At 35.2% G+C, this 71,140-nt stretch overlaps 1 protein-coding gene across 1 annotated transcript; it reads right to left on the bottom strand.

The window, feature by feature from the left end:
* Positions 1 to 10,486: 10,486 nt before the first annotated feature.
* LOC132548981 (uncharacterized) lies at positions 10,487 to 64,920 on the bottom strand. The gene is given in 26 exon segments (XM_060212886.1): positions 10,487 to 11,380; positions 11,732 to 11,818; positions 12,243 to 12,431; positions 12,981 to 13,101; positions 13,887 to 13,963; positions 14,267 to 14,389; positions 15,279 to 15,310; positions 16,447 to 16,535; positions 18,221 to 18,373; positions 19,453 to 19,583; positions 19,827 to 19,956; positions 21,179 to 21,254; positions 21,807 to 23,084; positions 23,337 to 24,787; positions 25,145 to 25,323; positions 25,420 to 25,500; positions 25,799 to 25,838; positions 27,481 to 27,563; positions 52,402 to 52,439; positions 53,322 to 53,431; positions 59,494 to 59,574; positions 59,940 to 60,003; positions 61,019 to 61,079; positions 62,967 to 63,001; positions 63,239 to 63,309; positions 64,749 to 64,920. Coding segments are annotated over 26 exon segments (5,133 nt in total). The 5' UTR covers positions 64,899 to 64,920; the 3' UTR covers positions 10,487 to 11,177.
* Between the last annotated feature and the right edge of the window lie 6,220 nt (positions 64,921 to 71,140).

The raw sequence follows: 71,140 nt of genomic DNA, 5'->3' as shown, positions 1-71,140 counted from the left end.
ATGCCAAAGGGACAACTTCCGTTTGTGGGACTGACTCTACGGAAGCGTGATAGGGAGCGAGCCTTCTTGTGGACTTCACTGTGCTATATATAAACAACAAGTAGAAAGGAATTTGGACTTGGCTTTTTCTTCGGGAACACAACGCGAACGGGGGCACAGTGGGGTTACACATGATGTTCTGCAATCGGATACTGACGAAGACACAGAGAATAATTAGTCTCCGGTTTTATTTTTCATTTACCTAGCAAAGTCTGTTAAGTTCTTAGTCATATACACATATATTCTGACCATATTACAAACACAAACACAAACAATTTATACACATGTGCATGTTTAATACCTATGCTACTTGACCAGACAACCTGTGAGTTTCTTACAGACTGGCATGGTAACCGTGCTAGTCTGATCTTCATATATCCATCACTAGACCAGACATCTTGTGTAGTAGCTTTCTGTGATTGCCATGGTAACGGTGCTACGTAATTAATTACTGTTAGTTTGTAGAGAATAATAGCTCTATCAACTGTTATGTGACAGGCATGGTAACCGTGCTGGTTAACTGCAGTTGAGTGATTGACCTTTTAAATTGTAAAAGTTTGTTGTCACTTGACCGGCATTGAAACCATGCTAGTACACTGCTAACTGATAGTATTCATTTGTTTTACTGCTAATCAATTTCGATATTAGAATTATGTTATCTTGATACTGATTCCTCCATTATCTACTGTACATATGACTGGCATGGTAACCATGCTAATTCAGATACTATAGTATACTGTGAGAATTGGTCCTAAAGATTGAATCACGATGGCAGATTAGCATACTCGTAAGAAGAAAAAGGCTCCGCCAGATGATGTTTGCTCAAGATGCGATCGGGAACCTGTTTTCAGATTGTCCATAGCATGCAATGGTTGTCATTTGAATTTCTGTCCTGCCTGTGCTAATGTGAATGGAAATATTGTCAATTTACTAGCTGACGGTGAAATGTCGGACTTCAGATGTACATGCCTCTCTTGAACATACATTCTACCCACACTGGAAAACATCAGTAAAACTATCTCCGATGTCAAACATACCCACTATAAAAGACTTGCTAATCTTGAAAAGGAAACAGAGAAGCTGGATGTTAAAGTAGAAAATCTTGAATCAGATCATGATGATAAGTTAGCAAAGCTATCGAAAAACACCAAGGAAGTACATGTAACAGATGTGGAGAAATCAAGGCAGGTATTGAAAAAGTTATAGATGAAAGAGTAAGGGAACTTGATGATCGACGGAGGAGAAACACAAACATTGTCATATTCAACATTCCTGAAAAAATCAATAGTGATGGCAAGCAAAAGAAAATGGAAGATGAAGAGGACATCAGACTTATAACAACTTGATGTACCCAACTTGGATATTCTAACACATTTTAGAATTGGTAGATACGCTGAAGCCAAAATTCGTCCTGTAAAAGTCGTACTAAGCAATAAACAACAAAGGAAACAAAACCTTGAAAATGTGACCAACATTGCTAAGAAATGTCCCACTCGTCTCTAGAAAGTAGATATAAAACGTGACTCAACAAAGCAACAACAAGAAGAGCTCAAAGATAAAAGGAGCAAGAAAAAAACAACTTCCGATATCAGCCAAGCAGCAACCAAGGAACATTACGGAGACTTTGATAATGATTCTGTACACGCAATGAATACAACATCCTCCTTGTCAAGTGCCCCACCATTTAGTCCTATTGGAGCTTCTAGACATCTCGTACACAGGAATCCACATTCAGAATCACAGTACAATGATATGGAAACGCTTGACAATTTTGATCCCGATCAGACAGTATTAAGCGGTGTCCCAAACCTGCAACCCTTTGCTGGGACCCATGGAGATCAATCAGAATAGGACATAAGTTTTACATCTGTAAATAGTGATTCTCTTATCAACCTCCTCATTTTTTATGCAAATGTGGATGTCCTGACCACAAACAATTAGAAGAGCTTAAAACACTTGTGATAGAGAAATCCCCAAGCATGATATTGTTAACTGAAATTCACCCAAAGAACAAATCATTACCACTGGACGTATGCTTTTATAATATACCAGGCTTTAAATTTTCATTAACAAGGATAATGGACGTGGAGTAGCTATTTACACTGTCGAACATCTAACAGTGGAAAAGGTGACATATGCCACAACATTTTATGAGCATCTGTCTGTAGAGCTAAGAATAAATAACGGAAATAAGCTTCTTGTGGCTAACATCTACCGCAGTCCTAATATCACACAAGAAAATTTTATACAACTAGTTAGCCTTTTGAGGGAAATCCGATCTAGGAATGCCAGCTACCTCCTGATTTCAGCTTTCCAGAAATTGATTGGTCTGAATGGACCACAAGCGTTTCTGAAACACACTTTCTTGAATGTATCCGAGACACCTTTCAATATCCAACACGGTACCGGGAAGGTCAGAATCCCACAGTCCTTGACAAAGTTTTCAGTAATGAGGAAGGAATGATTGAAGAAGTGGACTACTTACCTAGCATAGGAAGAAGAGACCATATTTTACTTGGTTTTAAATTGTGTATTTCACATGAAGGGACACCAAACAAGCCAGAAAGGAGAAATTATGACAAAGGTAACTTTGATGCCATTAATGAGGAACTTTAATTCACCTAGTGACAAAATACTCTACAAGAGGTCGACATGACATTAAACCATTCTTGAAGGGTCTTTGCTATAACCTTATCCGAGTTAGTAGATGATAAAATACTCGTGAACAAGGCAACTCAAAATCGTGTACGATGGATATCACATCTTGATATAGAGGCCAAGCAGTCGATTCGCCGCAAGTGGATTCGTTATCTGCATTGCCAAACTGGAAGTAATTTCGGAGCTTACCAGAAAGTTAGAAATGCTGCCACACACTAAATCCGACGTTCCCACTTCACATATGAGAAGAAATTGGCTCATAACATTGAAGAAAACAGTAAACTCTTCTGGAAATATGTTCGAGAAAAAACACGAACAGGTATGTCTGTAACCAACGTGGAAAAAGCTGACGGTAGTAGAACCAATAGAATCTGGGAAACCGCCAATTAACTGAACAACTTCTTTGGAAAAATCTTCAATCCTCCTGACATCGATAAAGAACCAAACTTTCCTCACAGACCGTACCAAACTGAACTTTCAGATATTGAAATCAATCACAGCATAATTTTAAAAGCTATCAAGAAACTAAAGCCAAACAAATCCCCAGGTCCAGACATTTTCCATCCAAAATTCATCGTTGAAACAGCTGACGAAATTCCCAAACCATTAATCTTATTCAGGAAATCATTGGACGAGGGCAAAATCTCCGATGACTGGCGTATTGCCAATATAACACCGATATTTAAAAGTGGAAACCACAACAAAGTTGAAAACTATCGCCCTATCAGTTTTACATCAGTTCCTGGCATATATTACAGAGGATAGTGCGAGACAAAATTGTAGAACACGTGGACAAAAATGAATCATTTTCTGAACACCAACATGGCTTCAGGTCAGGGAAGTCGTGTACCACAAACCTATTGGAAGTTATAGAACATTGGTCAGAAGCCATTGACAATAGAGAAAATATCGATACAATTTATTTGGATTTCAGCAAAACTATTGACAAAGTGCCCCATAAACGCCTCTTGAAAAAAATAGAAGCCTACGGCATCATTGAAAAAGCTTTGAGGTGGATTGAAGACTTTCTTACTAACCTAAAACAACAAGTATCTATCAAAGGCGAGAAGTCTGGTCTAGTTGATGTGACAAGCGGTGTACCCCAAGGCAGTGTCCTTGGTCCTGTTCTATTTCTGATCTATATCAATGACCTCTCTGACGTAACACAACACAGCACTATGAAATTGTTCGCTGACAACTCCAAACTTTTCAAAAGCAACATTAACCTATCTAAATCACAAGAGCTCCAATCAGACATTGACAACATTATCAAGTGGACAATAGACTGGAAAATGTCTTAGAACACAATGAAATACAAACACCTAAACATCGGCAACATTGATCAGAACACAAAATATTATTTTTCATCTAACAAACAAATAGAAAAGGTTTACAAAGGAAAATATTTAGGTGTAGTGTTCGACAACACATTAAAATTTAGTAAACATGTGAGTCAAGCAGTTAACAAAGGGAATCGTGTTGCTGGATTAATCTTTAGAACTTTTGTCTTCATGGACATTGCTATGTTTTTAAACTTGTATAAAAGTTTAATACGTCCCAATCTTGAGTATGCTACTCAGGTATGGTCACCTGTCTTAGTAAAAGATCAGATTGCAATTGAGAATGTTCAGCGCAGGGTCACCAAGAAAGTACACTTCCATAGAGAACTTACCATATCATGCCAGGTTAAAAAAGCTAGGTCTTCCAACTTTAGAGTAGAGACGTAAAAGAAACGATATGGTTGAGGTATATAAAATCCTAAACAACATTGACAAACTTGACAAAGACAAACTATTTACGATGTCCACAGCCTCTACTAGATAATAGGTAATAGTAAAAAACTTTTCAAGAAGCATAGCAGGACAAATGTCATTAAAGGGACTTTTAGTCGACGTGTATTGGATCTTTGGAATTCTCTTCCAAACACTGTAATAGAAGCCGCTACCCCAAACACTTTTAAGAGTCTTTTGAACAAACACTGGCAACAAGTAACGTTCAAGTTTTATCCTAGTGTTTATGTGGCACAACCTGACAACGAGTTGACTCAACAAAATGCACCTCAATTAGCTGAGATAACTTAACAAGTGGTGTCTATGAACAGGTAACAGGTAACAGATAATGTTCCCCTCCTTGTTGGATGGGTCATTAGAAATGATGAAAATTTGTTCATGGCGACTCATTTGGAGAGATTGTCTTCCTTAGTGCCTGTTGCTATATGTTACTTGGATTTATTAGTTGGTCGTTGTCGGTTAATTGAAGATGTTCACTCTCCTGTAACACCTGGTATGATAATAGGTTAGCAAACACGACTTAATTTTTTTCCTCATTTCACAAAATGGTCAAATATTTGCTAACATGGATTTGTCAAAATTTCAATAATGTCCAATTTCAATAAATGTTATATGATGTTTCGCAACATTGTAAGTACAACTACAGCTTTGTTAAAAAAATCCTTCATGCCTACAGTGTAAACAGTTTAGGGACAAATATACCATGGTTAATATACTTTAAATACTGACCATAATTTAACCATATTCAATTAAAGGCGTAGACAAATTAAAGCTTAACTTGAAATGGCATGATTCTTGAGAAGTCTGGCATATGGAGAAAAATCTTGTGATGAACGAGATGATTTGCTACAGCAGGTTTCAGATCAAAAACACCAGATAAGTAAAAATTGACAAAAACTCAACAATGTGTTTAAATATATAGGGAATATTTAATGCTTGAAGGTAATAACAATTTGACTTCACTACACCACAAATCTCATATCTTATAACTCTATAAATCTATAACAACACATTACGTATGGTGGCTGTTCAGACATTTTACAACATAAATCAATGTTTTTCTAACAAAAAAAATAAAATATAGAATTTCTGAAAAAAATAAAAGAGATCCCAGTGGGATCTTAGTGACATCCATCATATGATCTTTATTGAATCTGTATCATCTTCCATGTTATATTTCCACTCTGTCGCTCTAACAGATAAGTAATCACTTTTATTGATAGGTGAGTGATTTATATAATAACAGTTTAAAATAAATATAGTGACATTATTTATTAAACAAAGAAATCCCATCTGTGAGTGAAATTTGAGAAAAATCAAACAAGTATGTGAAAGATCAATTGAATCTTAAATCATTTTCTAAACTGAACTTTAGAATTTCATTGATGCCTCTCCACTATTTTCCTGTCAGTCTCAAAATCAAAGAGGGACAAGGGGAACATAGACCTACGAGAAACGGCCATAGTAATCTTAATTGTCAAAATCCAAGATGGCTGCCTACAATTTCAATGAACTGGCTCAATATCTTGACAAGGGAAACTATATAATGACATAATTATTGGGTTCTAGAGTATCAGATCAAGAACTGAATTCTATTAGAGGGGGTCAAGGGTGAGCGATATAGTTTCACTGGGAATTATTCCAATAGCTGTGCTATTTTTGACCTCTGACCTTAACAATTTCATCCAATGTTAACAATTATTGGTGAAATATTCTAGAAAACAACACATACACAGTAATCTACATATAAACATAGAAATGTATCAAAAAATGTAAAATCTTTACATGTTGGCACAGAACATAACTGTTATCTCAAGATATAAATAAACCATCAGAAAATATTTACCTAAGTTACGATGTTTGCTTCAATGAAGTCTTTATACATACAGATGGTCTATTTTAATTCATATGTATTAGTCTGACAACGCTTTTATCAGTGATGTAGCTGCTCTCTATGTAAATCTGAACTGGCAATATATGGCATACATGGATCGTAACTTTATTAACACATTTAATCCCTTAGTTCAACAGAATATCAATTTCTACATGAAGACACTACATAGCACAATAGAATTGAAATTTGCATGCCTACCATTGGAACTACTGAAATGAGAGCTATTCACAGGTAAAAACATACCTTTAAATTTATTATCTGTTTAATACATGTTAAAAATATTAAGATGTACATTGTATAAAGAGTATGGCAGTATCACGTAAAGAGTGTAGTCTATGATATCACTTCATTTCCATGAGCAGAAAATCAATGGTTTTGGAGGCAGTGAATAGAAATCTCTTGTCTGATTGGTCAGTTGCCTCAAAGGCAGGAAATAGTTAATACTCGCCTGATTGATCAGTTATTCTGGAGGGCCTGATTACCTTAGAAATTGATGACATTAAGCAACAAATAAAGAAAGTGAAAATTATACAGATACTGAGTTCAGCTACATCACTGTTAAATACATTTACCAAATGGGTTCCTTTATATTTAAGGTATAGATAATGAAATATTAAACAATATAGCCTGCAAAAATGAAAAATACTGAGATTTGCTTCCTAAATTATACGAGTCAAATAGGAACTCATGTAAAATTCTTTATATATCTAGTATTTACAGGTATACGTTATGTGTGATCGATGTCCTAATCTGCATACAATGTTATAGAATTTGTCTCAAATGTTACAGTCTTTAAATCATGAGAAAAAGGAACCCTTATGATCAATTTAAACTTATTTACAACCCTGTACCAGTACCTCAACATGGAAGAATAAAATTACAATGATTAATAGAAACATGACTGGGCAATACTTCATGGTGACTTATATATAATATTAATGAGAACATATTTGATTCCATTAGTGGGAACAAACAGCTAACCACAGCTTAAATATAGGTATGATATACTAACATCAACACACAGGATGTAAATGTTTTGGAACAGTGCTTGTGTAAAACTGATGAATGATTACAAGGGAGTTTAGGCTTAATACCATTGGTACAAAAGGGAACTTATTTTACAGTGCCATACACTAAAATGTCTCTATATAATGATAAACAAAAGTGTTGTCAAACACAGAAAATCTGGTATATAAAGATTTTCCTGAAGTTTTATACTGGTTCTACAGTGTAATTAAATACCAATTAACAATTAACAACATAGTAAGTTACTATGTTAACATGATAAACAGAAAAACAACTGGAATGTCCTACTCTATGAACTGTCAAGGGCGTTGATGTAAATCTCACACTATAACTACAATACTACATATGTTCTATGTGATTAGATTCTATAAATTAATGGTTCAAACCTTCTCTCCCTATTAAATGCCTACTTCTAACTTAATTTATAAACCTCCTCTCCCTATCAAATGCCTACCTCTAACTTAATTTATAAACCTCCTCTCCCTATCAAATGCCTACCTCTAACTTAATTTATAAACCTATTCTCCCATCAAATACCTACTTCTAACTTAATTTATAAACTGATGGTAAACATTTTCAAATTTTCTTGAAGTTTGGGTTTCATACCCTACCTATCAGTAACCTTATTGTGACTTAATTCGTAAATTGAAAGTTAAAACATTTCGGCATTTTCAATTTGCAACAGTAGGCAAAGTAACTTATGGTGCAGCTAACAACACTTCACCAATACTTGCAAAATGATAAAGATGTTTAAATGTACTAGTTCACTTCTGTTTGAGAAATCAGTACTACCACATCACACACCTAACTTTACAAAGTAATTCCCAAAGGATGGTAGGGGTGGTGGCTGGTGTTACTAAAACAGATTTCTACCTTATCTGTAATGTATTTGTCCTATATACAGTATTCTATAACATTCTTGTCAATAATCATACTTGCATACACAGCAATGCTAGTTTTAGCATAATCAAATTTGAGCCAAATATTTGTTTTTCACACAATAAAATTTTGATTTCCGCATGTTATACCTTAAACAGCACAGGTGTTTGCTACAAAGTCCAAACCCTCTGTCTGTATGATACAGGCTGTGGAGTTTGGAATATGCACCACACCCATTTCTTTAGCAGCATCACTCTAGTGTAATAATATTTCAACAGCATAATATACTTTTAGCAGAATCAGCATTTTTAACACACACAATGTCATACAATTAAGCAGATTTACATTGTAACACTACATGTCATGTCAGCCGTTATTGGTAGTTATAACATGCTAAATGTTAAGGTTAATGTTAATACACACTCAGCAGAATCAGACATTTTGGCAAATGCGTAAAATTTAGCAGAATCACATGCTAGCATTATAATACATATTAAGCAGAATCATGAATTCTAACACACACAATTTAGCTGAATCACATCCTAGCATTATAATACATATTAAGCAGAATCATGAATTCTAACCCACACAATTTAGCTGAATCACATCCTAGCATTATAATACATATTCAGCAGAATCATGAATTCTAACCCACACAATTTAGCTGAATCACATCCTAGCATTATAATACATATTCAGCAGAATCATGAATTCTAACACACATACACAATTTAGCTGATTCACATGCTAGCAAAATAATAAACATTATACATACAATCAGGCATTTAAGCCAACTCATATGATTTAGCAAAGCCACATTCAAACAATTTGGACATATTGCAGAATTGTGCATGTTAGCACATGCATACAATTACATTCAAGTAACACAATTCACCTTATATTGTTTCAGCACAATAAAGCTTCGCATCCTAGCACTATGATGCATAGCAGAATCCTGTCCATTAGCACACTCTAACAATTTTGTAAGTTTTGCGACCATTCTAGCATAACAACACACATTTAGCTGATTGCATCTTAACCCTAAAGTTGATATGCAGACAGGCTGCCATAGGCGACTAAAGTTGACATGCAGACAGGCTGCCATAGGCGACTAAAGTCGACATGCAGACAGGCAGCCATAGGCGACTTTAGTCGACAATTTTTGCCATTGTTTTCGGATATTTTCCGGAAAATATTTGGCGCTGAACTGTACATCGTGAGAAATATTTGGTGCTGAGCTGTACATCGTGAGAAATGTTTGGCGCCTAAAGGTTTAATGTGATTACAATCTAGTACATTTTTGTACAATAACACTTGCGCACAGATTTTTGGTTGTGAAGACATTTGACTGTAATACAGTTGTAGGAAATTCCTTAAATACAAGCTACAACAAATAAGCTTTAATCACCAAGCAGTTATATCTTTAGAACCTATAATCATAGAACTATTCCTATGGTTACACTTAAGTCAGTGTTCAAATTCAAGATATCAATTTTGTCTCCTTAATCAATCCTTAAATATAGGCTACAAGCCTGTATGTTTTGAAATATTTTTAGGACAATTAGGAATCTAGCACACAGAACAGTATTTTTTGGTATTTTTTTTAATTTTTGTAAATCGGATCCAGCTGGGCTATATCTTTATAGTAAATATGTAGAATTCTCCCTCACCATGGCATGAAATCTACCACTGGTGGGTTCACAGCTGTATTGTATATACCTGTGTAGCAATGGTATCTAGAGAGCTGTAAAATATCTCCTTATAAGTACTGTTAGTAAATATGGGCATTGTTTCTTTTATCTTAAGCCCACTATTTAATAATCAAAACCTCCATGCCGGTATTGAAAATATCTTTGGCCTTTATCCCATTAGATTCTGTAGTCTCCTCCATTTCAAGGTCAATGAATGTATCAAATATGCTGAACAACAATGGCAGACATCTCTCATATAATGTTATGATTTATGCTATTTAATGGCTCATCTGTGGAGTAACAATACTTTTAATATCAAAGTCATTTATCAGGTACTTATGACATTCAATAAATGATTTATCACTACCCCAGAAAGGAGAGAGCTTGTTTAGATTTCTGCCAGTTACTGAACTCCTTTTGAATCTCAATTATTCAACAAAATTTTGCGAATGAAATGATCATTGATGATAAGTATATCATTTCAAAATCTTTTGAAATGTAATGTTACAAGTATCTGTGAAGCATAATATACTTTGTATTGCTTCTCGTGTTTTGTTTTGACAGCCAATACAAAGTCAGAAACATCAGTATATATGACTTTATATATAGATTAAATGACTATTTGTTAACGCCTACAATGTGTCATGACAACACTATTTACAGATGATGGAAGATGATAAAAGCCATGTTAACGTGTAATCTCTAAGATACTGTAAAATGCATGCCACTCTATATCATATCACCATATTCTTGACAAAAAAATAAATGGAGGTGCCATGTTTGATGACAAAAGGAATATATTACCCTGTTGTGTGTAAAGTTAAGGGAACACAATGTCTGATGGAGGATTCTACAACACTGAACAACTCCTTCTCTTACACTGTATTATTTTTATGTTGTTATATCCTCAGACATTAATCATGGCCCTATAGAAGTCTATATAGACCTTGGCAAGGGTCATCAGCTAGCCAGATAAAACCACAAGGTCGGGAGTATTGCATAAATATAAACTCTAGATCTGATCCAATCAATTAAACTCCTTGGAATGTGATATATATAAAACTGCCTTCTTTTTCAAATAGTATCAACTATTTATCTTTCATTTATTCATACTGTTTAAATGAATGATTAATGATGATAAACATATAATTTCTGGGTTCTGTACAAGAAGGAGTTTTGCCACTAAATGAAACAAATCAATTAACTAAAAGGTTGGCACTTGAGTAAAGGGTATTTCTTCAGCATGATTTCCCTTGTCCAGACAAGTTTTGGTCGGAGAGATAGAGGAACTTGAGATCTGTGAGAGTTATACCAGTCCTGAAGGATGTTCAGGGTAACAGTTGGATTGAGGACACAAAGTTCCAGTAATGTTTCTACCACACAGATCTTCACATCCAGATGTACTGTAAAAAAACAAACAGCTATACAATCAAAATGTCACACTTCCAAACTTCTGTCATTCATCAGCAAATTTAAACTTATTCCTGGAATATTTTCTCTTTTTTATGATAAAATGATGAGCAATGTCAAGTTAATATCATGACAGAGCAACTCTTTACCAGTTTTTAGTGCAATTGTGATATTTTCAGGTGCAACAATCACAATATAACATGTTACCATAATAACATAATATATCATTCTTCATTATCTAGTCATATTCTTGTGATCACAGAAATCTACAGAAAATCAAATTTATATTTCATACAAATTAATCATTGCGAAATTCCAATTAATAACAAATATCTTCTCCTCACCTTCCGATTTCAAAACTTTCTGTAAATTCTTTACTGCTTGGTTGATATTTTTCTGCCGGGCGTCACGTTTCTTGGGTAATATACAACCTGTAATGCAGTTCTTTAATCATATTATCTATGACAGTAATTCTAGGTCAGTCATATATCTATTCAGACTTAATCATAAATACTGGTCACAAAATGTATGCCTTCTTTAGAAATTTTAAGTTAGTTACAAAATCTATAGTATCTTCCAAATAGTGTTTATAATGCCATCTAAGTAAGCTCATCTTAAGAAAAAAAAGCTTTAATTATTCAACAATAAACACCTTCTTGATGTTGGAAATTTAATGCTCATAGAAGACACATGTGATCATATTTTAACCATAAATGGTAAAAGTTCAATTAAGGAAACCATATTACCTTGTAACTTTTTTACAAACAAACAAATACAAGTACTACTAGTGTTTTCAACAAGGTTTTTTTATAATAAGAGAACAAAGAGAAACATTTATATAACAAGGAGACTCACCAAGCAATCTGAAAACACATTTGGCATACTCAGGATCAAACGCTTGGTCCAGGGTGTCTCCAGTTTTTACTTTTTTGGGGTTTGTACATTTCTGGCAGACTGAGTTTAAGCCACTATGGATTAGGTAAAACTCTATGGGTTCCAACATAAACAGCAGTTCAAGACTGCGCATCAGTGAGAATATCTTATCTGTAATAAAAATTACATGCTGATCAGGAAAGTTTATCAAGCTATTACATAAACAAGTTTTCATGAATGGGCAAGGAATTCAGTTACATTTATCACCAAGTGTTCTATAGGCTGATTGTGATATTACCACATAAGATACAACATAAACTAGTCAGTTACATGTTTTCCACCTTCTTGACTCTTCCTACCTCTAAACATTGTTTCACAGATGAGTGTCAGTGTTCTGATGGTGTGAAGATACAGGATTGACTAGTTCTATCATTATCACTGCTTATTCACGCGTTTTTTTTTTACAGAAGGATTAAGCTTTATTTTAATGACTATAATAATAATAATAATAATAAACTTTATGTATTGCGGATAAATCATTTTTAGCCAATGGCTAATCTTCCACATGGTCCTCTGACTGACATCAGAATGTCCAAGCGATCAAGCTACTGATTAATATGACGTTGTATTCATCCACATTCATACTATAATATACATAATATTATTTAACGGTAGAATTCTTCAAAGGTAAGGAAAGATATGATTTGTATCGATGTATACCTTGACAAGGTTTTGTCTCTCTAGTTTCCAATGCCATAGCTGAATGGAGCTGCTTGGACAACGCATGACTGTCTAAGGAGACACGACACCAGTTACAGAGACGGTAGTAACACTCCAGCACCTGTAGCACAAATGAGATTTCTTCAGTTACATTAAAACTACTGTGTCAGGCGTGAAGCCTCCAGAAAACAGAAACTTAGGTGAACTTTTCCAGGGGCTTTCTCATTTGTGACAGACCTATGTAATCATGTTAATACAGGCATCAAAAGGGGAAGACGAGGCTCATTAGTAAGCAAAATAAGGCAGCAAGTTCATTGGTAATTTCTAAATCACACTCTGGTATAACTGATTAATGAAAACATCCTGGATCATCTCATCCAAAGGGAGGTAACTTGTCACAACTTGATACAAATAGGCTTTGGGCCAGAATGATTTTCAATACACGGCTTATGCCAATCACATGACCAGTATAGATAATCAAATGATGCAGCACAAAGTCTAACTGATCCAAGATGAAAACATTTTCATCAAATATTATTTGTGAAAATGTATTTTTTGTTTTATGTGTATAAGTAATGATATGGACACTAGATGGAAAATGTTTTCTCTTAAGTTTAACCTTTTTGCCATTGTCCTGATTTTCTCCTGCCCCTCTCATCTATTACTACTGGCATAGTTGGTCATCTACAATCATTTAAGTCACCATTCCACAGATTTTAGAGATGATCATGCGAGAGTATGTTGAGATTGTAAATATTTGTACCAAGTGTGTTGATAGGTGTAACTTGTTCAAAACAACTACATTTAGACATTTAAATCTCTAACAGCCTGTGACACATAATTGTGAATCTATTGATCTATCTGTTGACCATTTAAACATTTTCTTTATAAATAAGGCTGATCTACCTTTTCATCTTCCTGTTTGCCTGTGTTGAGTGTCCGGGTCACTTTTTGTTCTATAACTGCTAACATTGAGTATTCATCTACAACACACAAAAAATCACATTTGAACTGTCAGGTAAATCCATGCTATCTTATCAAATTTTATATATAATGTATTCTTTACTGTCATTATTTCAACATTGGTTTACAATCAGATAGTTATTTTACTATGTGGACAAGATTTATGATCTAACCTTGGTTATTTTAGATACTTTTAGAGTAAATAAACCTGCAATGTATCACTTCACAAGAGACTTGGACTTTAAATGTTCTGTTCAGCAGAAAAAAAGGCCATTAGTGATAAATGGCAAGCAGTAATCACAACTGACAGGAAGCAAACTGACCTTTTTTGGTTTTGTATAGAACCAAGGGCCACACCCCTGCAATGGCAACACCCAAACTATGGAAGGGGAGACGGGTGGACCTAAGTAACTGGAATACCATCACCCTAACACTCTCCACATCACCTGTAAGTACCAAGAGACATATATAAATACAGAATTGATTTGATCAATAGACTTGTCCATTTCACAGTTCCAGGAAACAATAATGACAATATTAGTTTTTTCTGGTTGTAAGTCCATGTCTAGTAATAAACTTGTGTCTGGTAATAAGCTTGTTTCTGATAATAAGCTTGTATCTGATAATAAGCTTGTATCTGATAATAAGCTTGTATCTGATAATAAGCTTGTATCTGATAATAAGCTTGTGTCTGATAATAAGCTTGTATCTGATAATAAGCTTGTATCTGATAATAAGCTTGTATCTGATAATAAGCTTGTGTCTGATAATAAGCTTGTGTCTGATAATAAGCTTGTGTCTGATAATAAGCTTGTATCTGATAATAAGCTTGTGTCTGATAATAAGCTTGTGTCTGATAATAAGCTTGTATCTGATAATAAGCTTGTGTCTAGTAATAAGCTTGTGTCTGATAATAAGCTTGTGTCTGATAATAAGCTTGTGTCTGATAATAAGCTTGTATCCGGTTATAAACCCATGTCTGACAATATGACCAAGTTTGGTATGAAGACCATGTCATGTAATAAGCCCATCTGACTACTAAACATGATCTTCTGATAAGTAAATATATTGTCTTGTAAAAATCCACTTAGTCTGAATATTTGCCTCTGCAGGACTAATAACAGTGTTTGGTTATTGTGTAAAAAATAAACATTTTCATTATTTAATGGGTAAAAAGGTTAATTTAAAAGATATCAAATATACATCACAAGGCAATCTATCAGACTGTCAGTCTTAAACTAGTTATCTATGAGAAGTTCAACAGTGAAATATACTTATAGCCACACTGTAAAAGGGAATGATTGATATTTTATAGAATATGAACAAAAAGCTTACCATCTAATCTACAAACGCCTGTGTACATCCGACTGAAAAATTCAAAAACGTTTCTTGTAAAATTGTTGAAGATATAAAGATAGAACATGCTCATAATCAGGTGATTCTATCAAGAAATGATTAACTAAGTAAATCATTCTGAAGCTTCAATAAAACATAAATATGTCCATCTTAATTTACCCTTTCCCGTTTTGTACTCAATTTCAAAGAATAAAGAATGACGATGATGGTTACTATACAATGTATATGGAATACAGAATGTTTATTAATTTAAAAGAAATCATGTTTATTACTTATACATCAGCCAGGTATACATTGTTTTATGTGAGAAAGAATTGACTGGGAAAACATTGATTCCTGTTGATTGCCTCAAGCAGAAATCAAACCCTAGTCTTAGGTATGAAAATGGACTAGCTCTACCAAATATGCCAAAGAAGTATGCTTTGTCAGCTGAGTATTTAACACTATGTATAAATCATACTGACACTTTTACATTTGTCAGTGGAGTATGTAACACTGTGTACAAACCAAACTGACACTTTTACATTTGTCAGCCGAGAATTTAACACTATGTATAAATCATACTGACACTTTTACATTTGTCAGTGGAGTATTTAACACTATGTACAAACCATACTGACTCTTTTACATTTGTCAGTGGAGTATTTAACACTATGTACAAACCATACTGACACACTTCTTTTACAATCATCAGCCGAGAATTTAACACTATGTACAAACCATACTGACACACTTCTTTTACAATCATCAGCCGAGAATTTAACACTATGTACAAACCATACTGACACATATGAATAACACTTTTAATTGTTTATAAAAAAGAATTACAACACTACTAAAAGCCTTGCTGAAATTTCTGTTAACTTCCCTTAATACACAAGGTTATATAGCTTATAGTTGATTTATCAGTTACTATTTTAACAGTCACAAACACCGCTGTATTAAACAGTCACAAACACCACTGTATTAAACAACAGTCACAAACACCACTGCATTAAGTGACAAGTTTTGATACAAGGCGTTGCTCAATAGCCTAGGCATCACAGACATTTAAAGTTTCTTTCCTCTACTATTAACATACTGGAAAATAGTTCTTTGAGACTAATTCATATTCTTCCTTACAATTATTTCTAATTTCATGACTTACCTCAGGGCTGAAGCAGCCATTACCGGTAAGAGGTTCGACAGACTTAGGGAAGACCATAACGAATCCAAAAGTTTCTGTTTCAAATCATCCTAGGAGAGAAAAATCATCAAACGATAAAAAAATGTACACAGCAACAATGTGTGACCTGTATCTTAGTTACCTCCTGTGTTAACTATACATCAATGTGTGACCTGTATCTTAGTTACCTCCTGTGTTAACTATACATCAATGTGTGACCTGTATCTTAATTACCTCCTGTGTTAACTATACATCAATGTGTGACCTGTATCTTAGTTACCTCCTGTGTTAACTATACATCAATGTGTGACCTGTATCTTAGTTACCTCCTGTGTTAGCTATACATCAATGTGTGACCTGTATCTTAGTTACCTCCTGTGTTAACTATACATCAATGTGTGACCTGTATCTTAGTTACCTCCTGTGTTAACTATACATCAATGTGTGACCTGTAACTTAGTTACCTCCTGTATTAACTATACATCTGTGTACGACCTGTATCTTAGCTACCTCCTGTGTTAACTATACATCAATGTGTGACCTGTATCTTAGTTACCTCCTGTGTTAACTTTACAACAATGTGTGACCTGTATCTTAGTTACCTCCTGTGTTAACTATACATCAATGTGTGACCTGTATCTTAGTTACCTCCTGTGTTAACTATACATCAATGTGTGACCTGTATCTTAGTTACCTCCTGTGTTAACTTTACAACAATGTGTGACCTGTATCTTAGTTACCTCCTGTGTTAACTATACATCAATGTGTGACCTGTATCTTAGTTACCTCCTGTGTTAACTATACATCAATGTGTGACCTGTATCTTAGTTACCTCCTGTGTTAACTTTACAACAATGTGTGACCTGTATCTTAGTTACCTCCTGTGTTAACTATACATCAATGTGTGACCTGTATCTTAGCTACCTCCTGTGTTAACTATACATCAATGTGTGACCTGTATCTTAGTTACCTCCTGTGTTAACTTTACAACAATGTGTGACCTGTATCTTAGTTACCTCCTGTGTTAACTATACATCAATGTGTGACCTGTATCTTAGTTACCTCCTGTGTTAACTATACATCAATGTGTGACCTGTATCTTAGTTACCTCCTGTGTTAACTTTACAACAATGTGTGACCTGTATCTTAGTTACCTCCTGTGTTAACTATACATCAATGTGTGACCTGTATCTTAGCTACCTCCTGTGTTAACTATACATCAATGTGTGACCTGTATCTTAGTTACTTCCTGTGTTAACTATATATATACATTATCTTGTTCAATTTCATTGTCAATTTAAAGGGAAATACAAAATCAGTATAAAATTCCTTACATATTTGAATTGAACATGGCACTGCATAATTTTTACTTTCTAATAGTGATTGTCCTTACCTAATACACAGTGACGATTCTGAATATATGATTTTTTGGTAAAACCAGCCAAATTCTAATAACTACCATGCCTGACTATTTCATCCTTAAATAGACCTAATTCCACATTATTGGTATCCAAAACAAATTTTCAGTCATTTCTTATCTGTCACAACATTTATTCTATAATGGCTACCTTGCACACAAAGTATCTAGTAATAGTTTTGTGTTATCTTTAAGGAGTGAATATTTGATTCCTGAAAACATATTCATCAGATAATGATATGCTCCATTGTTGCAGTGAAATCTGTTTGGAGATTTTGAAGACTGTATCAACAAAGTGTCTTGTTCATGTTTCCAGAATTGATCTTTGAAACATCTTACCAATAAATTTCTCTGCTGTAATTCTGAGTATAACTGCAGCAACTTGACCTCCTGGTCTGCTAGAAATGGACACTGGTCAGAGTTACTATTCTGTCCACCTTCATAGACCGGCTTTAGTAGAGTCAAACTTTCTACATTGGAACACAGCAGGTGCTGAAAAATACATAAATTGTTGATCTTTCTACATTGGAACACAGCAGGTGCTGAAAAATACATAAATTGTTGATCTTTCTACATTGGAACACAGCAGGTGCTGAAAAACACATAAATTGTTAATATCTATAATAAAAAAAGAAATACTTCATTTTTTATCAAATGGCTACAGGAATTCCTAGGTACATAATCAAGAAAATGTCCTAGGAAACAAAGCCCATGTCCAGTAATAAGCCCACCAAGATATACTGCAGTTTCATTAAAATGTTTCTCAATGGTCCATTTACTAGGTCAAATTCCATTATACTGAGTTAGATGTAGCTACAAAATCATAACCTTTCCTTCAGGTTTATTTTTGCCGATTCTTTAGTACTCTTTATCCAAAATAACTGATGTCGGAGTTCCACAGAAATATAAATGATTAAATAGTAGGTCTTGTTTACATTGCCTCATTTCAACCGACATTCATGTCGGTAAGGTTAATTGAATTTGCAGATTTTTATATCTTAGACCTGGCAGTCTGACTGTTTACTGAGAAGAGAAACAAGAAAATACTGATATGTCAACAGAATCTAAATTCAAACTTAAAATCAACAAAACTACATCAAAATGTTGAAAGACTCACACAGTGACCCCTGAAAAATACAATAAGACCAGGTGTTCCAAAAGAGTAAGTGCCTTGTACTTTATCTACAACTCCTGTTATATAAATCTTGGTATGGGATATTGAAACATTACAATGTTATTGCAGGCCTTGAAATTTTGTTTATTATTAAATCTCAGTTATTTTTTTCTATATTAATACAAACACTAAAATTATTGGATGTAAATGAAGATATGTAGTATTTACATGGATATATGCCTTGTTTCTAAAAAAAGTAATTCACACACATCTATGTGTAAATATCAGATGTAAATGAAAATGATGGTAGTGTAGTGGACAGACTTCCTGTTTTTCATAAAAGATAATCATACACAAATATGTACTCCTGAATATTTGTTTATTTTCTAAGAATGATTTGCCTACGATATGAAAGACTATTACAATGAACTACAGTCAATGGTGATGTTAATGTTACCTGTACAAGCCAGTGGATCCAGGTAGATATAACGACAGCCACATCTTTATCTGTAGCTAGGAGAGAGTCTGCTGTCTTTGATGTGGATACCTCTGATGAATCCAGGTATTGTTCCATCAACATCTGTATCACTGTAAACAGACAGCCCGGTTCAGTTAAAAGGTACTCTTAATAGGTTCAACATCTGATATTTATACTACTAGATATCAAATCAGACTCCCTTACAATGTTTAAAATTACAAAACAAATGTCAAATATGTTGTTAACTTGTTCTTGATAATTCAGGGACCTTCCCTGAGATGGGAAGTTCAGTTAAAGTTATATTTTGTGAAATAACAGACATTCCAATAGTGAGAAATGCAGATTATATTCACCATTCAACACCAGAGCATTAATCTTTTGTGTCTCCTGTGATCTCTTGGAGCTTTGTGTCTCCTGTGATCTCTTGGAGCTTTGTGACTGCTGTTTTTCAGTTAGAGGACCATCTGCCCTTGCAGAAATGCACTACAAAGAATGAAAATGTATGACTTGAAATGTAAGAACATGCACAGAGTATACAGCGATGAATCGTTGTGTGACTCCCTAGTCCTGTACTTATTCAATTTTTTTTAACTGATAAGAGTTTCTGAAAATGCTTAAATTTTACACTGTATAAGCCATTGGTTTTAGCAATAAAGCTGACAAGGATCTACGAAAATAATCTTTAAATTGGTCACAGAGTATATAAGTTGGTTGTACACTTTGTATGCAATAACATGTACAATATAATAATATTGGCACAGTGGTAACACACTCGCCTTTCACCTTGCCGTCCGGGGATCGATTCCCGGAATGTATGTATGAAAAGATATGGGGTCACCTGCTCGATCATGTTGGTTTTTCCCCCCGGGTACTCCAGTTTCCTCCCACACTAAGACCCCTCGCTCACTTCCATCCCAGCCAACAAGAGTGATTTATATAAGTTGGAAAAACATGCTCCACAATTGTTGTAAAATTAATAAACTTTATTATTATTATTATTATTACTAATATTCAATCCCGTGTTCACCTTCCTGATAATATCTTTCTTTAATCAGAATGCCTTGAAATTAAACGTGATACTGAGCCTTGAAATTAGACGTGATACTGAATTAGAAATATTATAAAAATACCAATGAATGTCCCTTGTTTTGTTTACCTCATACTACGACACTTTCCACACATCATCTCCCTATATGATTACTTTGTATATCTACCCTAATTAAAGCCCATTATCTGATCACTAAACTGTCTTGCTATGGCATTCATGGTTAATATACTGTAAGTGACAGAGCATGAAGTCAAACCTATTGCAAGCTAAAGCCGGTTTGATGTTTACATTTATATACTCTACAGTACACATCTTGCTCTCTTACACAGCTGATAACAAGATTTAAATTATCTAAATTAAACAACTTATTCGGTATCAACAAAGTAATTTGTCAATAACAACAGCCATTTTAGCAGCAATCTGTCACTGTTTATATGCTAACTTACTGACATCATAATAGTCACACACTGGATTAAATTAATTGCATCCTAAATCCCAAAATTATTTTTCTGATAATGTAAACATAATATCATAATTACACAGAATAAATGGTGACAGTATAATCAAAACAAATTCAATTTTTTAATTGGTTATCAATTACAGGTAATAAAAATTGGAAAAAATCATAAACAATAACATAACTTTGATATTACTTACCAACTTTTTTTCCTGTGATACTGTACATGGTAACTTGTCAATACTCTTTCTCTTTGTTGCTGCCATTTTTTCACCTCTGTTGTATAAAGTATATAAAGATGATGTTATACCAAAACATACAAGTTATTTACAGGACTGGATCGTCATGATTTCTTATAAAACTTTGAGGATTCAATTTTTTCATGAGATGAAGAGACAATTAACTCTTAATCATAAGGACTAATTCACAGAAGGAACAATGTAATAAGTGTTTCTCACATCAAAGAAATGTCACTTCTGAATCAATAGGCAATCTACAGGAATCCAAATTTGAACAATCTTATTCAAACAATAACTCTTTCATTACCTCTCAAAATAGATTTCAATAACTAATTGCACTGAATAAAACCCAAAAATTGTTCATGAATTTCAAAGCTTTCTTTCCTTTGGAAGACTTTCAATGATAGTTAATTCTTATTTCATATGCAAAATGAGAATGCAAGTTACAAGATTATTAAGGATCAACTTAAGATTTTGATGATACATAAAAATTTTTTTTTAATTTTTTAATAATTCAGAGGTGTGAAATCTGATTCTAAAGGATATAAATGTTGATTTCATGAATGTCACCCTTGCAATCTTCCAGTACCTGGGTTTTGCAGTTGTCTGGTCCACTTCTGTCCTAGAAACTTTGCGTTTGGAATGTTGTAGATCATTCCGATCATTGCTACGTTTGTTTGAAACTGTTTTAGGCTTCACATAAATAGCACCTGAAGGGGCTTCTGCATGAAAACTACACAAAGCTTGACCCGCCTTCTCCTTAACAGGATTACACGTTGCAGTAGGCTGAGATTCAGGATCACTTGTAGCAGGAAGCGTCAATTCTGACTTGTTCATGAGCAAGCTTGGCACAGGTGTAACTACAGGTGTGTTATCACTACTATTATCAGAGGAAGGCATATGTGTAAGACTAGAAATAAGGGAAATGGAATCAGATTGCCATGGGGATCCTGGAAGTGGGGACAGAGGATCCTGCTCAGGAATTGGAGAGGGAGGAAGGGGAGACAGGGCAAGAGGAATGATAAAGTCTATAGGAGAAGGAGGTAGAGGAGAGACAGGGGACGCTGCTGCTAATGATGATGACCTATGACCCATCTGAACACATCCTGACATGGTGCTGCCATCTTCTGATATCTCAGGGGAAATAACTCTACTGGATGTAACATTATGTTGTATGCTTTGACTAGAATGGAGTTGAGTTGAGAATGGAATATAAACAGATGATGCGTCTGTAGATGTTGAAGGCTGGCTGAGATAATCATCTGCCAACAAATGATCACAAGATTCAACACTATCTTCCTTAGTTATATAACTATCTTTAACTAAGGAATCATTTTCTACATTTTCACACCTTTTTTCCACACATTTAGACATCACTCTGTTTGTTTGCTTAGCCAGATTCAAAGTTTGCACTTTTTCTTTTTCTAATATTTCTGTATTGCACCTTAAATCACCATTTTCAGCACCTTCTGAAAGTTTTGAGAGGGAAGACGTAGCAAACTTTGATGAATGTTTGTTTGATGTCTGTTCTGCGAGCGTCAAGCTCTCTGGTGACATGGGACCAGGAGACTGAGGAGTGAGACTTTGATCTGTCACACTGTCTGTTGAGGGTGAGGTTTTAAGGATAAAACCTGTACTTGATTGACGGGACATGGTATTCCTTCGTGATTCATCAAGTTCCTCATAATCCTCTTCCCCATCAGCACTAGGTATGCCTAACAGGCTTGAATTTTGTTCTGTACACTGGAGTGCTTTTCCTTTCAAAGATTCTGTTTCTCTACTTAACACTTTATCATTAGGTTCTTTAGTGACAGTCTTATCTGTTTTCTGTTCTGTTTCTACATCTGTTTTATCACATTTTACAAGACTACAAATAACTTGAGGAAGGTCACTATGCCCCTTGATTTCATTACATAGTCTTTCAATTGAATCTTTAGAATCACATTTTTGTCCTCTTTCTCCTTTCAGCTCATTATTTTTACTGCCAGTTCCATTCAATTCACTATTTTGACTGTCAGTTCCTTTCAACTCACTATTTTTACTGTCAGTGCCTTTCAACTCACTATTTTGACTGTCAGTTCCTTTCAACTCACTATTTTGACTGTCAGTTCCTTTCAACTCACTATTTTGACTGTCAGTTCCTTTCAACTCACTATTTTGACTGCCAGTTCCATTCAATTCACTATTTTGACTGCCAGTTCCTTTCAACTCACTATTTTGACTGTCAGTTCCATTCAATTCACTATTTTGACTGTCAGTTCCTTTCAACTCGCTATTTTGACTGCCATTTCCTTTCAACTCACTATTTTGACTGTCAGTTCCTTTCAACTCACTATTTTGACTGTCAGTTCCTTTCAACTCACTATTTTGACTGCCAGTTCCTTTCAACTCACTATTTTGACTGTCAGTTCCTTTCAACTCACTATTATGTTGATTAATGTCCTCCATTTGTCTCTCCTTATGATTTTGTTGCCCAGCCAATTCTGAATCATCTTTTCTTTCTCTGTTAACATCACTATTGGATATATCTAAAATAGTCTCATTTTGTTTACGATTTTCAATTAAGGGGATATTCAAAGGGGGTTTAGTTTCTGTGTCAAAAGAATCGACAGAGGGCAAATTTTTCCTTCCCTTGGTGCCAGATGTTGGCAAAAGGGTTTTAGATTTTGAGCGTGTAAATAAATGGGAATTTACATCATCTTCAACAGTATTTTGTATTTTGTGCGAATACTGCATGGCTTTATAATCCCTTTTTAACTTTTCTAAATCTAATTTTGTTTTACTGGGTCCTTTTTGAGTATTTGGATTAGGATGTGCAACATACAATTTTGTTGAATTTTCCTTGGTTTTAGAATATTCTACTTCACTGCATAATGAAAGTCTTGAACTCTGTCTCCTTTCTGTGTTACTTCCCTTGGGGCTACCCTTTATGGGTGAGCTCATTGACCTTGTCAGTCGTTTACCCAAGGGCACCATGTCTTCACAACGGGGTGACCTCCGAAGGGAATATCTTACCCCAGCTTTTGAACGTATTTTGCTTTGTTCCTGAACTCTATTAAGGTTTCTGTTAGCTGAGGATTCAGTATGCAGCGTATCCTGTGATGTTTTCTGACAAGAATCTGTTTTGGTGAGACAGTCACTTATGTCACTATCACCATCTGATACAATCTGACTAGAAACTCTTCGTCTCCGTGGACTAATGATCTCCTCTTCCTCTGGTGAAGTATGAATGGCAGTGTCTGATGTGCGAACCAAATCATCTTCCTTGCTGAGACTACAGTTTGAATTATCTTTCAAACCTTGAAGTTTTTTAGACTCTGGAACCAGAGATTCATCCACTTGTTCTTCCTCAGATAAATGTGATTCACTTTCAATAGTTGTGGCTGATTGTCGACGGAGTAGCTTCCCTTCAACAGATTTCGTAATGCCGATATCTTTCTTGGCTTTAATTTTATTTTTTAGTGTAGGTTTTTGAAAATTTTTCCTGTGATGTAGTAAGAGTTCATCCTCCAGTTGTTGGGCTAGCTGATCATCATCACTCTGGGATGCTCCATCAACCGGGGAGTCACACTATAACACAAAGGAATGGCATCACATTTATATGATAAGTTAGTATTGATAAATGTTTTCTTGCAAAATATTTATCGATCAACAATGGCAGTTATAGTTCTTTGTTAAGAAGTGGCATTATTAGACAAATTCTGAACTTTATCATTTATCTTGCCAAGAAACAATCTTTTCTTGAATATGAATGTTGAAGGTTTCATAAATATTAAGATAGAGTGGGAGGAACATTGTTTGTTTGATTGGTTTATCAGCCAAGATCATTTTCAGGTGGGGGTCTCCTTCAAGAAGGTATATTCTATAATGTCTTGTCCATTAGACTGGATATGTGAAAGGGGAAATAGATAACAAAGAAGATCTTACCTGTCTGGGTGGGGCTGGAGATGGTGGTAGAGGAGACAGGACGTGGACAATAGGACTGAATGTCCACAGCAGAGATTCCTCGTCACTGTCCTTGCCTTCCTTTTCAGTTCCATCGTTTTCCAGCATGGCATGACAGCTCACAAATGGAGGTGATACATCATCTACAATTTAATACTTTTCTGTTTGTTTAATGATAACTACATCTTTCACACTTTAGAGTGTGCAACATAAACAGTTTGTAAAGCATAAATGGCATGTTTGACAGTACATCATACCTTCTATATCTTCAACATCGGATTCATCAGAATCCAGGTATGTGGCCGTTTTCAGTCGCTTCTCTCCCTTGGGTATCAAATCTGTAGCGATAGATGTTAGCAAAATAAAGACTGGACCTTCATGGTCACTTGTCTATAAAGTAATACATGCCTGTCTGTAAAACTACTAGATTACCTGTCTATAGAAATTATCTGTTTAGTACCTGTCTACTAAGACCAGTCTATTAAAACATCCTGCTATAAACATCATCTGCCTATCACTTCTATTTTCAGTAGATAATATAGCCTGGCTTGAAAGCTGATAATTGTAACTGGTTTTAAAATCAGACTATAAGGATGGTGCTTAGAATTAATTTAAATCGTAAGACAGGTTGCCTACCATGCTCCTTCAGAATTGACCAGTACTTGTCAAACCTCTCCTGCAAAAGCGAAAAATCATCCTCTGAATTTCAAGCACTGAACGAAGATTAATGACTTTTATTGGTATTAGTTGATATGTATAAGAACTAACTTGAGTTTCCGTTCACTAATACATGGTCTTACGAACTGTTTTGTTACCTATTTATATAAAGGATCACACATGAATTATATACGTGATACTTAATTTGATCAGGCATCTGGTAAATAAGTAAGACAAAAAATTCCCTCAATCATATACCTTAGAGCCTTACAAGTAATCATGAAAACAACATCTATTAGACATAAAATTTAAATTGACAAATTTCTCACATAAAATCTCTTTATTAAACAATGACACAAGGCACATGATCCAATGAGCTCATGACATCACTATGAATCATCGGAACCTTCAGTCAATCACAACTAGGTGTTATTATACGAGTCGTTATAACAAAATTGATATCATAAGCATTATAACACTGAGTATAGGGTGGTTACGTGATGCAAACGTATAAAATTATATTTCATGGTAAGACCCATTAGCCAGGGATCATCAGTCTTAATCAAAAGATTATTTTTCATTTTTCTGGAGCTGGATTGTTATAGGATAAACATTATAAAAAAAATTATAAAAAAAAAAAAAGGATAAACACACAAATAAAAATACTCCGTTTTTATATTCCTGCATCAAAGTGCATTGTACACTGGGGTAATGTACAATGCGCTTTGATGCAGGAACAAAAATTCTGAAGTAATCTTCACATATCCACTGACTTTCTTTTCCGAATACCTTACACAAATCATTAGAACATTCACATTTAACTTCAACTGAACAACTATACTTTACTGGAAGCAGTAGGTGGTGTCAATATTTCAAAATACTGGTACAGAGGGAAGAAAATAGGGATCAGGCATCAAAAGACATATACCTGGGATATGTTTGGTCTGATGATTTTCTAATGTTAAAGGTCAAATGAAATTAAATGGAATAATGATGATGCCCACATAGTTCGGGCAAAACTGGTCGACAAGATGAATAAACCTACTACCAACTTATCCTGAGCTTGTTGCAGTTGATACTTGCATTGTTAAATGGAATAATGGTGTACCATGCAGCCCATTACGTTTGCAATGATATTTTTAGCTATTTTAATTATAATTATATTAATCAGACTTGTGTATTAAATGTTCTTCAACATTCAAAAAGCAAAATTTTAATTAATAAAATATAAAATTTTATCATTAAAAAAAAAAATTGTGAAAATTTTGACCTGTTAAAATTACTGGCTATACACTACGGAAAATTGCTGAACATCAACCTGCCAACATCAATTGTTATTCAGGACGGCATCCCTATGTAAGTCAGGTGAGTACAATGTGTTGAGTGTGTACATTTTTAATAGACAAGATAAGCAGTGACACATCTTTTAACAGAAATACAAAAAAATAAAAAGATTCAACTTCTATAATGTTCAACAGTCAGGAAATAACAACAATAAAACTGTAAAAATCTTTAACCTATTAATCTATATTTAGGTTATGTCTAGCTGTTACAATCTAGTTATAAACTAAACAGAAGAAAAAGAAGCAAACGCAGTGACTAGGTATACAATAATATAATACTACATTATCTAAAATCAGCTTGTTGGATTTTCAACATACCAGGGACACCTTTAGTCTTTGATGTAGTTTCCTCTGTTTTTTAACTGTCTCAGCATGTTCTTCCTTTAATGCTTTGTTCTTATCTACAAAATATTAAAAAATACTCATAGAAACATGACAGATTAATAAACCATACTGATAGAAACATGACAGATTAATAAACCATACCCATAGAAACATGACAGATTAATAAACCATACCCATAGAAACATGACAGATTAATAAACCATACCCATAGAAACATGACAGATTAATAAACCATACTCATAGAAACATGACAGATTAATAAACCATACTGATAGAAACATGACAGATTAATAAACCATACTGATAGAAACATGACAGATTAATAAACCATACTGATAGAAACATGACAGATTAATAAACCATACTCATGGAAACATGACAGAATATTAAACCATACTCATAGAAACATGACAGAATATTAAACCATACTTATGGAAACACGAGAGAATATTAAACCATACTCATGGAAACATGACAGAATATTAAACCATACTCATGGAAACATGACAGAATATTCAACCATACTCATGGAAACATGACAGAATATTAAACCATACTCATGGAAACATGACAGAATATTAAACCATACTCATGGAAACATGACAGAATATTAAACCATACTTATGGAAACATGACAGATTATTAAACCATACTCATGGAAACATGACAGAATATTAAACCATACTTATGGAAACACGAGAGAATATTAAACCATACTCATGGAAACATGACAGAATATTAAACCATACTTATGGAAACATGACAGAATATTCAACCATACTCATGGAAACATGACAGAATATTAAACCATACTCATGGAAACATGACAGAATATTAAACCATACTCATGGAAACATGACAGAATATTAAACCATACTTATGGAAACATGACAGATTATTAAACCATACTTATGGAAACATGACAGAATATTAAACCATACTTATGGAAACATGACAGAATATTAAACCATACTTATGGAAACATGATGGAATATTAAACCATACTCCTGGAAACATGACAGAATATCAAAAAATACTCATAGAAACATGACAGATTATTAAACCATACTTATGGAAACATGACAGATTATTAAACCATACCCATAGAAACATGACAGATTAATAAACCATACCCATAGAAACATGACAGATTAATAAACCATACCCATAGAAACATGACAGATTATTAAACCATACCCATAGAAACATGACAGATTAATAAACCATACCCATAGAAACATGACAGATTATTAAACCATACTTATGGAAACATGACAGATTATTAAACCATACTTATGGAAACATGACAGATTATTAAACCATACTTATGGAAACATGACAGATTAATAAACCATACTTATGGAAACATGACAGATTATTAAACCATACTTATGGAAACATGACAGATTATTAAACCATACTTATGGAAACATGACAGATTATTAAACCATACTCATGGAATCATGACAGAATATTAAACCATACTCATGGAAACATGACAGAATATTAAACCATACTCATGGAAACATGACAGATTAATAAACCATACCCATAGAAACATGACAGATTATTAAACCATACCCATAGAAACATGACAGATTAATAAACCATACCCATAGAAACATGACAGATTAATAAACCATACCCATAGAAACATGACAGATTATTAAACCATACCCATAGAAACATGACAGATTAATAAACCATACCCATAGAAACATGACAGATTAATAAACCATACCCATAGAAACATGACAGATTAATAAACCATACCCATAGAAACATGACAGATTAATAAACCATACTCATAGAAACATGACAGATTATTAAACCATACCCATAGAAACATGACAGATTAATAAACCATACCCATAGAAACATGACAGATTAATAAACCATACCCATAGAAACAAGACAGAATATTAAACAATACTTATGGAAACATGACAGAATATTAAACCATACTTATGGAAACATGACAGAATATTAAACCATACTTATGGAAACATGACAGAATATTAAACCATACTTATGGAAACATGACAGATTATTAAACCCTACTGATAGAAACATGACAGAATATTAAACCATACTTATGGAATCATGAAAGAATATCTAACCATACTTTTTGAAACATGACAGAATATATCATACTTATGGAAACATGACAGAATATTAAACCATACTCATGGAATCATGACAGAATATTAAATCATAGATACATTTTAATGAAATTTGATTAAATTTGATGTAAAATTTTCTGGCAGAATACATTGTAGATTTCAAACAATATCTATAAACTATTTTCACTGTCCGTAACCATGTTAAACAGCATGCGACTAGAAAATAAGAAAGTAATGTAAATAATATATCACAGCGAATTAAAACATGATGACAAGATCCTGACTCAATAAACACTCTGTCATGAAAAACAACCGATGAACATAAACTTTTGTCATGTTGTTTGTAATGTAAAAAAGATGAAAAAGAAAATACAAACAAAGTTCTGGAGATGATAGCAAAAATTTATCCGCATGATCCTGATAAAAATAATTGCAACAAAATCAGTTATCAACCCATCCTAAAGTACTATCAATTTGAACCTCAACCATTGAATGTGACTGATAAGATTTTGGACAGGAGGGAGGTGACATTTTAGGTTAGTGAGTTCAACCTAAACCAGAGACCAAATATATATGTAAACACCATATGACAGTGACCTGGCCGATCACATGACAACCTATTTTTAGGGTTGTTTGTACATAAAACTATAGAACATGTTGGAGAAAATCTTTCATTGATAGAGTTGTAGTTAACATGCAGAAATAACAGAAGTGATCATTCTTCATCTGGTATATAACACAACCTGCCCTTCAATATTTGGCATTCACTAAAATATGGAATATTCCATTCAAGGTAAGCCTGCATGTTTTGAATTAAGTCATAATCTTTCAATGTTAGTGTCCATTGATATCTGAGCATTTTCAGGTTGCTACAAACATGCTGAAATGGTACAACATAGCCAAAGTACAGCACAAACAATGTAACTCGCCTAAAAATGTATAGCACAGACAATGTTATAAGGCATGATATGGTAGTACAGCACAGACAATGTTATAAGGCATGATATGGTAGTACAGCACAGACAATGTTATAAGGCATGATATGGTAGTACAGCACAGACAATGTTATAAGGCATGATATGGTAGTACAGCACAGACAATGTTATAAGGCATGATATGGTAGTACAGCACAGACAATGTTATAAGGCATGATATGGTGGTACAGCACAGACAATGTAACCAGACATGATATGGTAGTACAGCACAGACAATGTTATAAGGCATGATATGGTAGTACAGCACAGACAATATTATAAGGCATGATATGGCAGTACAGCACAGACAATGTAACTAGACATGATATGGCAGTACAGCACAGACAATGTTATAAGGCATGATATGGTAGTACAGCACAGACAATGTTATATGGCATGATATGGTAGTACAGCACAGACAATGTTATAAGGCATGATATGGTAGTACAGCACAGACATTGTTATATGGCATGATATGGTAGTACAGCACAGACAATGTTATAAGGCATGATATGGTGGTACAGCACAGACAATGTTATAAGGCATGATATGGTGGTACAGCACAGACATTGTTATAAGGCATGATATGGTAGTACAGCACAGACAATGTTATAAGGCATGATATGGTGGTACAGCACAGACAATGTTATAAGGCATGATATGGCAGTACAGCACAGACAATGTAACTAGACATGATATGGCAGTACAGCACAGACAATGTTATAAGGCATGATATGTTAGTACAGCACAGACATTGTAACTAGACATGATATGGTAGTACAGCACAGACAATGTTATAAGGCATGATATGGTAGTACAGCACAGACAATGTTATAAGGCATGATATGGCAGTACAGCACAGACAATGTTATAAGGCATGATATGGCAGTACAGCACAGACAATGTTATAAGGCATGATATGGTAGTACAGCACAGACAATGTTATAAGGCATGATATGGTAGTACAGCACAGACAATGTTATATGGCATGATATGGTAGTACAGCACAGACAATGTTATATGGCATGATATGGTAGTACAGCACAGACAATGTTATATGGCATGATATGGTAGTACAGCACAGACAATGCAACCAGACATGATATGGTGGTACAGCACAGACAATGTTATATGGCATGATATGGTAGTACAGCACAGACAATGTTATATGGCATGATATGGTAGTACAGCACAGACATTGTTATATGACATGATAGATATGGTAGTACAGCACAGACAATGTTATATGCCATGATATGGCAGTACAGCACAGACAATGTAACCAGACATGATATGGCAGTACAGCACAGACAATGTAACCAGACATGATATGGTAGTACAGCACAGACAATGTTATATGGCATGATATGGTAGTACAGCACAGACAATGTAACCAGACATGATATGGCAGTACAGCACAGACAATGTAACCAGACATGATATGGTAGTACAGCACAGACAATGTTATATGGCATGATATGGTAGTACAGCACAGACAATGTAACCAGACATGATATGGCAGTACAGCACAGACAATGTAACCAGACATGATATGGTAGTACAGCACAGACAATGTTATATGGCATGATATGGTAGTACAGCACAGACAATGTAACCAGACATGATATGGTAGTACAGCACAGACAATGTTATAAGGCATGATATGGTAGTACAGCACAGACAATGTAACCAGACATGATATGGTAGTACAGCACAGACAATGTAACTAGACATGATATGGTAGTACAGCACAGACAATGTAACTAGACATGATATGGTAGTACAGCACAGACAATGTAACTAGACATGATATGGTAGTACAACACAGACATTGTAACTAGACATGATATGGTGGTACAGCAAAGACAATGTAACTAGACATGATATGGTGGTACAGCACAGACATTGTAACTAGACATGATATGGTAGTACAGCACAGACAATGTTATAAGGCATGATATGGTAGTACAGCACAGACAATGTAACCAGACATGATATGGCAGTACAGCACAGACAATGTAACCAGACATGATATGGTAGTACAGCACAGACAATGTAACTAGACATGATATGGTAGTACAACACAGACATTGTAACTAGACATGATATGGTAGTACAGCACAGACAATATAACTAGACATGATATGGTAGTACAGCACAGACAATGTTATATGGCATGATATGGTAGTACAGCACAGACAATGTTATATGGCATGATATGGTAGTACAGCACAGACAATGTTATATGACATGATATGGCAGTACAGCACAGACAATGTTATAAGGCATGATATGGTAGTACAGCACAGACATTGTAACTAGACATGATATGGCAGTACAGCACAGACATTGTAACTAGACATGATATGGTGGTACAGCACAGACAATGTAACTACTCATGATATGGCAGTACAGCACAGACAATGTAACTAGACATGATATGGCAGTACAGCACAGACATTGTAACTAGACATGATATGGCAGTATAGCACAGACAATGTAACTAAACATGATATAGTAGTACAGCACAGACAATGTAACTAGACATGATATGGTGGTACAGCACAGACATTGTAACTAGACATGATATGGTAGTACAGCACAGACAATGTAACTAGACATGATATGATAGTACAGCACAGACAATGTAACTAGACATGATAGGTAGTACAGCACAGACATTGTAACTAGACATGATATGGTAGTACAGCACAGACAATGTTATAAGGCATGATATGGTAGTACAACACAGACATTGTAACATGTAGCTACAAGGTAATATAAAGCATTCTAGTCTAGATTACTATATATATATGACAAACATTTACATGTACCTGTATATCCTTATTTGGTATTCATCACTTTTTGAAATAACTCTAAAGCCATAATTCATTATAACTCAATGAAAACCAGAAAATGTGTGAAAGTTCAGCATGCATATTTGTTTCAATTTTAGATAAATAACAGCTTCAACAGCAAAATAGAAATTACCCATTACTACCATGTTGCCAGTCTAAATTTTGACCTTAAATGTCATTGTTAAAATATCAAGAAACAAGAGGTCATGGACCTGAACAATCATCTGACTAAACTGAATCAAATTTCAACTGCAAAGAGCCATAACTAATAAAAGTTAGATTAAATTGGTCCCTGGTCATCACTTAACTCATTCAATGTCTTATTAATGTAGCAGAATACAAAGTTTCATAAAAATCTAGCTTTAATTACTCAAATATTTGTGATCAGAAGATCTGTGATAACAATATTGCAAAGGGCCATAACTCTGTAAATTTTCATTAAACTGATTCTATTGTCAAAACTCTTTGGAGATCTTGGTGATATAAGGCTGAAGACCATGTTTCATGAAAATCTGTTCATTTGTTGTAAAGTTACTGTGTTCACAATGCCCAATGGTAATAAAACAGCAAAGGACCATTACTCTGCAAATTACAATCAAATAGGTTTTGTCAAACTTATGAATGATTTTGATGATCTATGACTGCAAACCAAGTTCAATCAAAATCTGTTCACATTCATTTACCCCAAGTTATTGTGATCACAAAGTCCATGATGAGAAAACTGCAATGGGCTATAACAAGGCTGCATACGAAGTTCCATCAAGATCTGTTCATGTTAGCTCAAATAACTATGTTCTTGAAGTTCATAGTGAGAAAAACTGCAAACGCCCATAACTGTGTAAATCATCATCAAATTGGCCCCATTTTCAAATTCATGTGAGATCTTATCTTATAGATAACTTGGTTTTCATTTACTCAAATTCTTGTCTTCATAAAGTCTAATGGTAATTACACTTTAAAGGGTCATAACTCTGTAAATTACCATTGAATCCATCACTGCCTCTACCATACTTGGACAAAATACTGTCATTTCTTCAGCAGGAGTTCAATGAATTTGCTATTACTATATATCCCCTTTTGGGTTCTGCCTGACCCACCCCACTGGTATGCACAGTCCACATATTACAGCACACCATGCTATATCTGGTATATGAAGTCCATTGCTACAATAAACAATGCTATTTGGTGGGTTTTTGTTAAGCATAGTCTATATGTTAAAGCACACAATGCTTTATAGTGGGTATCTGTTATGGAGAGTCTATATACTTTAGTATACTATGCTTTTTGGCAGGTATGTTGTATGTACAAACTAAGTATTACAGTACACTAGGCTATGGGTAGGGTTCTATTGGTATGTACAGTCAATCTATTACAGTGTACACCAAGCTATATAGTGGGTAACTGTTAGGTCCAGTCCATCTTATAGAGTACAACAAATAGGGTGGTCGGATGGCCCAGTGGTAACGCACTCGCCTTTTCACCTAGTCATCCAGGATTCCATTCCCAGAATGGATGAGAAAACGTATGGGGTCACCTGCCCAACCACGTCGGTTTCCCCCTGGTACTCTAGTTTCCTCCCACACTCGCACGCTTCCATCCAAGCAAACAAGAGTGATTAAGATACGTTGCAAAGACATGCTTCGCAATTGTAAAATAAATGTACATAGTTGATTATTATAGCAATAAACTATATGAGAGGCATCAGGAGGTATGTTAGGGTACAGGCCATCTATTACAGAACACCAAGCTATTTGGTGGTATGTGGTATGTTAGGGTACAGTCCATCTATTACAGAACACCAAACTATTTGGTGGTATCTGGTATGTTAGGGTACAGTCCATCTATTACAGAACACCAAGCTATTTGGTGGTATCTGGTATGTAAGGGTACAGTCCATCTATTACAGAACACCAAGCTATTTGGTGGTATCTGGTATGTAAGGGTACAGTCCATCTATTACAGAACACCAAGCTATTTGGTGGTATGTGGTATGTTAAGGTAGTCCATCTAAAACAGAACACCAAGCTATTTGGTGGTATCTGGTATGTAAGGGTACAGTCCATCTATTACAGAACACCAAGCTATTTGGTGGTATCTGGTATGTTAAGGTAGTCCATCTAAAACAGAACACCAAGCTATTTGGTAGTATCTGGTATGTTAGGGTACATTCCATCTATTACAGAATACCAAGCTATTTGGTGGTATCTGGTATGTTAGGGTACACTCCATCTATTACAGAACACCAAGCTATTTGGTGGTATCTGTTATGTTAAGGCACAGTCCATCTATTACAGCACACCAAGCTATTTGCTGGGTATGTGGTAGATATACATACATTACTGTGCTTGTTTCACAAACAGATAGCAAGTCACACATATTGTCTTCATGTAGATCAAACCTCTAGGGTCTTCAGAAGGTAAGATCACTTCAGTTGATTTTTTTTTTATCACAGAAGTGTTTTCAGGAAAAAAAATCACTACTTGATAGACTTGTAATGTTTGTGAAAGGTGGTGGATCTTTAGTATTAATAACCTGTTTTTGTTTTTAGATAAATATGGCACACTTAGCATTAATTTATTTCCATCAAAATTTTTCCTGAGTTAGGATACATTGATATGTGACTATCATGATGATATAGGTACACAGTATGTAGCATCTGTATTGGCTAATAACAATTATTTACAGTAAAATCGTGTGTAAACAATGTTACTACCAGAGTATTATCTGGAGATCATCTAACAGGTATTGAATTTTTATAGATTTTTAAATGGCAATCTCAATGTTTATTCAGAGACAAACATGTGTTTATTAACAAAGGACCTGTGTCACAGTTCATGTAATTTTGCCTATATCACAATTTAATCTTTATTGTGTGTTGTTTGTAGTACCTCAGTTAACTCCTAAGAATATATTTCTATTTTATGATCCTTGTCATGGGTGAGAGCCAGGGTGCACATCTTAGCTTAAAACATGTTCAAAAACCTATAACAAGTCATTAACTTGGGTCAAATCCTCTTCATTAAAGTCTGCTGCATGTTTTGAACTCAGATATAAAGCTAAATATTACAAATATAAAAAGTTATGTTTAATTGGGAAAAAAATCATAATTTCTCCTAAACATTTCAACAAATTCAAGTTTTTTGGAAATCTGCTTGACACATTTTCAGTTTTTGGTTCCTTCACCTAAAATATTTACAATTTTTTGGCCAAATATATGTACTAAAGATATTGAAAATTTCCTCAAACTATGGGACCGGTAAATTTGTTCCATGGACAGATTTTCTAGTGATGGCAGACTCAGGAAACCATTCTTATTTCTGACATTTCTGTTGTTTTTTATCCAAAGATATGTTTATTTCAATTTCATTCATTATTTCTAGGTGTCTTTAAAGGAATAAAAGATCAAGTCACATTTTGCTTCACTGAATTATAAACAGAAAAGGCTCACATGGCCTGTACTAGCTCTTTTTCTGAAATATGAAATGTATATCAAAGCAGCATTCCGTGCATCATTAATGAATCAATAAGGTGGTCGTATCTCTGTGTAAAACATTCAAGCTGAAGCTGAAGGCCATGAACTGGTGAACTTAGTCGATCAACCACCAGGCAATATTGCTTATGGTAAAAAAAGGATGATGTATGTGTTATCCCAAGTTGCAAAACAAGATTTGATGGTGGGCTAAAAATCAAAGAAAGAACTTCAAATCTGCAAGAAGTCTAGATTCTCCTCTAAATAACTGGTTGAAACAGAGAGTGGAAGTAAGTCATGTGTTAAGTGTTACATGAGGTACCTTAGAAAAAGACCATGTCCTGACTCAAAGGACGACACTCAGTGTAATAATGATTCTAAGGTTACTTGCCATTCATCTGAGGAGACTGAGAATAATGAAACAAGCTCTATATGTCTACCTCTTCTTCGCATAGAAGATTTGAAGCAAGCTTCCTCTTCACATCGGAAGTGTTCTTTGTGTTTAGAGTATAACGACAGCTGTAAAAATACTCCTAAGTCTCACTCTCTTAACCATAAATATTCACTTTGGTGCCCTCTTGATGCTCCTGCAAGTTCTGAACATCTAATAGGAAGCATCCTACATCCTGATACAAAGCTCAGTTTATACAATTAGGTTCCTCTGCAAAGTGAACTGAGTGGATTCCTTTCCTCAGTCATAATCAGTCATTCCATCAAGTATCCAAACATGAGAATTCCAAAATTAAGATATGAAAATTTATCAGGTTCAGACCTCCATACTGTAAGTACCAAAGCATCTTATGGTGATCAGGTCACTCTTATCTTAAATGGTACCTATATCTTCCTCAACAAAAGCAAAGATCACTAGTTTCAAAGGGCATCCTATGGTGGGCAGAAAAATCGTAACTATTTAAAGTTTGTGTCCATTGTACTGCCTGATGGGTTATGTTTAGACACAATTGGTCCATATCAAGGCAGTGTGAATGATGCATTTGGGACGTCCTGAAATCCTACAAGTAAATGACAATAAAATTTGGGAGTGTGGTTTTAGGGACGTCTTAGATCTTCTTGCTGAGCTGGGGTATACTGCTAGAATGCTGTTGTTTTTACCAGCTGGAAAATCACAACTGGACTCTTATTCAGCAAATAATAAATCAATGTTGAAACAGAAAACAATGGGTGGTAGAGTCCTACCATAGACATCTAAAGAAATGAGCAATTTTCATGGATCAACTTCCATCATATTACTTCATTGAGATCATGGATTAGTTAGTTGGCATTGTAACTGCATGTCTGAATGCCTTCAGAGGACACATATATGTTTCAAATCCACTTTGAGTGGAACGAGATACTAAAATAGCTCAGCAAATGTTTTCGCTCTTACAAAAAGACATTTTGGCAAACCGAGTTGGTGAAGACCACAACAAGATATGCAGAGCTAAAAGTGAGTGGCAGAAACTTGAAGAATCTGATATCTCATTCCCAACTTGAAGAATCTGATATCTCATTCCCAACTTGAAGAATCTGATATCTCATTCCCAACTTGAAGAATCTGATATCTCATTCCCAACTTGAAGAATATGATATCTCATTCCCAACTTGAAGAATCTGATATCTCTTTCCCAACTTGAAGAATCTGATATCTCATTCCCGACTTGAAGAATCTGATATCTCATTCCCGACTTGAAGAATCTGATATCTCATTCCCAACTTGAAGAATCTGATATCTCATTCCCGACTTGAAGAATCTGATATCTCATTCCCTCGTGTGGATCTGAGATACCTTGAGACCATCACATGCAGTATGTACCAAATCTTGGTTATATTGAAGAACATCAGACAGATAACAATAATTATGAAATCTGGGTCTTGCAGCTTGATGATGATTGCATCAAGTCAGTCTTGTCTCAAACAAAGTACAATGTCTGGATTCAGTTTGAAGAGAAGGAATCTTGCGATCCTGTGAAGGCTTACTATTGTTTATGTCCTGCAGGAAAGAGAACCTCTGGTATGTGTGCCCAAGTTGCATCAATAATATATTAGTTGGAATATTATTATGTGGATTTGGGACATCAAAACCAATGTAACAAACTGTAAGATCCTACAAACTAACCTGCCAATGTCTCAATGAAAGAAACAGAAAATAAGTCTCAGAAATCTGATTGGACATTAAGGATTAATATTTGTGAATTATCATCTTTGTATGCCTGAATTATGGCAACAATCATTATCAGAAATTATTTTGAATTTTTATTTTATATATAAAAAAAATCTTGAGTGACTTAACACATATAGGTACACCCTTTTGTTTCTGTTCCATTATGGAATGAAAAACATGCCAATAAACTTTAAATATTTTCATGATTCTGCCATCACCAAAAAATCAGTCACTGGTACAATTTTTGATGAAATTTTCGGTAATTTAAGTACATATATGTGGTCAAAAAATTAGATGAACAGCAACTGTAAGTTTGTCAAACAGTTTTCCAAAATTTGAATTTGATGAAAGTTTCATGAAAAATTATGACTTTTCTCCCAATTTAACTTCAACATTTTTTTTAGATTTTTAATATTTAGCTTTATACTTCACCCATGACATAGATCATGAAATTGGTCATAGTACAACCCATAGGTTACTTTTGGATTGTTTAAATATACATTCTAAGGAGTTAATGGTGTACTACAAACAAAACACATTAAAGATTTAAAGGTGATGTGGGCAATATTACATGAACCTTGAAACAGGTACTTAGATTTTAAAATCTTTTGTATCAGACAATGTTTGCAGAGTTTAAAGTTACACACCCAGTACTATTTATAGATGAGATATATAGTGTGACAATCATTTACCATTTAATACAAGGGCTGTCAGAGGGAGGTTGTGCTCCCGGAATGGAACAAAATTTAAGTAAGAAAAACAACTAAGGGCAATTATGGAGTCATGATTCTTGTGCATTTCCCTCTCTCTCGCTATCTACTTTTCCTATAAAAATTCAATCTCCCCACACAAAATGCACACTGTATTTGAAGAGTTTCTAGCTTGCAAAACACCAATTCATCCTTTAGCACATGTTGTGGTGCCCTCGGTCCTAAAATATTTCTTTATGCTATTTCATAGGGACATTTCTTAACCCTTACATTGAAATCTGCACTGATGAAAGAGAAATGTTGACTTCCTAGCTACCTTCCAGATCAAAGGAAATCATTGTTGATCTTTTGGAGATATCACATATACTATCAAAGCAGGAGTCTTATTTTACTCCACGTTTCTCCTCTCTGGATGATGCGGATTGTCAAGCCTGAACTGGTTGAACAATAATATAGTTTCTAACTATTCTTTCTTATTGTTCATCCTTTACTGGCACTGGTATTTACACTCCATTTACACTCCAAACCACGAGGATGCATTGCTGTTGTTCTGAGCAAACATGAAGACGGATACATCATGGAAACAGTTAACAATTTCCAGTTTATTGAAAACATTTCATTCCAAAGTAAAAGAATTAGAAATAACTATTTTCCTTTGATCCTTGAATGTGAACATCTTACAAGAGATCCTACAGTGATCTTGGCACCAATCATCGTTTGATCTTTATTTATCTTTATTTACTTTCGGTGCATCTGATCCCCTTCTCTTCTCTTTTTTGTTTTTGCTCATAATAATAAGACATTTGAAAAATCCTTTACAGAAATAGCTATAATAATCTTAACCTGCCAAATCCAAAATGGCCACCAGGAAGCCTTTTTGTTTGTTCTGATCAGTTCCAAAATCAAACAGGCACAACTAGGGATCAAAAGAAACTCATACATGAAATCTGAAAAAGATCTATACAGTAATTCTCAAGAAATAGCAATAACAAACTTTTAAAGTCAAAATCTAAGGTGGCTGGCTGTTTTGTTTTTTTATTTTCTTTTTCTTATCAGTACCAAAATCAAATGGGAACAACTAGGGACCAAGGGCAACCTATATATGAAATTCAAGAAATTTGAGAAAGACCCTTCCAGGAATTCTCAAGAAATAGCAATAACAACAATTGTTTATGGAGAGACGGCCAATGGAAGACCATGGACGCAAGGCGATTTGAATAGCCCATCGTCTGATGATGGTGGGGCTGAAAATATTCTGGAGCTCAACACTGCGTTCTCAGAAGCATTTTCTTGGCTAGCGGCAACTGTCATACTTGATGATACAAATATCTATATTTCTAAGAGTTCTGATCACAAACTCCAGAGTATCTCCTATTGCGGCAAGAAGAAGTAGAACCATTTGAAGTTTGTGAGCATATAGTCCTGTCTGACCGTTAAATTCTGGACACAGTAGAACATATTCCTGGAAGCAATAATGATGCAAAGATTACAAAAGCCATCATGAATAGTTGGTTGCCTTTTTTTAAACGAATTCTATACAATCAAGCTGTTTTAATGTACAAGGTCTTTGATAATTTAGCTCCACAAAGTTTAAATTGTTTCACCTATTTGTCTGATGTCTTTGCAGATTTCTACGAGATCTTCCTCTTCCAAGGTTTTTACTTGCCATCTCACAAAACACATTTTTAGAAACTCTAATAGTTCTACTTCTCTTTTTAGCTTTAAAAAATTCTGCAGACATTTTATATGGAATGAATCCATCCCTCTTGCTGTATTTTACTTGCCTGTGATACGTATTTTGTAACTTTATTTATAGATATTGTATATTATCTTCTTGAACATATGTAAGACATGCACATTAAGTTATCAATAATAAATAAAGCCAATTATTATTAATCACCATCACAGACTATCCTGGTCAGAATAATCCAGGTTGAAGCTTGCTTTTGTTTTGTTTTACAACCTATCAATACTGATCAAACCTTTTTCTGACATAAAAGGAAATGATAAAACCTGGAAAAAACTCTATTTTACTAAATTTGATTAAACAATGTTCTTTTGAATCTTACATTAATATTTTGTTCATAAAATAAAACAAACACAATCAAAAGTTAAGAATTAAAATTTGAATTTGTCTAAGTAAAACTGTATCAGGTTTAACTAGAAACTTTCCATAAGCCAGGAATGATTCATTCTTACACAAAACTAAATCTTATCAAGAGTAGAACTTGATGTAATGATACTATGGAATATTAATTGTATTGACTCAGAGCAAGATCGGACAGTTGGAGGGTGGATGAGACAGGACGGGACAGGCATGGCTAACACTATAAGCTCCAATCCCCATACACTCTTACATGTGTACAATAGACATTGACACCTGACATCGTGGCGTGCCTGTTACTGCAACATCAGGGAAACATCTGTATCATCTGTTATCTGATCAATCTCCTGGTATAGGATTTAAAATTTTTTCATTCTGTTTTGAATTTGATACTGAGTACTGACCTGAAAATCTACAATGTACATATGTAATGTGACCCACTAAATCACTAAGCTGATTTGTGTAATGATATCATGCCATGTCATGTTGTGTTACTTCAAATTTGTCAAATATGGCAGCAAAATGTAGAGCACAAAACAGGGTCAAGGAGGTTGTAGTAAATAGGGAACAATACAGGAAAAACAAGACCATACAATAAAATATAGTCCCCCACTGATATACCACCTCACTGAGGAGAACCCAAAGTATGAACTTCCAGTGACTTATAGTGCTGCTGATAGATCTCTGAAAAACTTTTTCTTTAATATAGGTCAAAGGTCAAGATGTTGATCACAGTGACCTTCTTTGATACAAATGTCACACTAAATCCATACCCCAAGTATGAAGTTTCAGTCTAAAATGCCAATATTAACCCCAAAACTTTGCCACTGAGCAGAGATAAGGATAAGACACATGACAATTTATGTGTGGATGTATGTCACATGCTTGTAAAATCTCATCAATAGGTGTATAGGTTTTACCAAAGTAGACAACGGCCGTCAGAGACAAGTTATGCTCCGGAATTGGGACAAAATTTAAGTATGCAAAATAACAAAGGGCAATAAGAGAGTTATAATTCTTGTGCATTGCTCTCCTACTCGTTGAGATCTATCTACCTAGGAAATTTCATGTTAATACTTCTAGTAGTTCTCCAGACAAAATTTAAATATGAAAAATAACAAAGGGTAATAACTCCTCAATTATGCAAAAGAGAATGATGGTTCTTATGCATTGCACTTCTTGTTGTGATCTATCTACTTATTAAGTTTTATATTGCTACCTCTTGTAGTTTTTGTGTTATGCTGCGGACAAATGATGACTGATGGATGGACAAAGTGGTGACTCTATGCCCTCCCTTTGGGGAGCATAAAAAATCTTCATCTTCATGCTACTGGCCCAATATCATAACCAAGGGCCTCTTGGTTATTTACTGAAAAAAGTTATTTAAAAGATTTTAATGCTTTTGAACCATGTGACCTCGAAAAAAGGGTCAAGGTCACTTATTTGAACAAGCCAGTAAGCCCTTCATCCAATCCTGCTAATGGCCTTATATGAATTAAATGTCAGGCCTCTGGATTTTTGAGAAGGTCTTTATAAATTCCTAGATGCTATGACCTTGACAGAGGGTCAACAAATTTTAACAAAACAACTCCATAACCCACATCCTAGTGTACTCCTGGCCTAACACTATGACCTAGTCCTCTTGGCTTTATAAAATGGGAAAAGTTGATGTAGGAAGGAAGAAAGATGGACCCCCTTGCCATGCTTAAATTTCATTTTGTTGCCCTAGCGAGGTCAAAAGACGAAGATTTACACTTGAGGTGAGCTCCACTTGCATTACCATCCTAGATACCACAATCATCAATGATATTACTACACTTTCTGAAACAAGGATAACCACAGGAACCCCTTAACTCTGCCATCATATAGATAAGGAACACAGATGGAGCATTCCTCCTGAATAAAACCATCTCGAGTCACTATAGTCCCCTTTATCATCAAATAACACTCACACTGCCCCCATTATTTTACCACATCATTCTAGATTGCATTTGAGCACCTAATGAACAATACTTAAATCACAACACCATACAGACAAGCACTCTAAAAAATCTACTTGTCAGAGCTGGCATCAACCCTACAAGCACATGCCTCCTGATTCTTACCCTTGTCAGAAAATTTGCATGGAAGAGACTAGCAAATTCAACAACCAAACAGTCTGGATCAGAAATTCTATTAACTGTGACACTACCAATGCAATCCAAATGATCCGACGTGGAAAATACAGCATCCAATACAAAGGTTGAACATCAAACTTCAGAATTCAATTAAACAGACACTTTGCCAATATCAGGACTAGGAAACTATTCAAATTGCTTTTCTGCGATGTCGATTCCTCAGAACATAATGTTAATAACATCATAATCACTGGCCTCAAAGTCACAGCAAAAAATCTGAAGTCATGATTAAAAACAGAAGAAGCTTTCATTACAAATCTGACAACTACTGATACTGGTGACTTATATATCTGCCATTCCACTGTAATATTTACTTTTACATTTATTTTTCCATAATCTCTGGGTTTTTTAAGTTAAATATGTTGAAAATACCATTGTATCATAAGATAATACACATTAAATCTTGCTATCCCTGTGTTAAAATCCAGTCTGACATTTCTTCCATCTGAATAAATTGTAAATCGCAAGCAAAGAAATCTGATGCAACAAACTATACCTTCGAAACACTCATTATAAACACTTAACCACATAGGATTCATTCCAATCTTTCAAAAGGTGTCAGCTGCGCTTCTACCAAGCACCTGACTAGAATCGAAATTCAGAAATTATGGTATTTGTGTAAATCTTGCTATTATTATTCTACAAACTATATCTATTTTATGAATTGAATGATATCAAGAATATATCACATGATATCTGTGTATGCTCAATATAATTCTATTTATTCTAGGGCATGGGACTAGGTGATAACTTAAGTGTAGGCTACCATCTAGTACTCAGAACATTGACTAATCTATTCCTGATACCAGCCCTCATTACTATTTATAACTTCATTTGTTATGTATTACATCATTAATATTACGTACCTGTATTGTGACTATCACTAAGTAGGGTACCATTAATATTACGTACCTGTATTGTGACTATTACTAAGTAAGGTACCATTAATATTATGTACCTGTATTGTGACTATCACTAAGTAGGGTACCATTAATATTACATACCTGTATTGTGACTATCACTAAGTAAGGTACCATTAATATTACGTACCTGTATTGTGACTATCACTAAGTAAGGTACCATTACATCATTAATATTACATACCTTTATTGTGACTATCACTAAGTAAGGTACCATTAATATTATGTACCTGTATTGTGACTATCACTAAGTAAGGTACCATTAATATTATGTACCTGTATTGTGACTATCACTAAGTAAGGTACCATTACATCATTAATATTACATACCTGTATTGTGACTATCACTAAGTAAGGTACCATTAATATTACGTACCTGTATTGTGACTATCACTAAGTAAGGTACCATTACATCATTAATATTACATACCTGTATTGTGACTATCACTAAGTAAGGTACCATTAATATTACGTACCTGTATTGTGACTATCACTAAGTAAGGTACCATTACATCATTAATATTACATACTTTTATTGTGACTATCACTAAGTAAGGTACCATTAATATTACGTACCTGTATTGTGACTATCACTAAGTAAGGTACCATTAATATAACGTACCTTTATTAAGTATATTATATCTGAATGTTTATGCATCGTATTTCAAATTTGTTATAATAACAACGCATCTAATATTTTGAAACTTGTCAACACTCTTTATTAACCCAGTCAATAACCCAGTACAATGTTTCAGCTTCTACAGCAAGACCGTTTTATTCCTTGTGGAATCCATCTCCTGGGTACCTTAAAACTCTACTGCACTTTGTACATCCAAAGTGTTATTTTCAGTGTAGACAATAGCAAACAGGCATTCAGGAGCTCACTACCATGCTGTGTTAAATTTTAGAGTTGAATCACAAAATAAGTAAACATTGATAAATTTTAGCATGAAGACCAACATGTAGTGTAAGAAAGCCGACTTTAAGGTGAAGTCAGAACAATAGTGTTATCTTTACTGACAAAGATAGATAACAAACACCTGGTATTCTTATACACTGTGTTTGTCTGTCTATTGTGTTGAAAGACTGAGGACAAAATATTACATATCGAGATGATATTACTTCATTTCATTTAACCTGTCAGCAAATGTACACATTGAAGGGACGACAGGTATATACATACATACATAGTAAATATGATATGTACTAGATTAGCTATTGAACTTTAAACAGGGTGAGTTCTATTTTCAATGGTATTACTTGAACAGACCTTGTAAGGTAAGCTGTCATGGAAATCCAATTCACTTTGTGTTCAAAAGGCAGTAACATCCTCTATACTGTATACTGAACCAGTAATTACTTCATTAGCTTTAATCAATTAACGACTTATTACTAAGATGTATTTATATGTTACATATAAACGTTGTATATGACAGTCAGTGAGGTTACTAGAATCTTACATGGTCTGGTTCCAGGGATATCTGAACCAGAGTAAGAGTTTGGCTGGTCAGCACGAGGCTTGCTGAGGTTGACAACAAACTCTTACAAAGATCCATGTCTGATTATTTTTCTGAACAAATTACGGTGATTAAAGAAGAAATCAAATATAAGTAAAGGTAGCTTGATCACAATATAATCGAATATTTGATCAAGCCATCCCTACTAACATTACATCATTTCAGATCATTTTAAATCTCTTAATAAACTCTGGTAAGGAAAATCAAAAAGGGACAAAAAATACAAAAATTCTACCCAGATGCACCTTGATGCCTATTATCATTTGATCTTTATTTGTTCTTTAGAATTTCAATTTTTTCAATTCTTTTCTTTCTTCTGTTTTCGCTCTTATTCCTCAATTCTTAACTAATAATTAATCTACTTTTGAAATTTGAAAAAGACTCATTCAGTACCTCTCATGAAATAGCAATAGCAAATTTTCATGATCAAAATCAAATAAAGCCACCTGTAAGCCATCTTGTTTTTTGATCAACACAAAATCAAATAAAGCAACCTGTTAGCCATCTTGTTTTCTGATCGACACAAAATCAAATAAAGCCACCTGTTAGCCATCTTGTTTTCTTATCAACACAAAATCAGATAAAGCAACCTGTTAGCCATCTTGTTTTCTGATCAACACAAAAACAAATAAAGCAACCTGTTAGCCATCTTGTTTTCTAATCAACACAAAATCAAATAAAGCCACCTGTTAGCCATCTTGTTTTCTGATCAACACAAAATCAAATGAAGCCACCTGTTAGCCATCTTGTTTTCTGATCAACACAAAAACAAATAAAGCCACCTGTTAGCCATCTTGTTTTCTGATCAACACAAAATCAAATAAAGCCACCTGTTAGCCATCTTGTTTTCTAATCAACACAAAATCAAATGGGGACAACCTATGGGACTATGGGGAACCTACATATGAAATTTGAGAAACATCCATCTTGTACTTCTCGAAAAACAGCCATAAAAATCTTTTTATGTCAAAACCCAAGATGCTTTTGGGAATGGTTTATTCACATGTGTATCAGGTATATTTAAGTGTCACACATGTATATCAGGTATGTTTAAGTGTCACACCTGTGTCAGGTATATTTAAGTTTAACATGTGTGTATCAGGTATATTTAAGTGTCACACATGTGTATCAGGTATATTTAAGTGTCACACCTGTGTCCGGTATATTTAAGTGTCACACATGTGTGTCAGGTATGTTTAAGTGTCACACATGTGTCAGGTATATTTAAGTGTCACACCTGTGTATCAGGTATGTTTAAGTGTCACACATGTGTTAGGTATATTTAAGTGTCACACCTGTGTATCAGGTATGTTTAAGTGTCACACATGTGTAGGTATACTTAAGTGTCACATGTGTGTATCAGATATATTTAAGTGACACACATTTGTATCAGGTATATCTAAGTGTCACACATGTGTATCAGGTATCTTTAAGTGTCACATGTGTGTATCACGAGATGGTTTCCATGATGAACAACCTAATCTGTAACAACATCTAAGCTGTTTGATTTTTAAAAATGATAGTGTTTCCCTTTAATATCATGTGCCAAGGTTGTGCTACATAGATGGACAGACAGGCAAGGAGATTCCTAAAACATTACCTCAGGTCCAACATAAGGGGCTTATTACAGGCACCCAAGAAGCCAAAACATTACCTCAGGTCGACTGTAAGGGGCTTATTACAGGTACCCAAGAAACCAAAACATTACCTCAGGTCCAATGTAAGGGGCTTATAACAGTTACCCAAGAAACCAAAACATTACCTCAGGTCCAATGTAAGGGGCTTATCACAGTTACCCAAGAAGGGGCTACAGACCAAAACATTACCTCAGGTCCAATGTAAGGGGCTTATAACAGTTACCCAAGAAACCAAAACATTACCTCAGGTCCAATGTAAGGGGCTTATCACAGTTACCCAAGAAACCAAAACATTACCTCAGGTCCAATGTAAGGGGCTTATAACAGTTACCCAAGAAACCAAAACATTACCTCAGGTCGACTGTAAGGGGCTTATTACAGGTACCCAAGAAACCAAAACATTACCTCAGGTCCAATGTAAGGGGCTTATAACAGTTACCCAAGAAACCAAAACATTACCTCAGGTCCAATGTAAGGGGCTTATCACAGTTACCCAAGAAACCAAAACATTACCTCAGGTCCAATGTAAGGGGCTTATAACAGTTACCCAAGAAACCAAAACATTACCTCAGGTCCAATGTAAGGGGCTTATCACAGTTACCCAAGAAACCAAAACATTACCTCAGGTCCAATGTAAGGGGCTTATAACAGTTACCCAAGAAACCAAAACATTACCTCAGGTCCAATGTAAGGGGCTTATTACAGGTACCCAAGAAACCAAAACATTACCTCAGGTCCAATGTAAGGGGCTTATTACAGGTACCCAAGAAACCAAAACATTACCTCAGGTTCAATGTAAGGGGCTTATCACAGGTACCCAAGAAACCAAAACATTACCTCAGGTTCAATGTAAGGGGCTTATTACAGGTACCCAAGAAACCAAAACATTACCTCAGGTTCAATGTAAGGGGCTTATTACAGGTACCCAAGAAACCAAAACATTACCTCAGGTTCAATGTAAGGGGCTTATTACAGGTACCCAAGAAACCAAAACATTACCTCAGGTTCAATGTAAGGGGCTTATTACAGGCACCCAAGAAGCCAAAACATTACCTCAGGTCCAACATCAGTGGCTTATTAAAGGACTCCAGAGGTCGTAACACTACTGCATGTTCACAGTAATGGGTTCTTACAGGACCCCAGGGGCAAAGACATTACCACAGGTTGAAAGTATGGGGCTTTTCATAGAATAAATTCAAAACATATCGCATTTGTTGGCACTGACACTACATCAGATGTATGTGAATTTCTTACGAAACAACTGACCAATTAATTATGGTTAATTGATAATACTGTGCTCATAAGCCTATATTACCTGTACTTATCTATGCCCATCATGGGTGAGAGGATAAATCTTTGCTACCTAAGAATATAGAAATTACAATACCCTGTCTATCCACCTGTTGCCTCTCAAATACTGGTAACTAGCCGCTAAGTTATATACTTGCTACAAAGTTCACTTTTCTAAAATAAAAAAATGTTCTGAATTATGAAAATTTGTAGTTTGATGTGTCATTCAACACCTTTAACCAGGGAACTTTTGACTGTAAATAGTTCTATAAAAATGTTCTCCCTTTGTGTTTTTATTAGTAAAACAAAGCACAAAGGGAAAAACATTTCCTTCTATATTATTTATCATTGATTCATTAAATATTCAATCCTGTCAAAAATTTGTTCCAACTTCCTGGAAAGCCACATATAACCTGATATCCATTGTTCTACCTTTTATTTATTCAAAAGTCTGTTAACACTTTATTTACGCTCCGAAACACACAGGGTTTTTTCCACGCTAAATCTGTATCATCTATTTTGTCATGTGAGGATCTATAAAATCATTCTACATACACCAGCATTCACTGTAGCTCTTATTGCCTGTAAAAATTATCAACCTGTAACTTGAAAAAGTAAATTGAATGGTTGTTATTCTTAACTGACTAACACATATTACATGATGTTGTATTTTTTTTTTATTTTTTGACTTAATATTGTAAAATGATGCAATTTTAGTGACTGTATTTAAACATTACTAGTATTGTCTATTTGTTGTTAGTTTCAGGATAACACCAAAGCTGTGATGACAGTCTGACTTATCAACATTCACTTGAAGCGAGACCATTTGATTCCAACAAAACATGAGGAAATTTAGGAAAATAGCATATATCATAACAGCATGTCTCCTGCTACAGATTATCACCATGACAACAACAGTTCACGGGGAGGAGAATACCCTTATCTTGGAACCTCGCCAGAAAATTGCAATAGAGGTCGGCAAATCAGGGGAGGTAACCTGTTCACTCCCAGAAGGAGCTAACCAAACGGACACAATTATGTGGTTAAATGAAAATGGGACCAATGTGAATGACCTAAACAGGACACATATAAGAGAAGAGACAGGTGTGCTAAAATTGGAGAAGCTTGTTCTATCTGACACTGGAGACTTCATATGTACCACCAAGTCAAGGGCGTATAACTCTACAATGAATGTCACAGTGTATAACATGCCCGATTATTTCACTGAGGGCATGGTGATCATAGGAATTAACATAGGCCTCATCCTCATTTTCATCGGCTGTGCCACACATCGACTGATTCAAAATAAAAGGAACAAAATGAAAGCCAAAAAAACAAACAGACGAGTGTGAAATTAGAGGGATATTTCAGACTTAAGCTAATTTTATATATTAAACAGATGTGGTAGAATCCTGTATAAAAGGTAACTTAGATATCAAAGCACAAAACAAGTATAGTATACTTTATACATATTATTTCATGTCAATTGACAAAGATGAAAATTTCATACAATCTGGTCTTTTATTCATATAATGAAATTTTAAAGCAGTATTCAGTGTGATTTATTAATATTCAGCGTGATTTTATGTCTGAAATATGAGAAAACTGTTTACCATACTTACATAACAATTACATATATGTAATGTATAACACGTAATCTTTCCATTCAAGGCCAATGATATTAAAGCAATGACAAAAGGAGATCCGTACAACAGATGTATATGATAACTTATGATTGTATCATATGGTTGTGCAGTAGAGCATAGAAGTCACGGGCTGATGACTTAGTATGTGTTTATCACTGTGTACCTTTATGTACGTTTCATGCGATAGAAATTATCATAACCTTCACTACTTCATTGACAGTAAAAGTATAGATTTTTCACATTCAGACCTTAATATAAAAAATAATTATGTTTATCGAAAGACATTTCAATAAACATTTAATTTATTTTAATACATTGACTTTTTAGTCTTTATTTACTATACAATTACCCATAGACAGGGAAGTTTAAGCAGATACATCATCATAACAGACTTCATCATAGAACCTCTTCTGGTGGGTCAGGATTAACAGCAACAGCTTATATAAACAGAATCAGCTAATGTCATTTAAAGTGAACCACAAAATATGATGACTATCACAAATTATTTGTAACTGTATTCAGTTCCTGAATTCTTGTCAATTATTATAATAAATGATTTATTTATCAATCTGGTAAAAATGAGTTTTCATTTAACTTTGAGCAGACACTTCAAATTATTATAAGTAGGGTTGTTAAACGTTCATCGACAGTCAATAAAGAGTTATTTCCCTTGTATAGTTACAATATACCAAAAGGAGGTATCCCCAGCCAAACGTCTATTAAGCTAACTTATACTATAATGCCCTACAAACAAGAGGGGGATGGTCCTTAATAGTGATCTGACAATTAACGAATGGATGGACAAACCACAGAATTCGCTGATGGTGGTCTGACAAATCCAATGAATAGAAGGTTCTGTGTAGTTGCACATTCATGTTACAAAATAACAACTGAGGTAACTGTGTTGAAGTTTTGATCAGACTGAAAAGTAACATCAAATCATCTCTTTCTTTTCATTAAAAAAATCAAACTCTAAAATGAATGAAACATGACAAGAAGTTTAGACAAATTGTTCTGGTTGAGTTTTGTTGAATTTTGGACCAAAGCGTAAAAATAAGATTTGGTCAGGACAATCTCAGGATCACTTCATGCATGTCTGATATTATTGCCACTCCCTGATAATGCTTCTGGCCAAATTTGGTTGAAATACGACTAGGCGTTAAGCAGGAGTAGTGTTTTAAAGAAAAAGCCTATGGACAGTGAACGGCGCAGGACGACCGATGACACACGATAGCAATAGGTCATATTGACCCTTTTGGTCTGATGACCTAAAACGTCTCGCTTCATGGTGTAAGAAATTCAATACTTTACCTTTCAGTTTAGATACCAGCTGCTCTTGTTTATTGAAGCTACAACAAAAAAGAAAAATGTTACAATCAGTGTACATTAATTTGTGTGTCAGTAACAACTCCATGTGAATCAATGATTCAAGTTCAATTCAAGTACATATATGTAACCATAACACTCACATGATGCCAACATGGTACATCTGTAATAGGAGGCACACACAACTAATTTGAAACAAGAGGCCCATGGGCCTTAACAGTCATATGACTATACAGACCTATTATATGAAATAGGGAAAATAGGCCGAAGATAAATTGCTCAACTACACTACAGCTAACAAAGAAGACATTGTTGATTCATCAAGATATTTTCTGTAAAGTTGAAATCATATTCTTAATACATGCACTACACAATTGCCATTACTCCGGACAAATTGTTAGTTGAAAAAGCAACCTATAGGCTCATTATCACAACCTTCAGTCTTTTGGTTATTGAGAAGACGTTGCTTAAGCATTTCAACACATTTTACCCCTGTGACCTTGAAGATTTGTCCTATATCAGCACCCTGGGATTACTGGTTATTGAGAAGAAGTCATTTAAAGATTTGAACATATTTGATCCCTCTGACCTTTCAAGCGCATCAAGGTCATTCCTATTAACCAAGGGTCAAATCAACTTTCTGAATTTAAGAAATTCCCCACTCTCCATGATGTTTCAGAATAAATTCGGTTGAAATCCATTCAAGCATTAAGAAAGAGATGCATTTGAAAGCAAAATCTAGTTCAACTACCCCTTTTAGGGCCCCGCCCCCAAGTCCCTAGGTGTTGAATCAACTTTCTGAATTTATTGAAATTCAAAGTATTAAATAGCTTTTTCAAATCTTCACATTATCATTTCATCTGAAATTCTTGACCTTTCTAAGTTTGTAAAAAAAAACAGGTTACCTGGCCTGAAGTTCCTTTAGGCGTTTATAGTTGTTCTTTCTCTCCTCCTCTGTCCTATCTTTTTCACTGCTTGTTGACTTGGCCAGAGACTCATACTGTTTCCTCACAGCCTGTAAGACCACAAACAACACACTTATCTAAGTCTTATGCTAAAATTCAGGGATACAGACATTGTAAGGTCTGTCTCATATGTACAGTATAGCTGAAACGACATCCCTACACACAGTCAAAGTCTATTATCCTTGAAGGAAGGCAGTACAAAGTCCATTGTCCTATATCATGAACAGTACAAAGTCCATTGTCCTATACCATGAAGGGTACAAAGTCCATTGTCCTATACCATGAACAGTACAACGTCCATTGTCCTATACCATGAACAGTACAAAGTCCATTGTCCTACATGAAGTCCATTGTCCTATACCATGAACCAGTACAAAGTCCATGAACAGTACAAAGTCCATTGTCCTATACTATGGAGAGTACAAAGTCCAGTGTCCTATACCATGAACAGTACAAAGTCCATTGTCCTATACCATGAACAGTACAAAGTCCATTGTCCTATACTTTGGAGAGTATAAAGTCCAGTGTCCTATACCATGATCAGTACAAAGTCCATTGTCCTATACCATGAACAGTACAAAGTCCCAGTGTCCTATACCATGGAGAGTACAAAGTCCAGTGTCCTATACCATGAACAGTACAAAGTCCACAAAGTCCATTGTCCTATACCATGAACAGTACAAAGTCCATACAAAGTCCAGTGTCCTATACCATGAACAGTACAAAGTCCATTGTCCTATACTATGGAGAGTACAAAGTCCAGTGTCCTATACCATGAACAGTACAAAGTCCATTGTCCTATACCATGAACAGTACAAAGTCCATTGTCCTATACTATGGAGAGTACAAAGTCCAGTGTCCTATACCATGAACAGTACAAAGTCCATTGTCCTATACATGAACAATTGTCCTATACCATGTACAAAGTCCATTGTCCTATACTATGGAGAGTACAAAGTCCAGTGTCCTATACCATGAACAGTACAAAGTCCATTGTCCTATACCATGAACAGTACAAAGTCCATTGTCCTATACTATGGAGAGTACAAAGTCCAGTGTCCTATACCATGAACAGTACAAAGTCCATTGTCCTATACCATGAACAGTACAAAGTCCGTTGTCCTATACTATGGAGAGTACAAAGTCCAGTGTCCTATACCATGAACAGTACAAAGTCCATTGTCCTATACCATGAACAGTACAAAGTCCATTGTCTTATACCATGCACAGTACAAAGTCCATTGTCCTATACCATGAACAGTACAAAGTCCACTGTCCTATACTATGGAGAGTACAAAGTCCAGTGTCCTATACCATGAACAGTACAAAATCCATTGTCCTATACTATGGAGAGTACAAAGTCCAGTGTCCTATACCATGAACAGTACAAAGTCCATTGTCCTATACCATGAACAGTACAAAGTCCATTGTCCTATACTATGGAGAGTACAAAGTCCAGTGTCCTATACCATGAACAGTACAAAGTCCATTGTCCTATACCATGAACAGTACAACGTCCATTGTCCTATACCATGAACAGTACAAAGTCCATTGTCCTATACCATGAACAGTACAACGTCCATTGTCCTATACCATGAACAGTACAAAGTCCATTGTCCTATACCATGAACAGTACAAAGTCCATTGTCCTATACTATGGAGAGTACAAAGTCCAGTGTCCTATACCATGAACAGTACAAAGTCCGTTGTCTTATACCATGAACAGTACAAAGTCCATTGTCCTATACTATGGAGAGTACAAAGTCCAGTGTCCTATACCATGAACAGTACAAAGTCCATTGTCCTATACTATGGAGAGTACAAAGTCCAGTGTCCTATACCATGAACAGTACAAAGTCCATTGTCCTATACCATGAACAGTACAAAGTCCATTGTCCTATACTATGGAGAGTACAAAGTCCAGTGTCCTATACCATGAACAGTACAAAGTCCATTGTCCTATACTATGGAGAGTACAAAGTCCAGTGTCCTATACCATGAACAGTACAAAGTCCATTGTCCTATACCATGAACAGTACAAAGTCCATTGTCCTATACTATGGAGAGTACAAAGTCCAGTGTCCTATACCATGAACAGTACAAAGTCCATTGTCCTATACCATGAACAGTACAAAGTCCATTGTCTTATACCATGCACAGTACAAAGTCCATTGTCCTATACCATGAACAGTACAAAGTCCACTGTCCTATACTATGGAGAGTACAAAGTCCAGTGTCCTATACCATGAACAGTACAAAGTCCACTGTCCTATACTATGGAGAGTACAACGTCCATTGTCCTATACCATGAACAGTACAAAGTCCATTGTCCTATACTATGGAGAGTACAAAGTCCAGTGTCCTATACCATGAACAGTACAAAGTCCATTGTCTTATACCATGAACAGTACAAAGTCCATTGTCCTATACTATGGAGAGTACAAAGTCCAGTGTCCTATACCATGAATAGTACAAAGTCCATTGTCCTATACTATGGAGAGTACAAAGTCCAGTGTCCTATACCATGAACAGTACAAAGTCCATTGTCCTATACCATGAACAGTACAAAGTCCATTGTCCTATACTATGGAGAGTACAAAGTCCAGTGTCCTATACCATGAACAGTACAAAGTCCATTGTCCTATACCATGAACAGTACAAAGTCCATTGTCCTATACTATGGAGAGTACAAAGTCCAGTGTCCTATACCATGAACAGTACAAAGTCCATTGTCCTATACCATGAACAGTACAAAGTCTGTTGTCCTATACTATGGAGAGTACAAAGTCCAGTGTCCTATACCATGAACAGTACAAAGTCCATTGTCCTATACCATGAACAGTACAAAGTCCATTGTCCTATACTATGGAGAGTACAAAGTCCAGTGTCCTATACCATGAACAGTACAAAGTCCATTGTCCTATACCATGAACAGTACAAAGTCCATTGTCCTATACTATGGAGAGTACAAAGTCCAGTGTCCTATACCATGAACAGTACAAAGTCCATTGTCCTATACCATGAACAGTACAAAGTCCGTTGTCCTATACTATGGAGAGTACAAAGTCCAGTGTCCTATACCATGAACAGTACAAAGTCCATTGTCCTATACCATGAACAGTACAAAGTCCATTGTCTTATACCATGCACAGTACAAAGTCCATTGTCCTATACCATGAACAGTACAAAGTCCACTGTCCTATACTATGGAGAGTACAAAGTCCAGTGTCCTATACCATGAACAGTACAAAATCCATTGTCCTATACTATGGAGAGTACAAAGTCCAGTGTCCTATACCATGAACAGTACAAAGTCCATTGTCCTATACCATGAACAGTACAAAGTCCATTGTCCTATACTATGGAGAGTACAAAGTCCAGTGTCCTATACCATGAACAGTACAAAGTCCATTGTCCTATACCATGAACAGTACAACGTCCATTGTCCTATACCATGAACAGTACAAAGTCCATTGTCCTATACCATGAACAGTACAACGTCCATTGTCCTATACCATGAACAGTACAAAGTCCATTGTCCTATACCATGAACAGTACAAAGTCCATTGTCCTATACTATGGAGAGTACAAAGTCCAGTGTCCTATACCATGAACAGTACAAAGTCCATTGTCTTATACCATGAACAGTACAAAGTCCATTGTCCTATACTATGGAGAGTACAAAGTCCAGTGTCCTATACCATGAACAGTACAAAGTCCATTGTCCTATACTATGGAGAGTACAAAGTCCAGTGTCCTATACCATGAACAGTACAAAGTCCATTGTCCTATACCATGAACAGTACAAAGTCCATTGTCCTATACTATGGAGAGTACAAAGTCCAGTGTCCTATACCATGAACAGTACAAAGTCCATTGTCCTATACTATGGAGAGTACAAAGTCCAGTGTCCTATACCATGAACAGTACAAAGTCCATTGTCCTATACCATGAACAGTACAAAGTCCATTGTCCTATACTATGGAGAGTACAAAGTCCAGTGTCCTATACCATGAACAGTACAAAGTCCATTGTCCTATACCATGAACAGTACAAAGTCCATTGTCCTATACTATGGAGAGTACAAAGTCCATTGTCCTATACCATGAACAGTACAAAGTCCGTTGTCCTATACTATGGAGAGTACAAAGTCCAGTGTCCTATACCATGAACAGTACAAAGTCCATTGTCCTATACCATGAACAGTACAAAGTCCATTGTCTTATACCATGCACAGTACAAAGTCCATTGTCCTATACCATGAACAGTACAAAGTCCACTGTCCTATACTATGGAGAGTACAAAGTCCAGTGTCCTATACCATGAAGGGTACAAAGTCCATTGTCCTATACCATGAACAGTACAACGTCCATTGTCCTATACTATGGAGAGTACAAAGTCCAGTGTCCTATACCATGAACAGTACAAAGTCCATTGTCCTATACCATGAACAGTACAAAGTCCATTGTCCTATACTATGGAGAGTACAAAGTCCAGTGTCCTATACCATGAACAGTACAAAGTCCATTGTCCTATACCATGAACAGTACAAAGTCCATTGTCTTATACCATGCACAGTACAAAGTCCATTGTCCTATACCATGAACAGTACGAAGTCCACTGTCCTATACTATGGAGAGTACAAAGTCCAGTGTCCTATACCATGAAGGGTACAAAGTCCATTGTCCTATACCATGAACAGTACAACGTCCATTGTCCTATACCATGAACAGTACAAAGTCCATTGTCCTATACTATGGAGAGTACAAAGTCCAGTGTCCTATACCATGAACAGTACAAAGTCCATTGTCTTATACCATGAACAGTACAAAGTCCATTGTCTTATACTATGGAGAGTACAAAGTCCAGTGTCCTATACCATGAATAGTACAAAGTCCATTGTCCTATACTATGGAGAGTACAAAGTCCAGTGTCCTATACCATGAACAGTACAAAGTCCATTGTCCTATACCATGAACAGTACAAAGTCCATTGTCCTATACTATGGAGAGTACAAAGTCCAGTGTCCTATACCATGAACAGTACAAAGTCCATTGTCCTATACCATGAACAGTACAAAGTCCATTGTCTTATACCATGCACAGTACAAAGTCCATTGTCCTATACCATGAACAGTACAAAGTCCATTGTCCTATACCATGAACAGTACAAAGTCCATTGTCTTATACCATGCACAGTACAAAGTCCATTGTCCTATACCATGAACAGTACAAAGTCCATTGTCCTATACTATGGAGAGTACAAAGTCCAGTGTCCTATACCATGAACAGTACAAAGTCCATTGTCTTATACCATGAACAGTACAAAGTCCATTGTCCTATACTATGGAGAGTACAAAGTCAAGTGTCCTATACCATGAACAGTACAAAGTCCATTGTCCTATACTATGGAGAGTACAAAGTCCAGTGTCCTATACCATGAACAGTACAAAGTCCATTGTCCTATACCATGAACAGTACAAAGTCCATTGTCCTATACTATGGAGAGTACAAAGTCCAGTGTCCTATACCATGAACAGTACAAAGTCCATTGTCCTATACCATGAACAGTACAAAGTCCATTGTCCTATACTATGGAGAGTACAAAGTCCAGTGTCCTATACCATGAACAGTACAAAGTCCATTGTCCTATACCATGAACAGTACAAAGTCCATTGTCCTATACTATGGAGAGTACAAAGTCCATTGTCCTATACCATGAACAGTACAAAGTCCATTGTCCTATACTATGGAGAGTACAAAGTCCAGTGTCCTATACCATGAACAGTACAAAGTCCATTGTCCTATACCATGAACAGTACAAAGTCCATTGTCCTATACCATGAAGGGTACAAAGTCAATTGTCCTATACTATGAAGAGTGCAAAGGCCAATGTCCTAGAATGCAGACAGTACAAAGTCTTTGATCCTAGGACATCAACAGTAAAACATCCATTGCCTTTGAACCACATAAATAGTTCATCTTCCTTGGAAACTGACAGCACAAGTCCATACTCTTAGGACACAGCACAAAGTATATATTTAGTATATTATATTGTCACCATGGATATAGACAATGTGAGATAGATCATTGACGTAAATGTATATAGTTACCATGGATGCTGTCAGTTTATCTTGCAGAGTTTGAATCTCCATCATTTTCTGTTTCACTTCAATCTCAAGGGCATGCTTGGCCTAAAAAAAAAGATTTAAGGGGTAAAGAAATTAAACACTGCAGTTTTTGGTTCATCATCAAAATCAAGACTGGTAAGACAGATATCCTTATTTATATGAAATTCAAGTGAAACATACACACAATGTTAGTGCTTGATATGCAGCAGTGATAGATAGGATCATTTCAAAAGTAAGGCGAACAAAATTTAATCATTTAATTTGTAAATGCAGCAATCAGTAACTGAGATCCAAGTGAATTAGGAATAATTTTAGCCCATTCCCACCACTACACAAACCAAATACACCTAGGATGTGATTAAGAACAGACTGTATGAAATCTCCATAAAACGTTGACTCCAACACATTTTCAGCACTTGTTGGTTTACCTTTTTCAGTGGCTCAATTTGCTGCAGTGAACTACTCAGCTGTACATTCAGTGTACTGGACTCTCTAAAAAGGAATCGTGTGGCACAAAATGAAATGATAAATTAACTTTTCAATTACTTATCTAAAACGTTCACCTCTAGCATTAATACAGTTATCGACAGTTACACACATTGATCATAATCAACCCCTCAAGATAGCGAACAACATTTCTGCATAAGAGTAATTTTAGGTATCCATTTCAAAACTTCATTTAGTGTCATTTCCTTTTACAAAAGTTGCTAGGTTGTAAACAAACAGAAACATGAGGACACATTAGATATCTGCCACTTAAACCAGTTATCTGTTTCTAATACCACAGTTATCTGCCCCTTAAACAAGAGTTATCTGCCCCTTAAATCAAAAGTACATTGTATCTGTCCCTTCAACCAACATAACAACTGGATCAGACTCAACAGAATGGTAGAAGATGAAAAATATTTTTGTAGCAACATCAAGACATACTCTTTAACTTATATTTATCAGAAACTGCTGAACGTGTTAATGCTATTCCAAACTTCCATTCCCAGTTATCTTCCAAGCTGGTTTACATAACATTATTTTTTCATAATCTGAGATTTATTTACAATTATTACCTTAAAATTTATCTAGCAATATCTCAAGTAAATGTTCAATTCAATAGGATCTACAAGTAATATTTACATACCTCTCACCATACTCCAAATATTTACATACCTCTGACCTTGATCCAAATAATTACATACCTCTGACCTTTATCCAAATATTTACATACTCTGACCTTGCTCTATATATTTACATGCCTCTGACCTTGCTCTAAATATTTACATACCTTTGACCTTGCTCCAAGTAATTACATACCTCTGACCTTTATCTGAATATTTACATAGCTTTGACCTTATTTAAAATATTTACATACCTCTGACCTTGCTCTAAATATTTACATACCTCTGACCTTTATCCAAATATTTACATACCTCAGACATTCATCCAAATATTTACATACTCTGACCTTGCTCTATATATTTACATGTCTCTGACCTTGCTACAAATATTTACATACCTCTGAACTTGTTCCAATTTCTTTGTCAGGTCTTCCATTGTTTTGCTTTGTGTATCATGATGTAGGTATCAGTCAAGTTAAATAAGTTCAATCTTTACAACAAAATCATGAATGTTTCTTTATAACAAATGTCTTTGAATGGTTAAAATGAATTCACTTCTTTTGATGTCAACAGACTAATTCATTTCAAGCACCAAAAGTGTACTGACTAAACAAACAACAGAACTAAAAACAACAACAATACAAAACTACAAAAAAAAAACCTACCGACTCAAGGACTTTAGTCGCTGCCGGAGTTTTATAAAAACTAACGTTTTAGTTAATATATATACATAACATTTAATATATGTCAAAGAACTCATGTTATTTACAGAGGAACATAACTTCCCTGTACATGTGTATGTAATGCAAAAGTAAAAGAACTTTCCATGTTAATAATTCTAATTAAGTTTAAATTATTTCAAATGGAAACAAATTATACTTAAAACTTTAAAGTTCCTATATAAACTTATAGTAAATATTGCCCTTCCCCTTAAATAAATGTGTGATGACAGTGACTTCCCTTTCTTATTAAGATTTAAACATTTCTCTGAAGGAATAGCCATAATAATAATTCACTGTCAAATCCAGTACTTCTCAAGAAATAGCGATGACAAACTTTCTTTGTTGAAATCGGAGATAGTAAACTGATGACCAATTATTTTCAGTCCCAAAATTTAATGGGCACAACTTAAAACCAAGGGGAATCTACCTATGAAATTTGTGAAAGATCCAACCAGCTCTTATCAAGAAATTACAATAACGAAAGTTGTCTATAGATGGATGACAGATGTAGATTGCTTTGAACAAAAGTAAGCTTGAATTTTATAATGACAAATGTGACTGTCTTGCTTTTAAATTTGTCTGAAACTCAATATCATTGGTGCTATATTTACATGGTTACCTGAACAATATAACATGCCATTAACACAAATGCATTTAATTTAAATAAAAATTAAGCCGTCTCAACAAAATTCTATGAATAATTTATCCAATGGATAAATGCTTGTAAGCGTAGGACCTAAATTAAGCCCTAAGTACATTCATCTTCCAAGGATATCGACTTCATAATTGAACATAGGTTATGATATATCTATCTAATCCCCAAAAAGACATTATCTTTGTGAAATCAACTTCATGATTCACACAAACTAAATTCCTATTACTAACTTATTTTCTTGTGAGATTAACTTCATAATTCAACACAGGTTATTGTACAAAGACATTTATCTAAAGACCACAATAAACCTTACAAGGTTCAAATATATAAATGTCACAATAACTAAAAATCATCTTCCTCTGTGTCCATCTTCACAGCTCATCAACGGTAATCAATAAACTTAAGAAAAAATCCTAACAAAAACAAGAGTTACCTCTCTTGTATCATTGTGACTACTTGATTCCACTCTACTCGAGTACTTTGAAAAAAAAGCAACTCATTTTCATACTGAATGTCACATGTCACGACAGTAGCAATAAACAACAAACAAATATGACAACATTGTTTCTTATCTAGAATAATGTAATACTGCCGTGCGGAAAAGTTCAACACATATCTTCCGAAAGTAACTATAATGAACGATTCTACCAAGGCTTGGCAACTAAACCATTCAGTAAAGGTAACATTTTGACATATTGTTATATAACATATTTTACAAAAAATATTTACCAGGTTATCCACAGTCATAACACCATATTATGGTGAAAGTATCCCAACTTCATAAACAAATTGTTTTGAGTGACTAAGTTCAAAACAAGAGGTCAAGGTCAAACACCATTGTTACAAATTCATGATGTGTTGTAAACTTTAAGACACTTATCAAAGCATTGAAGCACCTAGTGCATGCAGAAAGTAAAAGATGATATGTAAAGGGAATTAACTTGTAACAGAATTTGATAAAAAGGATATCTTCACATTTGGCCTTATATTTCTTGATCAACAAGCTGAAACAAAGACAAAAGACTTTAAAGAATTTATAAAAGATCAATTATAGGTAAGTAAATGATTCTATAAACATGTAAATATAAAGAAAATATTTGACCTACAATTTGAATTACAGATAATTAAAAGATACAAAGTGAACCAAAAGAAGATACTTAATTCATTTTGATAAATATGTTTCCAAAATTCTATCTGATTGGTAATAGAAGCTCAAAAGAGAAAGAAAAATCTTAACTTACTCAGTAGAAATCACCTTCTTTTTTAATGTGCTATAATTCAGGGAGTGCTCCTGCTGCAGTTTTTGGAGTTCCTGAAAACAAACAAGAGCCCTATGTACCTCAACTGTCATCTGATTATACACATGATGAAGAACTTAATATGATATATATGTAATAGCAGTTGTACATGTTCCAGGGGTGCAGAGTGCAAAAGTGAACATAAACCCTGGAGTATCGAGGATGATTTCAATAGTAAAGGCATAGAAGAGGTTCTTGTCATCTGACAACAAGGTATGGATTTATTTATTGTTACTTTACATCCTATCAACAGCCAGGGTTATTTAAGGACGTGCCAGATTTGGATGGTTAAGGAAAGCCATTGACCAGCGGCCAGTACCTGGCGACTGCCCCACGTAGGTCTAGAACCCCCAACCCAGAGGTGGAGGGCTAGTTATAAAGATGGTCAGACGCCTTAGCCACTCAACCTCCACACCCCCTATCTGACTACAAATATAGAAGACCTACCAGCAGTAGTAGAAAACTGAACAGTTATTAAATTATTAAACCAGTTCAGAATATTTTAGCAGAAAAGACAAAAGAGCACTGTTCATTTCAGCTGCTTAACATTACAACAGAATATCAGATCAATGGGACCAGTGAAACTTGAGAAGCTTCAAGATGACATGGCAGTGATATTGGATTTCAGACTGACTTGAAAAATAAGAACATTTGTATTGGTCACGACTGGACAATCTCAGGAACTTTTCAGACAAGTGTTGGTCACAACTGGACAATCTCAGGAACTTTTCAGACAAGTTTTGGTCACGACTGGACAATCTCAGGAACATTTCAGACAAGTTTTAACTAAATCCCACTGGTGCAGCTTTTGAAGAAGTTTAAAATGTAAAAACGTTTATGCACAGTGCATGGCAACAAACAATGCATTCTAAGGTCACCTAAAAATTCAATATTTTAGATATTTAACTCATTTAAGAAATAATAGTTGTTTCTGATCTGAGGTCAGCACAAAAGTAAAGAATGACCAGAGTATGGTTCATTTCATCATTTCTAAAGCCACTCAGTATCAGATTGGAAGGAAAAGAATACGGAATAAGGTTGGTTTAAAAAATTATCCTATTATGCTTCTTTAATTATAATTTTATGCCAAGAATGAATTGCAAATGCCCCCAAATAAGAAGTTCAAGTGACTGGAAATGTAGGGTTCAGACAAAGTTTTTTTTAATGTAGGTCAAGGTCAAAATAATCCGAATGACTTTTAATTAATTTGATACATGAAATATTCCCTTACCATGGTGTACCCAAAACCCAAGTATGAAGTTCCAGTGACAAGCAAACACAATCTTAATTACAACGAGTACTTTCTCCAAACTTGAAAAGATGGTCATCTTTTTGTTATTATGATTATGTTAGCTGATTTCTGAAGCAATCAGCTTTCACTAAAACAAACAGGAACTTAAAGATGCATCTATACAATTGCATTCCTATCTGGGGCTTTCCAGTCAATCAATACCTGCTTGAGGACCTTGCATTGATCACACCAGATGTTTTCATTCTCTGTTGATGCGACAAATTCAAAGTCCAGACCCTGAAGGTCAACGAGTGCATCATTTGTTTGTCCTCCAGTGTCTTTGGGGACAGAACCCCCACTCTCGGCATCCATTCTCTCTTCCTGTCCTGCTCTTCATGCACTGACAACATCAGCTTAAATCTACATACTGAAACATAAATAGGAGAATATCTTTACCATATAATATGTATTCTGGACTTATCTGCTGGAGACCTGTTTTCTGTCTCTTGACACTAACTCACTTGCTCCACTTGATAAAGACCTCACGCTCTTCCTTTATAAACATGTAAGTTTTGGTATGAACCCTCTCAGCATTATAACTATTTGTTTTGTTGTAATTGTAAGATATACATTAGACATGTCATTTCATCCTTTACTCTGTTGGCTGGCATAGCATTCAGTATATACTGTGTGAACAAATATTTTTGCAGGGAATTCATTTTACTTGAATTGTAAGTACTGTAAATGCACAAATTTAAAAGTCCAAAAAAGGACAAACAATTAAAATTGATACAGATAATAATACTAGTGGATTTTTTAGCAGGATGTAACCACGAAATCAAATGTAAAATGAAAATGCTAATTTTGTTAAGCCACAAAATTTGAGCCCCGTGAAAATATACCCAATCCCATTATAACAGTATAGATGCATGCGTAGTGGTGAGAATACAACTGAAAAATCCTGCAGTATTGTCATGTCACAAAAGTTTTGTTAGTCATTGCAATGTATAAGATACAGTTCCCTTTACTCCATTGTATAAGATGAAGGTTTTACTAAATATAATCAAATACCCCACCAATACTACCCAAAATTATGTTGGTAATGCATGTATATATTTAAATAAGAAAGTATTTTCTAAACAAAATTTCAGTGAGTTTCAATTGCAAGATGGTCTCCTAACAAATATTCCATGAAATCCTGTTGGATTTCCAATAGGTCACTTGCATATCACCTACAATTACATTCATAAAATACTTTGTTTAAACTATATGCATTATTGCAGTAATTGTGACAGTATGAGATAACATTCAGCGAGTTTTCATCCCTTGAAAAAAGGATTTTTTTTTGGGGGGGGGGGGGCTTTTACAGCAGTTGGAATGCTAGATGATGGCTGTGTTTAGAGCATCTGACTGGAGGTACTAATCTTTTATTTATCACAGCAATATTATCATTGACACTACTGAAACCCATGGTTAGACATGTATCTGTATACATCTGTATTGAGTGGGATTAAAGTTGTAAATGGTGCAACATCTGATGAACACTAGATGTACAATGGTTGTACCTCTGCTTGTTGAGCAAATAATGCACTGTACTGTGCTGTACCATTTCAATCTTGTCAAACTGGATATCAACAAAATCTATCTTTCTCCTTCAACTAAAAACTATTTCAAACAAGACAGGGAAGACAGGGCCAATATTCTCTTAGGGTTTTTGGTTTTATGCAATCTCGGCCTGTAAATTTGTGTGGATTAAGGCCTTGTAATAGTTTTAGTATAACCCCCTCCCTCTCCCCCTCACACACACACACACACACACACACACACAGTTATAGTATTATCAGGCATCTTAGGATAAACTTTGGTGAAAGTTTGTACCTATCTAGGAATTGCAAGCCAGCTATATTCCCAGATAGAGTGACTAATTGTGCATTTATGACCAGGGCCTGAGTTTTGCCAAGGAGACGGGTACAAATTGCCTTCTTTTCACTGAAAGAATATGCCACAGTAATGAGTACAATTAAATCATAGATATGACCAGAGACGTATATGTGTTATATATGTCTCTGATATCACCAATCACATTTCTTACCAGAATATTTTCCGTAATTTTCAGGAATGTCAGGAGAACACATATTTTCAATATAGTTCCAAAAAGATGTACTTGGGTTTTTTCTGTAGATGTTTAAGGTCCTAAAATCTACTTTTCGTTTGAAGACCCATATTTACAAAAAAACTTTCTGTGAAAGTCCTAAAGTGTGTTTTGTATGTCAGGAGTGAGCCGTGGAATGAATAGTTCCACAATGTTTACCTCCCATGTGCATTCTTTGTTAGAAAATATAGTATTATACATTGTGGAGAGTTCAGATTTTTGATAGTGTTTCGTTTTTTCGGTTTTGGTTGGTTTTGGTTTGTTGTTTGAGTGGTACATATCTAGGTTTCTGGTGCCATTTAAATGTAGTGAAGAAATTTTATCGGTCTGATCAGTTTTTTTTTTACTAGAGTTGACCGATCATGAAATAAAAACAGTTCTCGGGCCTAACATTATTATTTCTCTTTCTAACGAACCTTGAGATTGTTTTTTTAGTGCGTGTATAATTATAGCTTACGCTTCTGTTATCATAACTTATGATTGCCTTGTAGTGTTATATTTAAAGAGCCGACGAAACGGTTTTTCCAGGCCTACACGTAAACGGCTTTGGGTTTATACCGTTGCTCAGAGCCATCAAAGAAGTAAATAACAGTCACAATCATGGAGAAATATTCGTTGTTTGTTTTAAAATAAGATGTTGTCGTTTAACTGACTGTATACTCAATGTAAACAATGATTTCGTATGAAACGATGAGGTTCATCAGTTGTATTGCATCAGAGAATGGTGATTGTACATGTTAACACTATCCTACTGTATCTTAGTATGTGATTAATGTTACACAATCTGATTTGATATTCTATGAGAAAACGACATTGCACATAAAAACATTACCGTTACCTTAACTTTTCCTTTGATGGCCTATCTCACGAGGTAAAATTTCCTTCTCGGTCTTACCGGAAGTAAATATTCGTTAATCGACCTGTTCGGAACGCATCGGTTGAACTTTTATTTCCCCGCCAAATACGAACTAGAAGCAGACGGTCAAAGGAAAATCTGGCGTTTTATATGCTGTGTTGTTTTTTTTTATTATAAGATAACATTAAAGGGTATTTCGATTTAAACATATTTGGTTTTGTAAATAAATAAATTGACTTTCATCTGAATATAGAGGCAGTCATGCCTGCATTCAGATATTTAACAACTAAGTTAAACTGAGGATTGATGGCAAAATAAAAAAAAAAAAAACAATAGTTTTTAACATGTGAATTTAATAAACTTACAGTAATATGCAGTTGGCTATGCATTCTACAAGCCTTTGATAATAAGACGATACTGGCGGTTGGGGCGCGGGTGGATTGCTCAGGAAGTTTTGGAACGAAATCAAGATGGCGACCCTTAACAACCCCCACCCAAAGCTCCCACCCCCTTAACAACCCCAGCAGCCCCTCCCACACCCACAACACACATACATTTTGTCATAATTTGTCATACTTTTGACATGATCTGCCATATTTTGTCATGATTTTGTGGTATTTTGTTGCGATTTGTCATACATTTGTCATAATCTTTTATAATTTTTTTAGATACACTTGTCATTATTTATCATATTTTGTCACAATTTGTCATCATACTGGCAATCATTCGTTTCGCTGTAGAGAAGCGAAGACGAAATATCAGAAACATTAGAAGCATCACGAAAGAATTGAAAATATAGGAATTCACATCGGATAGCCCTCATGTTCTCTCTCTCTCCATCATCTATCATCTTCTTCATCTAGATTTCAAAGCAGATACAACATTTAGGCCTTTGGCCTAGAAACAGGTCGTCTTTTAAGGAGTTATGGGTTCCCCTCGAAACGGAAAACCACCTTCATTTGGATTCTTCTGATGGAGTATTTGGTAAGTGATATCTCCAAGACTCTTGCATGGGTTAGTCTCACCGACAGACACAGTCTCACATTTCTCACGTTTAGGCAGATGTCCTTGATGCCCACCTTGATCTCGTCTGATTCTCCAATGAGACAGAAAAAAGTGCTCGCTTCTCGTAAAGGTATAACACTTCAGGTGTTCATATGCGTATTGAAATGACAAAAGTTCAACAACCCAAGTTCCAAAGGTTCGAAGTTTTATTTAACATAATTCACCAGGTATGGCTCCACGAGAATAACAACAGGATACGTTACAACTATAGTAAAACAGTGGACCGACGACCCGTCACACTGGTGTATAACTAAGTAATTTTCTTGGCGAAAAGTTCGAAAGTTCCTATAACATTTTAGGTTTCATATGGCCGAATGTGAGTAGCCGGAGACCGCAGGTTGGCGTCAGCAAAGGTTCTCCGAGCTGACTAACTCCGCAAGTCTCCAAGGCTGCTTTTATAATATCTGTGACATATGAATGTCAGCGATTGGTCAACTCCCCTGCCCACAACATTCCAGCGGGAGTCAGCATACCTGTACTGCCCCAGGTCGGCTGACCTGTATCTATACAATCAAATTGTGTAAATTGAACTTAATTGATTTGTATTAATTGATACTTTGACCATCTTGAAATGGTACTCTATTTGGCTCTTGACCAACTGCCACGTACGTTCATTCTTTCTACCCATCTATTTTATTAGCCTGTGTTATCTCCATGGTCCATTATCGTCCAGTTAACCCATTACCCTAATGCACAATACACACCGTATTAGCATTGTTTACGCTACCACAGGAAAACATGATTATGTTGCACTAATATATATAATATAGAATTCATATCTTGAAATAGTAATGAAACAGGATCATGTAATGATCATGTAATCATTACGTAATAAGGCCATTGTGTTACAAAGGTAATCTTCATGTTCACGTTGGTGATGAGATATTTTTCCTGAGCAAATAAGACAGAATGGAGTCTTCCCATCAATTCGACAGTTCGACTGGTTGCTATCGACAGTTTCCTCTTGACGAAGCCGTGATAATCGTTTCCTGCTGTATCCATCTTCGAGGCTGTAACATTGTACCACAACTCACTCGTCAGCTGAGAATCTTTGGCTGCAGGACCATAGCTCGGTAGCGTTTCAAGATAAGCTCTAAATGAATATATAGTGTTGTGTGACGAAACGAGGAAGATGCCAGTATCCTTCCACGCTGGTTTGAGTAGGCTGCGCAGTGAATGAATCCAATTCAGATCTAAGGACACATTTAAACGAATGTACAAAAGCCACCCTTAACGAAACAATAAACGCCCCCTCTTCTTCTAACAAATCACAAATTCAAGCCAGAATGGCTTGTTGTCCAACGAATCCCATTCCAAGAATGGCGTGACGGTCTCCATTCTGGACGTCAGTCTGATTTAAATAGACCTTTAATCAGTCCTCCTATTCCATGACATCTCTGCATTCGAGTTCCTCCACTTCCTCCGCCAGCCTGATTCAAGTAATACACATCGGATAGGTTTCTATCGCTTTGGTGAGCATCTTTCATTTTTTTCTTGTGTTGTTAATTCAAATACTTTCATGCCTCATATAGACTATTTAGATCTGGCTGATGAAGCCTAACGTGTCTTCTGAAATGTGAAAGTGGCGCAACTTTTCCTTTCTCGAATGGAATGGGTATCATCTCTCAACATGATTTCTATTTTTGAAATTATCGTTGTTGTGACGGTATGGGTTGGAATTCTTTACTGGTAACATGTCCTGGTGCACCATGGGTAAGAACTATTGTGACAAATGGAACTTTTGAGTTACCGACCATCTGTTGTTCCATCAAAGGACAGTAGACAGAGATTGAATAAAAAAAACCCTTGATTTACGACAGTCATATTCCTTCCAGTGTGTTTCCCTTCAGAAGAATGAGATGATTCGAATCCTAACAATTTCACCAACAAATGGCTCAGTGGTAAACGTAATCATGGAGTTATCGTCAACGTCACCCTCTGATCGATGGCGTCCATAGAAATTTTGAACTATCTCTATGTGATACCATATCTTTGGCTCCCAATAGGCATTTTGTAATATATACCACGTTGTGATAATAACCTGGTTTAACGTGTAGTCTTACTGCAGCTCCAGGACCGCATTCAACACTAGCAACGTTTTCGATATAACCCATCACCAACTCCAGCCCCAAGTCACCTTTACGAACGTTGAACCAAGAATTTGGATATTGAATTTCGGCTAAACTCACTTCCCAGGAGCTTTTGAAGTTTAGAGGTTGAGACAGACGTGTCGTGTAAGTGGTCAACGTATTGATGTAGAAGTATTCCATATAACTGATGCTAGGCAAGGTTATGTAAAACATCTTTCCTTGACAAGGCAGGACTAGGAAGTAAATAACCGACACCACTGCTCAGTAAGGAAAGCCACAGAGACTCTAGGGGATGGCCAATGTTTAGATGATATGTGCTGCAGATGATGACAGTAAAGAGTAAAGATGATGCAGACCTGACAAAAGAAAATGTTTTCTCCCAATTCCCTACGAATGTCGTCAGTCATTTAAAGAAAATGAATTTCGAAAACAAAATAAGACAAGTTTTTAT

Source organism: Ylistrum balloti, unplaced genomic scaffold (assembly GCF_031769215.1).
Source record: "Ylistrum balloti isolate Yb309-2 unplaced genomic scaffold, AGI_CSIRO_Ybal_v1 Utg369618, whole genome shotgun sequence".
Classification (NCBI taxonomy): domain Eukaryota; kingdom Metazoa; phylum Mollusca; class Bivalvia; order Pectinida; family Pectinidae; genus Ylistrum; species Ylistrum balloti.
This window is presented reverse-complemented; position numbering and strand designations above follow the sequence as displayed.